The 72,089-nt window shown below is 41.0% G+C and overlaps 1 protein-coding gene and 1 long non-coding RNA gene across 4 annotated transcripts; both read left to right on the forward strand.

The window, feature by feature from the left end:
* Positions 1 to 8,065: 8,065 nt before the first annotated feature.
* On the forward strand, positions 8,066 to 13,493 carry LOC308362132. The gene is made up of 3 exons (XR_013968569.1): positions 8,066 to 8,160; positions 9,050 to 9,179; positions 10,614 to 13,493. It is a non-coding gene; the product is annotated as an uncharacterized lncRNA (long non-coding RNA).
* Positions 13,494 to 15,831: 2,338 nt separating this feature from the next.
* On the forward strand, positions 15,832 to 34,411 carry LOC308362129 (uncharacterized protein). Of its 3 annotated transcripts, none has more exons than XM_080834652.1 (5): positions 15,832 to 15,849; positions 17,085 to 19,522; positions 28,426 to 28,570; positions 29,488 to 29,517; positions 29,616 to 34,411. In XM_080834652.1, exons 2-5 carry the CDS (start codon positions 17,599 to 17,601, stop codon positions 31,771 to 31,773), a joined length of 4,257 nt encoding a protein of 1,418 aa, XP_080690778.1. In that variant the 5' UTR covers positions 15,832 to 15,849; positions 17,085 to 17,598; the 3' UTR covers positions 31,774 to 34,411. The 3 variants fall into 3 exon arrangements, with proteins under 3 accessions (XP_080690778.1, XP_080690777.1, XP_080690779.1); XM_080834651.1 differs by lacking the exon at positions 15,832 to 15,849 and adding an exon at positions 15,936 to 16,060; XM_080834653.1 differs by lacking the exons at positions 15,832 to 15,849; positions 29,488 to 29,517 and adding an exon at positions 15,936 to 16,060.
* Positions 34,412 to 72,089: the final 37,678 nt, after the last annotated feature.

Genomic DNA, 72,089 nt, shown 5'->3' on the forward strand with positions numbered 1-72,089 from the left:
TCACTATGTACTTCTCACTGCACCTGCAAGAGCAGCACACGAGTCAGGTTTGTGCAAGTGTGAAGCACCATTGTTATAGACTTAAAAATCAGACACATTAAATATTTAAAAATAAATACAAAAATAGCTCATCTGTGGCAGCATATTGCCATTTTCAAGGCTAGTTTAAATTCCCTGTTGCATTGATTTGGTCCATATGAAAACACATGTCCAATGTACAGTAGTCATCTCAAACATTAACTGAAAGGGAAACGGTATTTGTTTTCAAAAGATGAATTTAAATCTTTTAAAGGATGATATAGCCTATAGTTAAATGAAGCAGCACTGCCCTCCTCTGCTCGTATGTACACTCACATCATCTGCCTTTTAACAGGTGATATTTTTTATAAAAGCGATGGAGTGGTATTTAACTGAGATGTGCAATAAGGCAAGTTCCTGCCATTTGCTTGTGAAATGAAAATGGAAAAGACCTTCCGGTATTTCACGCACATGGCCCTTCTAACCCATCTAAGGCCTATCATTCGTCCCTCAACAGGAAGTGCAAATGGATACTGAAAATAAAACAGTTTGGTGATTATTTCCTTGTAAACCTGTAACTTTCCATGCTGACAAACATTTATTAGGAATGCAGTCATAAGATGAAAATGAAAGAAGGATTATGGAGTTTTTAGTCTAAAACTAGCAGGCTACCTACCTTAAAACACATTTTTTTTAGGTAGGTACATACAATATATACATTTTTTGGGGGGTAGGTACGTACAATATGTATATATTTAGTCTATATGTATTTCATGCTGTGTTCAGTTATCTGCTAAATTCATTTCTGAGTTGTGTGTCCTAGAAATAAACTGCAATTAAAGGTAATGGCTGTAGCACTATGAGACTCTTCACCCTAACTAAAGGTGAAATCACACCCCTATAGAGCCAGACAGTCAGACAGTTCTCTTCCTGCCCCACAGCCCCCCCCCCATTAGATGAGCTCCCTCTGCCTGATCGTTACTAAATAAAGTTGGAGTTAATATCAGGGGGTCACATGGGCGCAGTGTGAAGGGTGACCCCATGAAGTCAGGGGCATTGACAGAAATTATGTCTGGTGTGCTTGGCTGAGAGCGGTCCTAAATCACCCGCCGGACAGTGAGACAGACGAGTCAAGCCCCATCTAAGATGACCTGCTCAAGAGACACAGAGGCCCGGCTTGCCCCCTGAACACAAAATGGCTGACCTTGGTGTCATTGTCAAGTAAATAACCTCATCTATCACTCTCTCTCTGGAGTCAAACCGAGGTTTTTATGTGTGTGATTTGTAGCAGTGAGGGGAGGCCCAATAAAGAACTATTTTGAGGCCAAATGATCATCACAGCAAGTGCAGTGGAAAAGACAAAAATGTGATAATTTTTTCCCCAACGATTCCTCCAGTCATTTTTAAGAGGGGAGATTGGGTATTGAATTCCCTCCGAAGACGGAGAAGTGCGCCCAGTGAGCTTTAATTACCGGGGAGAAAATTAGGCCACTCAAATGATGAATCGAAGTCGGTAGAATTAGACACTAAAGTGACCATGAAGCAGAAAAGGGACCTATTGAGCTGCCAAGGTCAGGGATCTTTCCAGAGTGTCTGCCTTTCTCTTAGCGGCCTCGGGGGCACTGACAGTGTGACAGAAATAGAGGGAAGTCAAAAGTTGATTTACTCGGTTCTGTGCCCAGGTGCAACTCAGTCTGCAGAAGCTGACAGCCTGTCATGTTTTCCGTCAGGGGTGCATGTGCGATAATTAGAGTGACAGAGAAGGGATGAGGGGAATTGGATGTGCTGATTCGCAGGGAAGGGGACGGATAGGGGGTTCAGGAAAGCCGTGGAAATAACAAAACAAAAGTGGACTTCGCTGGCCTGTGAATGCCTTCAAAGGAAACAACCATGAGAAATCACCATTTGCTCAACGGGGAGAGCAGGGAGTACTGAGATGATCTACCCAAGGAGGGTTGTCATGCAAAGCAAGGAATGATGTGGAAGCCTGTGAGGTCCTGAGGCCCTCCAGCAGAGTGCTAATAAACAGTGGAGGTGTGAACTGCATGTTAGAATATGATGCCTATAAAGGCGCTATATTCAGGTACAGAACAACTATACTTTTATATAGACAATAATTTGTCAGGCTTACCACCTTGTAAAGCACTTCATTAAAACACATTTTATGTATGCGCTGTAATCAAAGTAAACCCTATAAAAGATAATTTCGATATGAGGAGGAAATAAGAAACCTCTGGACTTTTATCTGTCTAATGTCTGCATGTGGCCTCTCACTCAGTAAACTTGATTTACATCATCTAGAGCACCTCTTATTGGTTGCTTGGTTTTATTGCGGCTCATAAGCAACACCTGCTGGTGCTCAATTAATCCACACATTCTAGTTGGGTGGCTTTACTAGGGTAGCATACTGGCATGGAGGGACGGATAAATGCCCTTGTATGTTTATGCACAACCTGCAGTAGCAGCTGTTCTTGGATGGTTGTGTTGTCTCAAACTTTACAAGTTCACGTAGACATTGGCTACTCACACAACTGTTATTTCCTTTTCTTTCTGAGTGATTTCCTCACTTGCTAAAGACAATACAGACTTACACAGTTTCTTATGCACTCACGCTCACGCACACACACACACATACATATACACACACACAAACACACTCACACACACACACACACGCACACACACACACACACGCACAGACAGACAGACAGAAACACACACAAACACACACACACAGACAGACAGATAGAAACACACACACACACACACACACAAATCACCACACATTTGCACTGCAACCCTCCCACACAGACTTTTATTAATCAGTGTGGCCTCTTTTCCCATATGGATTCTGCCTATGTGCTTACTGCACGCATCGGAGGAAGCCAAGCTGTTGAAGTGCAGCCAGCAGTTCTCAGGAAATTGCTCAGTGTTTGTCACTCGGCACCCTGTTGGACTGCTTCCAGGTCACAGAAGATAGTTAATGGTCTTGCTGTTGGGCTAGGCGATTTTTTCTAAACGCACCAATGCGGATTGGAGGGAGGCTAATTCACACTATAATGGTGCTCCAAGTGTTACAACGACGATATGCCACATGCCAGCGCATAAGACAAATTAACAGTTTCTCAGGCAGGGACATTCTATCTGTTTTTTTTAGAATGGACTTTAAGCCTTTCAGTTCTGTCAGTGAAACCTTACACTTACACAGTGTTATGTTTAGTCCATGTGAGAAGGGAATAGGTCATGCCACATTGGGTGTCAGATGGCAGGTTGTGTTACCAAATGTGGTGCCTGTGTGATAGAGCTGAATGCAAAGCATTGGCACGACAGGGGACACACCGTGACAAGCGTGCTTTTCTCCATGTCATCAGACTGGCATTCTGGTGTCCCTGTACAACAACAGATGAAGTTATGCGCTAGTGGAAGACAGTGATTATGTATGTAGCTGCCAGGAATGCACTATGCATCTCTTATCTGCTGGAAAAAGGTGAAAGCAGAATTGCAACCTTCCCTGCTGGCAGAGGCAAGGGGAGAATGAAAATTGAGAGGAATATTTATGTTGGGGGCTGCAGAAGCCAGGGCGAAGATCTGCCATGACCCAAAGGGCAATCAAATGTCGACAACTTACACCAGCTGAGCTGATCCTGTGATATTCACACTATCATTTTACTAATCCCTATTTTTTTTATCACACCACACATTGTATTAATGTATTCATAACCCACATAGTGCACATTAGTCACTATCAACTAACGCTTTTGCAGTCCCTAATGGTCTAAGTAGTCCTGTTCATTGTAGTGTGTAATTCAATGTTCAATGGTAATTCAAGGACTTCCTCAGTGACTTTGTTTGTGCATACACACACACACATACATGTGTGTGTATAATAATATAACATAGGTAAAACAATTTAATATTAATACTAAATATAATTGACTTGAAATGGAATGTCAGAGATTTATGCTTTGTTAACCTTCAGTCGGACTTCTGTCATTGACTTTTTACTTAGCTGGTACCTTCCCAGCTAGCAGGATCGCACTGTTCCACTCTCTGTGGGTAGACCACTGAAAGACCTGATTAACAATCGGCTTCATTTTCAGGGGGAAAGAAACGGACACAATTGACGTATGAATCTTTATCAGACATTCAAAGGTTGACAGTTCTATTCCTAATGAGCTGTCTCTCTCTTCAGCCATGATCCTCCTTAGTTCACTGTGAAAGGTTAAAGAAATCAAGTTGTCATCAGTTTCAAACAGACCACAGACCAGCGGGCTTCACAATGACCCACTGCTGTCAGAACTGAGTGCTATTCCTAATTAAAATACAGTCAGTTGAAAGACAAGTGACTCAAACATATTCTAAGGTACCTGTGTGAATATGATTATATATATCATAAATATCTCTATATATTTACATATATATGTAGGCAATGAGCAGGTACTGCTACTCACAGCAATCCAAGTGAAGTGAAAATATTAAATATGTGCTTGGAAAGAAACTTGGGAGATGACCTATGATATTGCTATTTCTAGCAGGTATTACTCAAATAGTTGAAACAATGGTGGGCATAGTTCAGTGTGGACATTGAAAATACATAGTTATGGTTTAGTATTTATCATCATCATCGCCTTTTACCCCTACTGGGGCTTAGGCCGTCAACAAGGGTTCTCCAAGCATCCCTGTCCTGCAATAACTTCTCCAGCTGTCCCCACGTGTAGCCCATCCGCTTGGTGTCTGCCTCCACCTCTCTGCGCCAGGAACTTCTTGGTCGTCCTCTCTTCCTTTTTCCTTGGGGGTTCCACTTCAAAGATTGCCTTGTTACATTTGAGGCGGGTTTGCGGAGAGTATGTCCTATCCATTTCCAACGTCTTTTGATGATCTCTTCCTCAGCAGGTCGCTGGTTGGTTCTTTGCCACAGATCTTTGTTACTGATGGTGTCGGGCCAGTGGATACGGAGTATTTGTCTAAGGCAGTTATTGATGAAGGTTTGGATTTTGTTTATGGTGCGCACAGTGGTTCTCCATGTTTCGGCTCCGTACAGCAGAACTGACTTTACATTGGTGTTGAAGATCCGGATTTTTGTTGTGATGGCCAGGTCCCTTGAACTCCAGATGTTTTTAAGTTGGATCAATGCTCCTCTGGCCTTGCCAGTCCTAAAGCGTACATCGGCATCAGTTCCGCCCTGTTTGTCAACAATGCTGCCTAGGTAGGTGAACTCTTCTACCTCCTCAAGTGTTTCACCTTCCAGATTGATGGGCGAAGTATCGGCAGCATTCACCCTTAAAATCTTGCTCTTCCCCCTGTGGATGCTTAAACCGAGGCGAGCTGAGTTGGTTGCGATGGTGTTGGTCTTATCTTGCATCTGCTGTTGGGTATGGGAGAGAAGGGCCAGGTCATCTGCAAAATCAAGGTCGTCAAGCTGTGTCCACATCATCCACTGTATGCCATTTCTCTTATCTTCTGTGGATTGCTTCATTACCCAATCTATCGCCAGAAGGAAGAGAAATAGTGACATCAGGCATCCCTGCCTTACTCCTGTGTGTACTTGGAAGGCGTCCGTGAGTTGCCCTCTGTGGATCACCCTGCAAACCATCCCTCCGTAGGACTTTTGGATGATGTTGGTGAGCTTCTCTGGGACTCCATAATGTCTGAGCAGCTTCCAGAGTGTTTTTCTATCTAAGCTGTCAAAGGCCTTCTCATAATCAATAAAGTTCACATACAGAGGTGAGTTCCACTCCAGTGACTGCTCTAGGATGATGCGCAGGGTTGCAATCTGATCTATACATGATCTATCTTAGTATTTATACAATATAATAATAATAATAATACATTTTATTTATATGGCGCCTTTCAAGAGACCCAAGGTCGCCCTACAACATTGAAAACATTAAAAATACATTGAATTATAAAAATACATTGAAAAAAATACATTGAATTATAAAAAAAATACATTGAATTATACATTATACGGCAACAACTTGTACAGGTTATAGGCCTGCTTAAACAGGTGCGTTTTGATTAGTTTTTTAAAAAGAGCGATTGAGTAAGGGTCAATGTTCCTGATGTCAGGGGGAAGGGAGTTCCAGAGGTGAGGGGCAGAGCGGCTGAAGGCTCTGGATCCCATGGTGGACAGATGGGCTTGGGGGACGGTCAGGGTGATAAAACTAATATAATAGTTTTTTTTGTCCAAAGTGACTTACAAAACATTAAAAACAGTAACATTTTATTATATTATAATAATATTAGGTACTAATGAATTAAATGAATAATAACGATAACGAATACCAAAAGTATGACTACAGAATAGGCCTCAAGACAATTAACTAATTAGACAGATCATAGTTGAAAGGGTGAGGTTTTTAAGCACTTTTTAAATATACCAAGGTTGTCGCTGGAAAATACATCCCGTTCCATTCACATGAGGTCACCCCTTTCTATACAGCAGTGCTCTGGGACTATGTGGTGTCATAGTTCTTACTCTTGCTGACTTATCTGTTTGATGTCTGTCTGGGGTTACACAGCACTTGCGAGGCCACCACTGAATCCTAATGCAAATAGATGGGAGCTGCAGTGCCCGCATGCTAATTGAACTAGAGATGCACATTACAATGATGTTTCTGTGACTCTTTCCATTAGCAGTAGGAATACAAACCCTGTAGGTTATCATCATTCCTGACAGGTGAATGCATCACGTCTGAGACAGGGTGTGGTGTGTTTGTTGCTGCTGTGACATTCAGCAAAAACCCTGAATGAGGATGGAAAGATGAGACACCTCAACAAAGATAACTCTTAATCCAATTCTAGCAGTCAAATAAATGTACCTTGCACCTTGAGATATTCTATGCTTCTTGTGTTCCCCCTGACAATAAACTAGAAATAGAAATGCCATGGCTTATATAAAAGTAGATCATATGATGTCCTGTGTTAATGGGCATGGTGGTCACTCTGCACTCTACATAACATGTGGTCCAGGCCGTCTGTACCGTAAAGGGACAACCAGTGCTAAACTATTTATATACCACGCCTAAATGCACTCCTTAGATGTAGCTGCATAAGGTGTCGTGTAGATTTTTCATTCTTAACAGGCTTCTCACTTACTTACATTTAGCATTGAGAAGCTGTGCAGTTGATCCTATTCCTGTGATCAGAATAAATATGGGTCACCCCTCAGCTACATCACATCCTTAGGAGGTTGGCAGTCTGTACTGATGGTAGACATTGTAATTGTAATCATTGTAAAGCACTTTGGTCAGTTTATGCTGTATATAAATGTGCTCTATAAATAAAGCTTACTTACTTACTTACTTACTAGACATGAGTAATTCTTCCGAGGTTTTAATAGAACGTGGACATTTTATATTAAAATAGTCTTACTGATACCTGTAACATACATGCTGGAAAATATAGTTGTATATGTAAAAATGACTTCAAATATGAGGCTGACGAAAGCAGTCTGACCTGAAGTTGTCAGGAAGATGGGGATATCCAAATTACCTAAACTTTTTCTCAGAAATCACAGCCAAAGGGTATTGGCCTTGACCTCAAGCAAGTTCCGTTTCATGCGAAGCAACATATCCATCATCCACTTGGTAACTGAACCCCATTTCTTCAAAAACATGCAAAACACCCTGTTAGGTGTTCTTGAAACGCCCTGACCATGTCTGGCAAAACAATTGTGAATGAGAGGTGGGTTGAATGGGTCTGTCACCTCAACATATAACATGCTGCCTATTGTGGCACCAGACTTTGTAGGAGACAGGCAGATTATAGCCTATAGATATATATATATTCACTAGTGTTTTGTCCAACTGTCTTTCTCTATCAGCGTGGTACAGAGTGGGTCCCTATTGTAACATAAGGCTCTTTATGCCAGCAGATTTGTCTCCATATCCTGAGAATAGGCAGCTGAAGACTATGTCTGTAGCATGAAGTATGTCTGTGCTTGTAGCACAGTAAGACGAGAGGGGAGGGAGGGAGTCATATCACTCTTATGGTCTATACATAGCAATGGCCGAAGCGTCCTGATCACATGGGCTAAGTGAATTACAGTTGACACATTGTGATATATAGGAGTTGCTTCTGTCTGCCTGTGTGAACAGGCTATCTTTAAGTTTGCCCCAAGAGCTGTGTCTCTGGACTCTGGTGAGTTTTCTTAATTATCTTTGACTTAAATTATTTTACTTAAATGCTTAAATGCAAAAGTCAATGTTGTGCCATGGGGGAAAAAATGAGTAATTTAAAGAAACTATTTTTAAAATGTTCTTCAGACATATTAATGAAGTGATAATGGTTGACTGAAGGGTGCACCATTGGCTTCTTTGACTTAAATGATTTTACTTAAATGCTTAAATGCAAAACTCAATGTTGTGCCATGGGGGAAAAAAATTTAATTTAAAGAAACTATTATTAAAATGTTGTTCAGACATATTAATGAAGTGATAGTGGTTGACTGAAGGGTGCACCATTGGGCTTCTTTCTCCTTTGAATATTTTCAGTTACACGATGATTGTGTGCTCTTGAAAGATAACAGTGAATGAAAAAGTGAACAGTATTTTAAAACACATACATGTCAAATATTGTCCTTTTAAAATCAGGAATTGTCTTTCCTCCTCTAAGCATGGCTATTTCGTTATGCATACTTTGGCAGGCAGATGGAGTTGCTTTGTTTGCTTTTGTGTTTTATATAACATGTTGTATGGCGTTTGCCGTCCCTCTCCCTGGCAAAAGAAAAACAATACACAACAAGATGAACAGGCAGTTTTATGGGGGGGGGGGGGGGGGGATTCTTGAATATGGTTTGTTTTGGATTGCAGTCCTAGGAAACAGGAATAAGGTTCACAGATGAAACATTGAGGTGTTGACTAATACATATTTACTGCACTACAGAGGTTATTTGCACGGGAAACAGGTATCCTTACACCCCATGTATGGATCAATTGTTCACAGACTTGCCATCAACACATTTCACATGTTGTTTGTACACATTCCATCGGACTCGCTTTGCTTAAAATGATTTTTTAACTGCCTACAGAGATAGACGGGATGGAATCAGTAAACAGTAATGCAGACCTCATAAAGAACGTGTGGGAGATCAGGTTCAGAGACCAGGTCCAGAAGCAGCAGCTTGAAGCAGTGCGGGCGGAGCAAAGTGCCCTGGAGAAGTAAGAATCTGTTGCTATACTTTAACTGGGCGGGACAATTACAAAAGCCACAGACAGGGGGGTCTGATTTTAAGCTACTATACATGTAGTGGGACTTTACCACTCGTTGCAATGGTCCAATAGCATTGGGTGAGGTTAGGTTAGAGTCTTTTTTTTTGATACGTGAAAACTTGCTTTTTACTGCCTCTGCACTCCAGAAAATGACATCCTCAAATGACACACAACAAAACATGAAAAAGCTCAAAGTGCTACACAGATTAAGGGCTTGGACAACATAATTAAAAACATTATTTTAGTTTGTTTGTGCAATCGATTATTCCATAACTGGGGTGTGTGAGTTAATGTACACTAGTGTAGTGTTACCAACAGACAGAGGTGCCAACAATGACAAGAGATAAAAGCTATTTTGGACAACAGTGTAGATGAAGGTCTGATGTATCATATGAGAAACAAGAGGATTATTGGTTTGTAATGAAGGGCTTTCCCTTGTATGAAATGTAGCTAGGACAGTTTTTTTCATTTCTTTTGGTCGGCTCTGCTAGCTTGGTCTGTATTTGTTTTTGTCCATCACTCTCCCAAATATCAGATGACCTGCATTATCCCAAGGAACCCAAGCAAGCATATGTCATTTTGCAGCACCATGTGTTGCAAACTAAAAATAGACAGCACATATTAATAGCAGAGAAAGAGACCTATGACCTTTTCTTACATAACTGACAGAAAAAGTAAAAAATAAATAAAAATACTTACACAAACACACACACACACACACACACACACACACACACACACACACACGCATACACACACACACACACACACACACACACACACACACACACACTCACACAGAAAATAATCACATTCACATGCTACACCTCTCAGTCTTTCTTTCATTGTTACAGCACTCCAAACTGCTCCAACATCCTCTTCGGATCAAAGCTTTTCAGAGTTTTACATTACTAAGGGAACTAGACCGGAACCCCAGCTTCATTTATAATTCTCCTGGTGGCCAGCAGGGATTTTCTTAATGCTCTTCTGGACACTATAACACTTTGCTCCAATTTCACAGGTTCTACATCAACATTGATTTCCATTACAGGTTGTCCTCTAGGAGAACATTACCCTATCAACCTGTGTCTCCTTAGGAAAGCTTTTGGGACCGGCCTTGATAACCCCTATGATGTCACAGTGTATTTAATTGTACCCATGATTAGCTTTTCTGACTATTTGGAGGGAAGTCTATTGATCAATAAACTCTTTTGGGTTACAAATGCCAACAGTTTGACATTTCTGAGGCCAGGAGTTCCAAGCCTCTCTATACTCCACATGAGAAATACATCCAATCACGCTCTTTTGATTTGTAAATTGCTTTATTTTTATATATTTTTTTAACATGTTAATAAACTTGCTTGTGTTATGTCTTTGCTACAGGATCAATCAAGAATGGCAGAACCGTATGGGCGACAAATACAAGCCTCAAAGGAGGCAGGAGAAGACGCTTCCAGTACCTGAAAGTGCACCACCAAGACCTAGAATTTCAGTGAGCAAAACAAGGTCACCAGAAACCGATAACGGGCCTAGTGGCTTCCCTCTTGGTCGTCGACCTCTGTTGAAGACTCCTCAGAAGGGTGACAAGTTCTCCTTACTGAAAAGCTCCCAGCCTAATGGGTCAATATGGTCAACATCTTGGAAGTTCTCCAAGGCACCAGGAGAAGGTTCAAACAAACCAGAGGGTTCTGAGTGGGGAAAGGCATGGAAATGCTTGAATTTTCAACCACAGCTTGATGGGCAAGCTTGGATTGAGCAAGAGAACACCAATGGTGAGCAGAGGGAGGTAAAGTTGTGGGAAAAAATGGATAGGCCTTTTGATAAATTGCCATCTTTGGAGAATCAGTTGTCATCAGAGTGGGAGACATCTTGGAAGTATAAAAAATCTCAGGGGAAGAACATGGAGGATGCAACCAACGGGCCCATGTCTGGGCCGATGGCTCGGTTAATGTGCCTTGAGGCCTCACAGCGCAGAAATGAGGAGAACTGCTCCTCTGAATGGAGTCAATCTTGGCAGAGCACAAAACCCTCCGATGTCTGCTTTCAGGAAGATATGGCCCAGAATGAAGAAAGTTATCAACAGGGCAACGGAGAACAATCTGAATGCAAATGGGACTCATCTTGGAAGTATTTCAATCATCAGTTCCATTCTGTTTCAAACTCATTTGGAAAAACATCAAAGGTATCTGGATGGGCTGAGGCTTGGAAGATCTCAAAACCAGTTGAGAACCATGATGAGTCTTCAGAAACATCAGGCGATGTAATGGATAGTGCACCACTAGACCCAAATGTTTATGGCGTGATAATACCGGTATGCAGGGCTGAGAAATATAAATTAGGGAATGCCCAGTTCTGTGAGGGTAATAACCCCATGGCTGAATGGGGAAAGTCTTGGGAGGTTGCTAAAAACATGTCCATTCTAGAAAGTGTGAAGCCCAGAAAGAAAGTGGAACCCAAGGGAGAGGAAAAGAAAAATGAGGGAATGAAGGTAGAAGAGAGTAAACCTGATAACGGATTGCCTAAGAGGGAGATAGGCATTGAGAAAAACCAGGACAAATATGAAGTCTTATATCTTCCAAAAAGGGGCATAAAAGCAGAGATGCTGGATTCTATTAGCATAAAAGAGAAGTATTGTTTTTCACCTGAATGGAAAGAGTCCTGCAAGTCTTTGAAGCATCAGCTCAGAACTGAGGAAGTCAGAACTAGGCCCAATAGATCAAGGCAATTTAGAGAGCCTGAAAAAGGTGAAACACCTGCGTCTGAGTGGGCCACAGCTTGGAAATGCACAAATGGTGCACTAAACCAGGACAGCAGTCTTTGGGATCAAGGCTGGTCCTCAACTGCAAATGTCAGGCAAGACAGATGGGCAAGGGAACATGAACGCCACAATCAAGAGGTCCCTCATAATGGCCCAACTGGAAACAGAGGATTGAGTGACTCTTGGAGGTCCACAAGAAGACAGCACCGCGTAGAGGGCGCAACTGCAGCACAGCCTTCAGCTCTGCCTGCTCAGCGACAGCAGCAGCAGTGCAGAAGAAGCCCCCTTGCAGCAGGATGGGAGGACTCTTGGAGGGTCTCAAGCACCCAATCCAGACAGACCCTTCATGACGGACCCTCTATGACAGAGTGGTCGGATTCATGGGAGTTCTCTGAATTTAACTGGTATGAGCGTCCACCACAAGAAAAAAGGCTTGGAGAGTCTATGGAGATCATGCCCAAGAAAACCCTCCATCGTGTACCAAAAGTGGGGCAATTTAGCAGATCTTTCAACCCTGATGTGTTTAAGGAGAGAGTTCCGCCAACAGAATGGATGGAATCTTGGACAGTGGCAACTCTTCTAAGTCACCACCAGCTTCCAGTGCCTGAATATGTTCCCCTTGCAGATGTACCTCAGGGCAAACAGTCAGAATGGGGAATGTCATGGAAGGTGTGTGGCCCTCAGCCTCTGGAGTGGGATGACACTCCAAAAGTATTCCATCGTAAAGATAAAGTGCTGTGGTCAAGGAGAAGGTGCAACGATGACCTCTATTCTTATCTCAACTCGGAGGCCCTCTCACAGAAGTTGTGGGGCACATCTTGGAGATTCACGAAGTCACAGAGTAAACTTGTGCCCCAAATAAGTAACACCACATCCAGTCAGTCAGATAGCTCACTTATAATGCCCAAAATAAATAAAACAAAGAAGCACATTTATTCTGGAATAGAACAATCCAGCCCACCGACAAAGAGGTGGGCAGATGCTTCGAAACTAGCGAAAACCCAACCCCGGGCAAGGAGAGGCCCCAACAGAGGAGGCAAAGGCAAAGCAGAGGCTGAGAATATGTCCCTTGAATGGGTTGATTCATGGAAGTTTTCAAACGATTCAATGAGTTCCCAAATAGAAAAAACATCTTTGTCTGAGTGGGGTAACTCCTGGAAGTTCCTGTTGGCTCCATATCCTTCAGAAAAGAAAGGTCCCTCATGTAAGTCCATTTAAGAATGTGTGGGATCTTGGTGAATCTTGGTTCATTTATTTACAGATACAATTTAACTTGCACAACAAAGTGTCCTTGATAGCATGTCATGAAACAGGTCAATCACCATATATTATAATTGTTTTAAAGAACGCCATACACAAGAACCCTTATTGGAGGTGGTTGTAGCTGGTTGAAGTATATTACCAAAAATCTACAAGAGACTGATGATATTGATTGAGTAGGCACTGTTGGCCTTAAAACATTTTCTACCAAGTGAATCTACACTGTAATAAAGAAACTACGCAGATCGGTTGTGCTGTCCTCATTTGCACTTCTTCAAAATTTGGAACAATAGAATAAAGGTAGATCTGCAGACTTTCTGAATTTTGCACAATAACAATCTGAATTTACATGTTTGAATTTAGGCTCAAAGCTCTGAAGTCAGAACATGTTAAATAAAATTCAGACTTGTGTATTCATGAGTCACAAGAAACCACACACCTGTGTTCTGAGTATTAAAGCCCAAATGACAATTCACAAATGTGCAAAAAAAAAAAATCATTCATGAATACAATACAAGGTACATACTTGAAATTTGAATCATTTGAATTTGATTTGCACTTTTCAGTACAACATTGGTGTTTCCAACCTCTCAAATCTGGCTTGACATCTAAAAATGGGCACTCTTTGACATTTTGCGAGAAGTACTTTAAAAATGGATTTGTGCACTTGTCTTCATGAAATTGTCAGAGCAGGCTAGTTTGGGAGTGCTGCAGGCCAGCAGTAAAGGTCTGGCTGTATGCAGGGCAAAAGCCAAGAAGTAATAATTCCCTGACCATAAGAAGCGTGCAGGAGTAGCATGGTAACTTCCACAAAAACATACAGCCTTTTCCAAACTAGCCTCTCGACTCTCTCTCTCTCTACGCACTCCAACTCTGTTCCATCTTGGAAAAAGGCCCTGCCAAGAAAATAGTTTGGTAATTTGAAGGTAAACCTAAGAATGGTATCAGATGACTCCAGCAAACTCCATACTACACATTGGAACTACAAAAGACATTTTCAAAGGTTGAAGACCTATACATCTATACATGCTTTCAGAAAATAAATAAATTGAGGAGTTACAGAATAAGTTACAGAACAAGACACATTGTTAATGCTCACTTTAGCTAAATAGTTTAACGTATCACCACAAAATGTTAACGATTCTATAACATTTGATATACCACTGGAACAAAACACCAAAAATATCATATCTTGATAGTTAAAAGATCATAAGGTTACAACAAAAACTGGCTGGCTCGCCTGATTTATTGGCTTAAGCTCGGTCACACCTGAGGTAAGACATAAGAAAAAGACATTTTTACAAGGTTTCATTAACAGCTTGGGGACAAAATGCTTTAGACACTTATATCACTGTAAGATACTCCTCTTCATAAACAGAGCCCGTCTCTCAATTATGTTTATTAATTGGCCAACATCTCCGATGTTATAGCTTAGTATTTGTATCAATGTTTTTCTGGCACTCTCCCCGTTTAATACATATTATTTTGTGCAATTTGATGCCTGGAATGAAAGGTGGGTGGGTCCCACAGATAACTATCGATAATAAGTCAAGCAGTGAAGTGGGGAAAAAAGAGTTAGCTTAGTTGTTTATTTAGTAGCCTATTTATCCTCACGGCAGGCATGCAGGCATCTTTAGTATTGTTCAACATTACCAAGCTCTTTGATGGAGTTCCACCTCGGCTATGCTTTCACACTCTTGTGATTACAAGTGCACCAATTAGTCTTTCCTTTTCTGCTGTCACCGAAACTACTCTCCATAGCTAGCTAAGCTCTACTGAACATTTTTAAACCATACCACTTTTTTTTTCTATTTGATTTTTTACTAAATAATTTTTATTTATTTTTTTGTGATCTTATTGTTTTGTTTCTGTTTACTTGTTTAGCGCTTTGGTCATCGTGAGCTGTTTTTAAATGTGCTATATAAATAAATATGACTTGACTTGACTTGACTTGACTTGACTTGACCTGCTCCCAGCTTAGATTTTTTTCTAGTGTAGATTTTTCATTCTTAACAGGCTTCTCACTTACTTACATTTAGCATTGAGAAGCTGTGCAGTTGATCCTATTCCTGTGATCAGAATAAATATGGGTCACCCCTCAGCTACATCACATCCTTAGGAGGTTGGTAGTCTGTACTGATGGTAGACATGAGTAATTCTTCCTAGGTTTTAATAGAACGTGGACATTTTATATTAAAAAAGGAAATGGAAAGTATAATTGTATAATAACTTCGAATATGAGGCTGATGAAATCAGTCCAACCTGATGTTGTCAGGAAGATGGGGATATCCAGATGACTTAAACTTTTTCTCAGAATTTACAGCTAAAGGGAATTGGCCTTGACCTCAAGCAAGTTCATTTTCATGCGGAGCAACATATCCATCATCCACTTGGTAACTCAACACCATTTCTTCAAAAACATGTAAAACACCCCATTAGATGTTCTTCTATATATTCACTACTGTTTTGTCCACTGTCTTTCCCTATCAGCATGGTACAGAGCGGGTCCCTGTTGCAATATAAGGCTCTTTATGCCAGCAGATTTGTCTCCATATTCTGAGAAAAGGGATAGGCAGCTGAAGACTAAGACTGCAGTATGAAGTATGTCTGTGCTTGTACCACAGTAAGACGAGAGGGAGGGAGGGAGTCATATCACTCTTAGGGTCCATAAATAGCTATGGCCGAAGCATCCTGGTCACATGGGCCCAGCTAATTACAGTTGACTCATTGCGATATATAGGAGTTGCTCCTGCCTGCCTGTGTGAACAGGCTATCTTCAAGTTTGCCCCAAGAGCTGTGACTCTGGACTATTGTGAGTTTTGTTAATTATCTTTGACTTAAATGCTTTTACTTAAAAGCTTAAATGCAAAAGTCAATGTTGTGCCATAGGAAAAAAATTAGTAATTTAATGAAACTATTTTAAAATGTTTCTTCAGACATATTAATGAAGTGATAGTGGTTGACTTAAGGGTGAAATGGCTTCTTTCTCCTCTGAATATGTTCAGTTACACAATGATTGTGTGCTCTTGAAAGATAACAGTGAATGAAAAAGTGAACAGTATTTTAAAACACATGTCAAATATTGTCTTTTTTACGTAAAACAGGAATTGTCTTTCCTCCTCTAAGCATGGCTATTTCTTTATGCATACTTTGGCATGCAAATGGAGTTGCTTTGTTTGCTTTTGTGTTTTATATAACATGTTGTTTGGCGTTTGCCATCCCTCTCCCTGGCAAAAGAAAAAGATGAACAGGCAGTTTTATGGAAAAAAAACATGTCTTGAATATGGTTTGTTTTGGATTGCAATCCAAAGCAACAGGAATTTGGTTCACACATAAAACAGTTGAGTTGTTGACTAATAACTATTTACGGCACTACAGAAGTTATTGGCACCGGAAACAGGTATCCTTACACCCCACTTATAGATCAACTATTCACAGACTTGCCACCAAAACACCCCAACACATTTCACATGTTGTTTTTGCAGTATTTTAAAACACATACGTGTCAAATATTGTCCTTTTTTTAGAAGCATGGCTATCTCGTTATGCAGTCTTTGGCAGGCAGATGGAGTTGCTTCATTTGCTTTTGTGTTTTACTATATAACATGATTAGCTTGTCTGAACATTTGGAGGGAAGTCTGTAAATCAAAAAAACATTCTCTTGGGTTACAATACCAACAGTTTGGCATTTCAAAGGCCAGGAGTTCCAAGCCTCTCTATACTCCACATGAGAAATACATTCAGTCACGCTCTTTAGATTTGTAAATTGCTTTATTTTTATATTGTTTTTTTAATTTAATGTTAATAAACTTGCTTGTGTTATGTCGTTGCTACAGGATCAATCAAGAATGGCAGAACCGTATGGGCGACAAATACAAGCCTCAAAGGAGGCGGGAGAAGAAGCCTCCAGTACCTGAAAGTGCACCACCAAGACCTAGAAATTCAGTGAGCAAAACAAGGTCACCAGAAACCGATAACGGGCCAAGTGGTTTCCCTCTTGGTCGTCGACCTCTGTTGAAGACTCCTCAGAAGGGTGACAAGCTCACCTTACTGAAAAGTTCCCAGCCTAGTGGGTCAGTATGGTCAACATCTTGGAAGTTCTCTAAGGCACCAGGAGAAAAGGTTCAAACAAACCAGAGGGTTCTGAGTGGGGAAAGGCATGGAAATGCTTGAATTTTCAACCACAGCTTGATGGGCACGCTTGGATTAATCAAGAGTACACCAATGGTGAGCAGAGGGAGGTAAACTTGTGGGGGAAAACGGTTACATTGATACATTGCCTCTTTGGAGAATTTCTTGTCATCAAAGTGGGAGACATCTTGAAAGTTTAAAAAAGTTGAGGGGAAGAACATGGAGGGTGCAACCAAAGGGCCCATGGCTGGGCCGATGGCTCAAATAATGTTTGAGGCATCACACCGCAGAAATGAATGGAGTCAATCTTGGCAGAGCACAAAACCTTCCGATGTGTGCTTTGAGGAAGATATGGCCAAGAATGAAGAAAGTTATCAACAGGCCAACGGAGAACAATCCAAATGCAAGTGGGGCTTATCTTGGAAGTATTTCAATCATCAGTTCCATTCTGTTTCAAACTCCTCTGGAAAAACATCAGAGGAATCTGGATGGGCTGAGGCTAGGAAGATTTCAAAACCAGTTGAGAACCATGATGAGTCTTCAGAAACATCAGGCGATGTAATGGATAGTGCACCACTAGACCCCAATGTTTATAGCGTGATAATACCGGCATGCAGGGCTGAGAAATATAAATTAGGGAATGCCCAGTTCTGTGAGGGTAATAACCCTATGGCTGAATGGGGAAAGTCATGGGAGGTTGCTAAAAACATGTCCATTCTAGAAAGTGTGAAGCAGAGAAAGAAAGTGGAACCCAAGGGAGAGGAAAAGAAAGATGAGGGAATTAAGGTGGAAGAGAGTGAACCTGATAACGGATTGCCTAAAAGGCTCAAGCCCAAAGATAGATTTGAAATTTGGCAAAATCATCTGAATCCTCTTATAAAATGTGACCTTTATTCTGAGTGGAATGAGGCTTGGAAACTCCCCAGACCTCAGCCTAAGAAAAAACATGTGGCAAAGCAAGATGCTGCTGTACTGAATGGTCCAATGATCCTCCAACCCCATTTGAAGAAAATATGTCTGGCAAATTGGAAGGAATCTTGGAAATGCTCAAGGTCCTGGTCCAGTTTCGGCAGGCCCTCAGCCACTGAGTGGAAAGATTCAAGCTTATTGGGTGATGAGCTCAGAACAGGCAGAGAACAGTGTACGAGGGAGATAGGCATTGGGAAAAACCAGAACAAAAATGAAGTCCTCTATCTTCCTAAAAGGGGCATAAAAGCAGAGATTCTGGATTCCATTGGCACAGAAGAGAAGTATACATTTTCACCTGAATGGAAAGAGTCCTGCAAGTCTTTGAAGCATCAGATCAGCACCCAATTCAGACAGACCCTTCATGATGGACCCTCTATGACTGAGTGGTCGGATTCGAGGGAGTTCTCTGGATTCAACTGGTATGAGCGTCCACCACAAGAAAAATGGCTTGGAGAGTCTATGGAGATCATGCCCAGGAAAACCCTCAATCTCTTACCAAAAGCGGGGCAATTTAGCAGATCTTTCAACCCTGATGTGTTTAAGGAGAGAGTTCCTCCATCAGAATGGATGGAATCGTGGAGAGTGGCAACACTTCAGACACACAACAAAAGATTCATTTTCAAAAGTAAATCCTACAAGTTTGCCTCTCTTCTTGAGGCAAAAGAGGCTCCACCTTGGGCCAGAACCTGGAAGTTCATGAATCTTCTCCCTCGCCAGAACAAGCCATTCTGGGACAAGGGTTGGGAAACTTTTGAAGTGGAAAAGCAGCCACCAGTGCCTGAATATGTTCCCTACTCAAATTTACCAAAGTCAGAATGGGGAATGTCATGGAAGGTGTGTGCCCCTCAGCCTCTGGAGTGGGATGACACTCCAAAAGTATTCTATCGTAAAGATCAAGTGCTGTGGTCAAGAAAAATCCAGAAAAATCCAGAAAAATCAAGTCCACCACCGAAGAGGTGTGCAGATGCTGCAAAACTAGCCAAAATCCAACGCCGGGCAAGGAGAGGCCCCACCAGAAGAGCCATAGGCAAAGCAGAGGCTGAGAATATGTCCCTTGGAGGGGTTGATTCATGGAAGTTTTCAAACCATTCAATGAGTTACCAAATGGAAAAAATATCTTTGTCTCAGTGGGGTAACTCCTGGAAGTTCCGGCTGGCGCCTGCAGACAAGAAACGTAAGTTCATTTATGTGTGGCATCTTGGTGAATCTTGGTTTATTTATTTACAGATACAATTCCACTTGCACAACAAAGTGTCCTTGATAACATGTCATGATACAGGTCAATATATTACCGTATATTATAATTGTTTTCAAGAACACCATACACAAGAACACTTCTTGGATGTGGTAGTGGCTGGTTGAAGTATATTACCAAAAATCTACAAGAGGCTGATGATATTGATTGAGTAGGCATACAAAACCTCACACAGTCTTTGAATAGTAAGATGTTGTTTGTGTGTGTTGGCCATAAAACATTTTCTACCAAGTGAAACTACACTGTAATAAAGAAACTATGCAGATCAGTTGTGCTGTTTTCATTTGCCCTTTTTCAAAACTAGGAACAATAGTATGAAGGTAGATTGGCAGACTCTCTGAATTTTGCACGATAACAATCTGAATTTACATGTTTGAATTTAGGCTCAAAGCTCCAAAGTCAGAACATGTAAAATAAAATTCAGACTTTGTGTATACAAATGTGTACTCATGAGTCACAAGAAACCACACACCTGTGTTCTGAATATTAAAGCCCAAATGAAAATTCACAAATGTGTCAAATCAAAACTACTTGAATACAATACAAGCTACATACTTGAAAATTGAAATTTGATTAGAACTTTACAGTACAACAGTACAACTTTGGTATTTCCAACCTCTCAAATCTGACTAAAATTGGCACTCTTTGACTTCTTGCAAAGCGCTTTAAAACATCCAGAAAACTGCATTTTATGGCAGTTGTAGATTTGTGCACTTGTCATCATGAAAGTGGCAGAGCAGGCTGGTTTGGGTGTTCTGCAGGCCAGCTGTAAATGTCTGGCTGTATGCAGGGCAAAAGCCAAGGAAGAATAATTCCCTGACCATTAGAAGCAGGAAGCCATAAAGTGGTAAAGTGTCAGAGCAAGCTGGTTTGGGTGTATGCAGGGCAAAAGCCGAGGTGGAAAAAAATCCCTAATCGCTAGAAGCAGTAGCATGGTAACTTCATCAGAAACACAAAACCTTTTCCAAACTAGCCCCTTGACTCAATCTCTACCCACTCCCACTCTGTTTGCACACTCACGTGGAGGGTCTGCCACATTAAGTGCCATCCCAAACCAATTAGAGGGTAGTAGAGGCGGGTTATAAAACCCTTCGACAGTGGCTCAGAATCAATGCAGGTATCGTGAGCATATGCAACAGTTTTTTTGTGTCCGTGCAGCACATTAATTCTACCAGTTGTTTTTCTGGCCACATGTCTGCATTTGTGATGAAGAATGATTTGGGAAATATCAGTTTAACAGCAAAAGCAGTATAACACTGAATACTGAAGATAAGTAGACCTATATAATACAGGTCTTCAGGTCTACATATTAAATCATATTGAAAAGTAAACATAAATAAAACATGATATTCAGCTTCGTACACACATAATGAAAGGGGGAAAGAGGAAAGAAATAGTATAATTTCCAGGGTCTCCAAAACTGTATATTTGATGGTGTTTTTTATGTTTATGGTCAATTTAAGTGAAACCAACATTGATTTCCTTTTTCCATCGAGCGCTTCCCAAAGTTTGCCGTAATATCAAACCCTGTTCCTTCATTAGAGTGGCCTCCACAGCCGTTAGTGTGACTACAAAACAGAGTTGAAACCACAATTGAGTGGGGGTGGGGAGAAGCTAATCCGAAGAATGATATCAGATGACTCCAGCAAACTCCATACTACACATTGGAACTACAAAAGACATTTTCAAAGGTTGTAGACATCTATACATGCTTTCAGAAAATTAATAAATTGAAGAGTTACAGAACAAGACACATCGCTAATGCTCACTTTAGTTAGAAGACTAGTTAACGTATCCCCATAACATTCTCACGATTCTATAACTTTTGATATGCCACTTGCACCAAACACCTAAAATATCATATCTCGATAGTTAGAAGATCATAAGGCCATCAGTTACAACCAAAACTGGCTGGCTCGCCTGATTTCTCGGCTAAAGCTCGGTCACACCTGAGGTAAGACACAAGAATAAGACATTTTCACAAGGTTTCATAAACAGCCTGCGGACAAAATTACAATAGACGTGAGATGATGCTTTAGAAACTTATATCACTGTAAGATACTCCTCTTCATAAACAGTGCCCATCTCTCAATTCGGTTTATTTATTGGCCACCGTCTCCAATGTTATAGCTGGATATTTGAATCAAGCACCATGTTTGAGGTTTTTCTGGCACTCTCCCTGTTTAATACATGCTATTTCCAGCAATTTGATGCCTGGAATGAAAGGTGGGTGGGTCCCACAGATAACTATCGACAATAATTCAAGCAGTGAAGTGGGAACCACCTCCAAAAAAAGAGTTAGCTAAGTTGTTAATTCATTAGTCTAATTATCCTCACAGCAGGCATGCAGACTATTAGACATTTTCAGTATCGTTCAACATTACCAACCTCTCTGATGGAGTTCCACCTCGACTTTGCTTTCATACTCTTGTGATTACAAGTGCACCGATTGGTCTTTGCTTTTTGCTTTCACTACTCTCCATAGCTAGCTAAGCTCTACTAAACATTTTTAAAACCATACCACTTGCTCCCAGCTCAGATATTACCTAGGTTATAGTCAGGAAGTGAGGAGCACACAACTGTTTCTCCAGCCACCACGTGCGGCTTATCAATCAGTGACTAATGTGGATTGGCCCACGAGGACAAATTGTGTCCAAGTCACAACAGAGTTTATGATCCATTTTAGATAAACAAAAAACATGGACAGGGCTGTTATTTGTAACAAGACATTTTATGAGATAAAGAGTCTATGGCGTACAGAGAAAGATTGCGTTCTGGCACAGAATAACACTATTTAGCCAAATTGACATCATCGAAGTATGAAAGTCAATGTTTCATGTTTCCAAATGGCACTGTGACAGGTTAGACTCCCCTCAGTTCTGCAACTAAAATCATCAAGAGCTAGCATGATAAATGATTCATTAAGTTAGCTTAAATAACATGAATGTATCAATGATACATGCTTTTGTTTAGAAAAACCATATGTTTACGGAGCTCATATTTTTTAAAATCTTAACTTACAGTCAGGTATTTGACACCTACTCAATCATATCACCTCTGTGCAGCCCATGGTCTACATTGTGACCATTCAATCCTTTCGACAGTTAATTACTGACTATATTTTCATGCTTATTGATGCATGCTATAGGTGGGTTGATACACTGGCTTAGTGTAGGCCTACTGACATCATGAAATGCGAATGATTGTGTGCATGTGGTACAACCCATTTGCCTGTTGTGCATAATATTATGCTGTGTAATTCCTGTCATTATGTTTTTCCCCTGTTATTGCACTGTGTTGTCACTTCAGTGGGCATGTGCTGTCCATAGACTAAATACACACATTGTAGTTGTCTGCTCCAGTCATGATTCTGCTTACACGATGAGAGTTCATGTTCAAGTCACAGGCTACCTGGTCCAGTCATGATTCTGCTTATGAGAGTTGTCTAGTCCAGTTGTCTAGTCCAGTCATGATTCTGCTTACACGATGAGAGTTCATGTTCAAGTCACAGGCTACCTGGTCCAGTCATGATTCTGCTTACACTATGAGAGTTGTCTAGTCCAGTTGTCTAGTCCAGTCATGATTCTGCTTACACTATGAGAGTTGTCTGGTCCAGTCATGATTTTGCTTACACGATGAGAGTTGTCTGGTCCAGTCATGATTTTGCTTACACTATGAGAGTTGTCTGGTCCAGTCATGATTTTGCTTACACGATGAGAGTTGTCTAGTCCAGTCATGATTCTGCTTACACTATGAGAGTTGTCTGGTCCAGTCATGATTTTGCTTACACGATGAGAGTTGTCTGGTCCAGTCATGATTTTGCTTACACGATGAGAGTTGTCTGGTCCAGCCATGATTCTGCTTACATGATGAGAGTTCATGTTCAAGTCACAGGTTACGCCCCTAAAATTGCATGGCAGTCTGCGTAGGGGAAACGTGAGAAGCTAGAGTGGAAACCTGAGTGGAAACTTGAGTGTTTAATTTGGGAACTTAATTCATTAATCTGCGATGGCACGGACATATTAATCATTCTTTTCATTAGGGTACAAATTTGTAGTTATCATTCAGAAAATTCTTTAATTGTTTAATGATATACTGCCTGTCGCAGCTATCATTAATGTCTGTCATATTTTGAAAAAAGTCATTGGTTAGAATTAACATTTCATTAACAGCCAACCCATGTGTTTGTACTGAGTACTTTGGAATTTGCTTGAGTGGAAAAACAATATTTGTCATCCAAATGACCTTTTGGAAATGCACTGTTGTCGAGTCATGAAAGCATGATTGCCCAGTTGCATATATGGTAATCATACCAGGGCATTCCTTGCCAGAGTAGCTATTGAACATTTTGTGCAAGACTATGTTTATCCCTTGACAGAGCATGCTTTAACCATATATGATTTTGCAGACCTGATATAAATAGCCAGTTAGGACCACATGTCATATACAGAGACACATATGTGCAAAGTGAAATATTTACTCCTCATAGGATGGATTACATGACCCCTTTTTGTATTTGGAAGACTGCCAATTGGTATGGCAGATTGTACCTCACTGCTGACCTAAATGTTGCGATGGAAATGTGTGTTCTATATAGTGGCATGTAACCCAATATGTCACATGTCGCTCAATCTTTCGACATTCAAACCAGGGAACCCACACGCACCCAGTCACACCAAGTTCCCTTGCTTTCAAATAACTGGACTGAGTGCATGTACGTACCAGTACATGCAAAATGTATTTGCATTCTCTCTCTTCAACACAGTGTCACATTTCATTCTCTCTGGACACTTTAAATATAATGGTTATGCTTTGGGATTCACACAGTCACATTAACAACCAAAGCAGATCCATCAGCAGACACCATCTGTCTGATTAGTCTACATAGTAATGCACATGTTTGTTGACTCCTGTTAGCAAAATGTATCAATTACATCATGAAAGAAAATGAAAAAGCTTTTGGGCATCACAACAAAGTTGATAAATGGGTTCACTGAAAATGTACAGCCTTACAGTAGACAAAGGATTTTTAATAAACACTCTGTTATAAATAAAGTCTTTAGTTACACCATCGTTGATTGAATTTCAGGCAAACCTTATTTACCTCTGTAGGTAAAATGAGTAAAACTGTTTTACAAATTGAGGCATAGAGTGAATTAGATTCTAGATTAGAATTAGAATTAGATTTCTGAATAATGACCATAACCTTCTGGTCCAATGTTAGAATAGAATCCCACCAGTTTCACCCTGACATCTCTGCTTCAGTCAAAGTTCCAGTTCAAAGTTCAAAGTTCAAGTCGGTTGGGTTAGAGTTCTCAAACTTCTATGCCGGATACCTGGCATGCAGAATGGCTTTCATTTAAAATAGCACTAGCAGTACAAGATTCTGCTTAGCAACTACAGATAGTGACTGGGGGTGCAATTCAGACTTTTTTCAAAATCATGGATAAGTACTGTTTTGCTGACAAGCATATGAAAACAATAACAGTCATGAGGCTTATGACACATCACAAATGTATCAATGCTATGGGCAAGGAAGGTGTACCACTTCTTACACTAACAACATGTGAAGCCATGGGGTATTCATGAAATATGCCTGTTGTGAATTATTGCCTTCTGATGTGATGAATTAATACCAGATCAATATGACTTAATGTTTGATAAACAATCCTTCCCTCCCATGGAGTCAAATCCACTTTTATATTTTTACCAGCCACAAAATAGTTTGCTCTCCAAAGAGACAGAGCTCAGAGCACAAACAGCCCTCTACTGATGATACTAGCAGGGAATACTTCCTGCTGTAAGTGAGAAATCCTTGAGAGCAACCAAACTCAAGGACAGGGTCCATCTGCTTCTAGCTGTGCCAGGGAACTTAGAAAGGAATTCATCGAAAATGACACATTAGTAGCCATGCCACAAAGCACACAAAATTCTATCGGTTATTCACAGCTCTACTCTTCTCAGTGTATTGACAAACCACACCATTCAAAATGTATTCATATATTTAACACCAATACAAGTTCAAGTTAAGCTTGGTTTCGGTTGGTATACTTTGTTTAGAGTACATTATTCATGGTTCACAGTGATACACCCTTTATCGACTATGTATGCTTGGTACAGGGCAGGCAGTCTCTCATCTGTGCAGTATTTTTCCCTTTTTAATAACATTTGAAATGCATCCCCATAGAGCCTCGTTCTGTTATGAGACAGTAGGAAACTACAGCAGTAGTGGGCGGATATAAGTTGTCACACTGCCACACATGGAGTATCGAATGTCTTTAATTTATTTGTGATGGACATTAATAAAACAGTAAATAAAATGAATTATTTTAACATCCTCTTGAAGATAATAACTACAGGAGAGTGAAGAATACAAGTCTAAAAAGGTTAAAGTAATTCACCCAAGGAGTCACAAAGACATCAAGCCATCAAAACTGTGTAAAGATCCTAGTTGTTGTTGCTGTGGCATCACGGAAAAGGCATTGGTAATGTGTGTTCTGCTTGGAATTACCATGTCAAATCTGCCCCAACCTCCCCGCAATCTCTCTCACAAATGCACACACTCTCTCTCCCTCTTTGTTTCTCTCATTCTCTTTCTTTCACACAAAATGCTCCCACTTGATTCTGCCTTATTCAAACACTGTTGTGAGAGCGTGGTGTTTATGCCACTAATGATGGAACCATGTCGTCTTGCTCGTCTCTCTGGTGTTAGAGTCTTTTCCCTCCAGCCTGAGCCCCCCCAGCAGGAACCCTTCATGTGTCACTGGCTCTGTTGGGGGCTATACCATCCCTCAAAACTCCCTGCTGGAGGGCTGGGCTCACTTGCTTTCGGGGAGCCAATTTAAGCTGGTTACTGTCAGCACCAGCACTCACACAGTCACACAGAGCACGAGTGAGGATACAGTGTACTTGTGGTTGCGGTGGGGGGTATTTCCTGTGGGCTGGCCTGGATTCTTTTCTAGCTGCTGACTCCAAAATTTGTTACGAATTTTGCAACGCTGTACATCCCAAAACTGAAATTTATTTGCTGTCTGCAAAGTTTTGGAGTTTTTGGAGTGTGTCAAACTTGATTTTGAACATCAAAACGAATTGCAGCATCTATGTTGTCTGCCTGAGGGCAGTGGAAGAATATGAAATTTTGCTTTACACTTTCAATTCCAAATGAGCAGTTTGATCATGCTGTTCTATTAAGAAAACATGACAGATTGTTTCATCTGAATTTGTATTCAACTGTGTATCATGAATATTGTGTAAGACACAATATGTGTAATGCTAGCCTCACAGGTGGGCAGTGGCACTATAGTCACATTTCTGAGCTGCCCTGCATTGTTGGTCTTGCAGCTTAAGCATAACAGAAGTGAAGTTAGGAAGTTACAAAAATGTGTCAGTAATATTGGTAGTTTGTGAGTGGAAGAATAGAGGATACGATGATGAATCAAACACTGTCAGGTCCATCTGCTGCCTTCTTCTGCTATGTTAAACATTTAGCTTTTTTATTTTGAAATCTTATCTTGCAGTGATAATCAGCTCCATGTTATATTCATTTATTGGTTGTTATTGCATTTTTTTTATATAAGTTGCACATATGTTGGCTATTTGGCTGTTGGATTTGCAAATGTCTATGCATATGACAAATGTCTTAACGAGTTGAACTGATTTGTGGTTGCAGTGCAGGGTAATTGATATAAACATTTAAATATACCCTGAGCCAAGTTTCATGTTCATATGGCAAATCATGTTAGATCATGTGAATTAATGGCACTGCATGAGATCAGGCATGTAACTCTGGTGAACGAGACCGTGTTACGTTACCCAGAGCAAATAAAAATAGCTCACTCATGGGATGCTGGTCATATGTACAGGTTATATATGAGATGCTCTCTGTCCATGCAAAGGCATTGTGGACTAGCCACAGAGAAGGGTAGAGTAGATTTTTTTTGCCGTGATTCTCCACCCAGGGTAAGTAGTGTTATGGTAACTGTATAAGGGAACGGCTTGAAAAGCTCTGGGGATTCTTAATATGTATGTGACATATACTGACAAAGACAAGCTGTGATTCAATGCAATAACCAAAATAGCATGGTGTTCAGGAATGAAAATGTTTGTGGACAAGTTTTAATCAATTTGCATGGTGAACATTACTAGCAGTAACAATAATGACTTCACCCCTTTGAATTTCACTGACGATTAACATGAAAAAACAAGGGCTTTCATATAAGTGAAAGAGGCAACAAACTAATTTTGTAGGGGATATGAATTATGAGGGATGAGATCTGCATCTTTGCATGCTGTTAATCACATCACACAATGTTATTTACAGTAGATGCCCTGATTAACTGTGATTTATGAAAGTCTCAACACAGAACTCGCAGGTGGAATATGATCACTTACTTTAGCCACCAATTATCCATGTTGAGCTAAATTCAATTCTTAATTTGGTATAATCTTTATGAGCATAATTATCTTGGTAATAATCTGTTTGTTGTCTGTACTGATTTAGAATGTGCATACCTGACTGTTGTTTGTTGATTTGTGTACTCTAACGAATGTCTTTGTTTATAGAAGAGGACGTATTTCTGTTTCGGTGCGTCAGTTATTTGACAACTGGCAGATGAGATTGCATGTGGCCTTTGTTTTTCAAATTCTTCAACCATGTCAAAGTCACAGAGGTTCATTCGGAATGCATGGGTTGTGTGTCCTTTATTACTAGCTGTCTGTGTGTCACAGATTTCTTTTTTTTTTTTGAAAAAAAAAAACATATTACAAAGATAACAATGCATACAAATATTAAGTTATATTATATACCTCACATCTCTTTTCAGCCAAGAAAGTTAAGATGGCTGAGAGGGTTGAAGTGACTGTCATTGACAACAAGCAGCTGCGCAACAGATGGGAGGATCGTGCCAATGCCTTAAGCGAGAAAGCGATGTTTGAGCGCAAACGAGTGAAGAAAAGTGCCCTGAATGGGTATGAGTTTAACACATGCACTGCACCTCATAACATCCATAGCAGGTGATAGTTCCACACTGGGCTCAAAACTACAATCTCAGGCCTGGAAGGCAGTCTACTAATGAGGAGACTTGAAGTCATGAAAAGTGAAATGTACACTGAATTGTCCTGTAATATTAATACCTTGGGGAACATGGTAGTCTACTGGTGCAGGTCCACATCAAAGGGTTAATGCAAACATAATTTATTAATGAATACAAACAAAATAATGCAGCCCTAATTTTGATCATTTGAACTTTCTGAAAAAATATAACAAGATGATTTGACATTCAATGACAGCAGCCATTAGAACCTTTACCACAAGAGCAGTGCTTTCATGTGCTGTCCGTGGAGCCAAATTGATTGATTGAAAATGATTACCAATGATTTGGACGTCACTGGTGCAATAACATAACTCTATGTGTATTGCAGACACAGCATATTTAAAATATATGCTGTATGTTTTAACCTTCCATATCTGCTCATTGCCATGTTACATTACAGACATGGAACAGGCCTCCATACATATACGTTTGTTGGTCACACATACAACAACAGACTGTAATTAATTTAGTTTTTTCAACAGGTGTTTTTTTTCACAATTTTTCACAATAATCAACCAATACGAGACCACACTTCCTCTTTAAATTGAGGTTTTCCCGCCAATCGCAGTGACGACAGCTAACGACCGAGTTAGGAGATGTCAGCTAAAGATCAGCTAATTTTGCATGTTGGTCTACACAAAAGGAAAAAACTGGAAAACACCATTCAGTTGAAATCCAAACAAGTTACCAGACGTAATCTAGACACCCACCGCTAATGAAATATGTCAGATTGATTGATTAAAGATTTTCCGATCTGTAAATGTTTATATCTGTTTGACACTCTTTTAATAGCATGGCTGGAAGTAAAGATCGCTTCGCTAGGTCTGGTCTTGATCAAAAGGATTCAGGCTTTCAAGGTAACCTTTGCTTTATATTTGCTTTTACACCTCTCACTTTTTTTCGCTTTGCGTTTTATTCAGGCTGTTTCAGGAATGGAATTACCGGCTTGCCGTCAGGAATGGGCTCCCTACTTCGGGGGAGATGAAGGCAAAAGACCAGTCGGATTTCAGAAAGATTGTGGTCGACGCCCCAGTTGTGGAGCAGGATGAGAAAGTCTTGCAAGAAAAGTTTAAGGTGACCGCTACCCCGAGAAAACTGGCACCACCACCTCCACCGCCACCACAGAAAAAACGTGAGCCCAGACCTGCTCCTCCGCCCAAGACAGAGAGGGCACCGAAGCCAAAGCCGGAGGAGAAGAAACCTACCAGAGCACCACAGCCAGCCAGAGCACCCAGTGCACCAAAACCAGCCAAACCTCCGAGTGCACCTAAACCAGCCAAAGCCCCTAGTGCACCACAGCCCATGACAGCCCCAAGTGCACCAAAGCCCATGACAGCCCCAGCAGCAAGGTCAATTGCTTACAAAGACAATATGTCTGAGGCTGGCTGGAATGAGTCCTGGAAGATACTGAAACCCCTGATAAATATGGAGAGCGCTTTAGGCACAGGAAGAGAGGCCTTTGAATTGAATGTACACAATTACCGCTCTGTTCAGCCCCTACATGATGATAAGCAGCCAACTTCTTCGGAGTGGAACAACTCCTGGACATCCATTAAAAATGGAGGTCGCAAAGATTATCCAGTGGAACCAAAACCCTCAAGGTCTTTCCGGCAGCCTGAAAGTCTCAACTGCTCAGAGTGGGAACAGTCATGGAAGTTCCAGAATTTTGAGTTTAATCAGCAAGTAGAAGCCTGGGGCCAGGAGTGGTCCGGTTATCGCCGGCAACCCAGCGACAAAAGCTCAGCAGATGCTCAACTCAATGGAGATGCACCCCAGGGATGGGATGAATCCTGGAAATCCTCCAAACCTTCACCAAAACAGGAAGATGAACACCTGGAATACGAGGGCTACTGGCATAAGGAATTCTTGGACTTATACAAACATGGAGTTTTTTTGCCTGGTTGGAATGACTCCTGGAAAGTACCAGAAGTAAAAACTCAATGTAAGGCTTTTGGGGAAGCATGTCTGAAAGACTGGGCTGAGTCTTGGAAATGCTCCCGACAGCCTAGCTGGTGTGAGGAATCCATGCACCTCCGTCATCGCCATCATGTCTTGCTGATGTCAAAACGCATGATGTGCAACAAACTATTGAGCTCTCGGCTACAAGGAGAGCTGCCATCAGAGTGGACATCGGAGTCCTGGAAATGCTTGAAAACTCAAACTCAGTCACAAGAGATGGAGTCCATCTCAGCAGACGTAGATGTTTCAAATGTACCTATGCATCTCCAGTTTCATATGTTGAACACACCGTTCCCTAGTTGGGATGAGTCATGGTCTGTCTCCAGGATGCCCAGGTCCAGAGATGAGACACAGCCAAAACCCCAGTGGGGAAACTCCTGGAAAATCGCCAACCCAAATCCATCGGCTAGCTCTGATATCAAGCAAGATATTGTGAGTTGGTCAAACGAGCACAAAGCCTATATGGAATCAGACACAGATCATATGAAAGAACACATCACCTCAAGTGAGTGGAGTGGATCCTGGCAGACCATAAAGCCTCCAGCTCATTCAGAGACAGAGCCCCAGCAAGACTTTACAGAGGCCCAAGATAGTCTACCCAATCACGTACACCTTATCGAAAATCTACTTTTAGATTGGAATGACTCCTGGAGATCCTCAAACAACCATGCCAGCACGAACACACCGTCACTGTCAAAATGGAATGAGTCCTGGAGGTTCTCAAACCCCAACCACCCTGATGCTCTTCGACAGAAAGAAACCAACAGACAGAAGAACAGTGGCCTGAAGTATCAAGAAGGTCCCCTTGGAGAGGAGCCACAGTTCACAGAATGGGGTGAATCCTGGAAGTACCTGAAGTTTGACTCTCAGAAGCCTGAGACGCCTCGGGAGGACAGTGGGGAGTGGGGAGAGTCCTGGAGGGTGCTGAATCCCCAACTCTACCTGAAGAAAGAGGCCTGGAGCGAGCAGGAGTTTGACGGAGAGTTTGACGACCTCCGTCTGCAGCCTTCGTTTCTGTTGAAGGAAGATAAAAAAGTACTTAGCCCTGAGCTTAGCATGTCAGAATGGAATGAGTCATGGAAGTTTTGGAAACAGGAGGCAGGGCAGGAAAAGAAATAGGACTTTGAGATGATTCGCTTCAGTACTGGGTGGTGGTCCTACACTGTTGTGTTTGTTGATTTAATGATTTGTTTTTTTGTTGTTGTTGTTGAGTTAGTTGACAGATGTTTTTGAGTTCCACAAATGTGCCATATAAACACTATTCATTGTTTGATTTCTTATTTGAAACAACTAATGAATCATTGCACAGCACAGCCAGCAACAGTAGATGTGTTTGCTGTTGCTAAGTAATATTGTATTTTACCTCAGGCCATAACACCATAAGACATTTCATCAGAGTTAAAATGGATAACACTGGGGAGAATATAAATCAGCAAGCAGGGGATGTCTGGCAAAGAAGACTCCTTGCATGTCTACCATTCACACATAAACCTAGGAATATACCTCAAGTTCAATAGTATTCATATTGAACAGAAAGATACATTTTGCAAAGGTCACTCCTCCACTTAACTGAAAGTATCAAGCACACACCCCTGTAAAGGTTTTTAGATATTATTCAGATGTCAAATGTAATGCAGTCAAAATATTCAAAGTACATAAGAAATTAGAGGACTACTGGTATAAGGAATTCTTGGACTTAGAGAAACATGGAGTATTTTGCCCTGGTTGGAATGACTCCTGGAAAGTACCAGAACTAAAAACTCAATGTAAGGCTTTTGGGGAAGCATGTCTGAAAGACTGGGCTGAGTCGTGAAATGATCCCGACAGCCCAGCTGGTGCGAGGAAGCCATGCACCTCCGTCATGGCCATCATGTCTTGCTGATGTCAACACGCATGATGTGCAACAAACTAAAGAGCTCTTGGCTACAAGGAGAGCTGCCATCAGAGTGGACATTGGAGTCCTGGAAAGGCCTGAAAACTCAAACTCAGTCACAAGAAATGGAGACAATCTGAGCAGAAGTAGATGTTTCAAACGTACCTATGCATCTCCAGTTTCATATGTTGAACACACCGTTCCCTAGTTGGGATGAGTCATGGTCTGTCTCCAGGATGCCCAGGTCCAGAGATGAGACACAGCCAAAACCCCAGTGGGGAAACTCCTGGAAAACCTCCAACCCAAAACCATCCACCAGCTCTGATATCAAGCAAGATATTGTGATTTTTTTTCAAACGAGCACTAAGCCTAAATGGAATCAAACACAGATCATATGAAAGAACACATCACCTCAAGTGAGTGGAGTGGATCCTGGCAGACCATAAAGCCTCCAGCTGAATCAGAGACAGAGCCCCAGCAAGACTTTACAGAGGCCCAAGATAGTCTACCCAATCCCGTACATTTTATCGAAAATTTACTTTTAGATTGGAACGACTCCTGGAGATCCTTAAACAATCACGCCAGCTCGAACACACCGTCACTGTCAAATGGAATGAGTCCTGAAGGTTCTCAAACCCCAACCACCCTGATGCTCTTCGACAGAAAGAAACCAACAGACAGAAGAACAGTGGCCTGAAGTATCAAGAAGGTCCCCTCGGAGGGGAGCCACAGTTCACAGAATGGGGTGAATCCTGGAAGTACCTAAAGTTTGACCTCCGTCTGCTGTCGTCGTTTCTGTGAAGGAAGATAAAAAAAAAGTACTTAGCCCTGAGCTCAGCATGTCAGAACGGAATGAGTCATGGAAGTTTTGGAAACAGGAGGCAGGGCAGGAAAAGAAATAGGACTTTGAGATGATTCGCTTCAGTACTGGGTGGTGGTCCTACACTGTTGTGTGTGTTGATTTAATTATTTGTTTTTTTGTTGTTGTTGTTGTGAGACAGTTGAGGGGAGGCTGGCAGAGAAGACTGCTTGTGGGTCTGCCATACACACATAGCCTAGGAATATACCTCAAGTTCAATAGTATTCATAATGAACAGAAAGATACATTTTGCAAAGGTCATTCCTCCACTTAATTGAAAGTATCAAGCACACACCCCTGTGAAGGTTTTCAGATATTATTCAGATGTTAAATGTAATGCAGCCAAAATATTCAAAGTACATAACTTGCTGTAGTGAAATTTTTCCTTGGTACTAATTGTCTTACACGGCCAATCTACTAAAACTTCTTGTCACAAAGTAATTGACTGATTAAGGTTGACTATGGACTATGATACAGTTCAACCTGGCTTTAATAACAGCAAGAATGATTTTCCATTTATACACTCAGTCTTACAGTACTTACATGTTGGAAGGTTTAAAGTTTGCTTTATTCTGAGTTTAATTGGTTTTTACATGCTAATATAGCTGATGGAGATAATTTCCAAGCACTGTTTTAATGACTTAAGAATATATGAATCAAGTGCCTTGTATTAATATATTCCTTGTATGAATCATGTGCTTATGAAAGCAGGATCATGGCTTTTCTGTGTTTCTGTGGGTGTGTGTGTAACTAAGATTATTAGGTGCCACTTAGTCTGCATATGTACAAGAGCATGTTTAGACCCGAGGTGTTAAGAAGGGTCGAACTGTGCTTCTTCCAATCTTGTGCAAAACTTCCATCCTTGCCTCGGACGTCAGAAGTCCACCACGTGGTTATCCCTGCTGAACTTCTGTCTATATACCTTGTGCGATGTGTTTAATATTGCTTCACTTTCAGGCTTGTGCTGGGAGTGAGCCCGATTGCAATTGTTTTTGTTGTTTGTCTAATAAATGTACTTATATGAAGCTCCGGAGTCCTGAGGTAACTAGGGAGAATTTTCACTTAACAATAGCTTATAGAAGTGCACTCTTATCAAGGTATTCAGTAATGTTGTTCAGTAATATCACAGCAGCATGCCAGTGTGGTCTCAAACCAAGGATGGATGCCTGTTATCAACAAAAATGAATTGCATCCTTTGTGCCAGCCATCTTGGAATTGAACATAAAAATGCCTATAATACTATCACTAGTCATCTATTTCAGAAATAGATTTTTTTGTTGTTGTTTTGTTTTAATTAATTTTAATCCTGAAATGGTGTTTATTCTTTATTTGTTGTTATATTTGCATCAAACCAGTGACTCAGAAGTAAAAATGTTACTCAGAGGACACAGACTATAGTTTAACAATATCTTAGATATGGGCACAAGCCATTGAAATCTTTCTGTGTTTTAACTATTCAGTAGAAATAGATTCATCATTACTTAGAGGACAAATCATTTAATACTCCTCTTACTTTAATAAGCAACGCAGAAAGACACAAACAGACGTAATCGATAACATATCTGAAATCGATAGGCAATATGCAATAAATCCTACTCCAGAGCTACACCAACAAAAAGTTAATCTCAAAACTGAGTTTGAACTCACCTCTACAGAGAATGCAGAAAAGAACATACTGAGGTCTAAAGGGAAGCTATATGAATATGGCGACAAGGCAAGCCGTCTGCTGGCCCTCCAGCTCAAACACCATCAACATCACGACACATTGCACAAATGAATGATCAGTCGTTCAAGATGTTGGTCTTACAACATGACCCCTGAAGATCAATGCAGCTCTTAAAGCATACTATTCCATACTTTATACTTCTGAACCTCCTCCTACAGACTCAAATATGAACACATATTTTGGACAACATTGACATACCAACTATTGATATTTTCAACACAGTTATCACTAAATCAACCAATAACCCTGGGGTTAATATATGACAGTGTTAGGAAAATGAACAATGGCAAAACACCAGGACCTGACGGGATGCACTCTGAGTTTTACAAAAACGTCTCCACTTCCATCTTCTCCACTCCAACTTAGCCCCTTTATAACTAGATATGTTTAACCATTCCCTGTCTACAAGAACACTGCCAAAAACGTTGATGGAGGTGTCTATTTCAGTCATCCTTAAAAAGGATAAGAATTCTGCTGAATGAAGTTCCTGTCGACCTTTATCACTTCTTAAAGTTGATGTTAAAATACTAGCAAAAATTCTGGCGAGAAGATGGAAATCTTCCCTCAATTATCTCTGAAGACCAAACTGGCTTCAACAGAGGTCGTCTGAATATTATCTCTACACCATCCAATGCAACAATGCCCGAAATAGTACTCTCATTAGATGCAGAAAAAGCCTTTGACAGGGTAGAATGGGAGTATTTGTTTAAGGTACTGGAAAAATGTTCCCCTGTCCCGCGGAACCCGCCAAGGGTGTCCACTATCACCACTGCTGTTTACCCTTGCTATCGAACGGTTAGTCATATTGCTGAGAACATCAGCACATCTGCAAGGTATCAGATGAGGAAATATTGAGCATCGTGTCTCCCTGTATGCAGATGATCCACTCATTTATATAACAGATCCCATTGCCTGTTCTAATAAAATAATAGAGATACTAGAGGAATTTGGTACAATTTTAGGCTACAAAATCAATCTCCATAAAACAGTGTGTCTCCCAATAAACTCTAAAGCCAAAACACTCACAGAGGGACAGATACCTTTCAATTTATCATCAGAACGTGTTCAATATCTAGGGATTAACATTACCGATTCATTTCAGGGGTAACATCAAAATAACATTGGCAAACTAATGAATAAAGAAATGGTCCAAGTTGCCAATGTCATTAGCGGGCAGTACAAACTATAAATATGAATGTCTTGCCGAGATTTTTGTTCCTTTTTGAATGTCTACCTCTCTTTCTGACAAAATCATTTTTCAAGAAGCTTGACCAAATTATCATTCCATTCTTGTGGGCAGGCAAGGCCGCCAGAATTAACAAAAGCTCTCTGCAGGCAGCAAGACAAGAGGGTGGCCTGGGCTTACCAAATTTCATGTTTTACTACTGGCCAGCAAATATACAAAAATACTCAGCTGGTGGTATGAGAGTGAGTTGGACTGGTGTAAAATGGAGTCCCTCTCCTGCCACACCTCCTCACTTGTAGCTCTAGCATGCTCCCCTTTACCATTCTAAGCCTCAATATACACTTCAAACCCTGTAATCTTGTAAACCTTGAAAGTATGGATACCGTTCTGCAAACACTTCAAACTAAACTATTTCATCCTCCTTGGTCCATTATGCAATAATCATAATATTTTACCTTCCAAACAGACTATAAATTTACACTTTGGAAGGAGAATTTGTCGACTTTAAAAGTTTGACGCATGAACATGACTTACACCAAGGCAACTTCTTCCGCTACCTCCAGGTTTGCAGTTTTGTCAAAGATAATTGCAGGACATTCCCATCTCTGCCTGCAGACTTACCAAATATTCTTGACAGACCTGAAAGCCTGACAAGGATGTTGTCTAAGTTATACACAAATATCCTTCAATCCAACCCCTCCCCTCTGCTCAAAGTTAAACAGCAGTGGGAAAACGAGCTAGGAGTCCAATTTCAAGACCCCTGGTGGGACAAGGCTAAATTACAAGTGAATTACTCTTCGTCCTGTGCCCGTCTTAACTTAATACAGTACAAAGCTCTGCACAGAATGCATTTCAGCAAAGCCAAATTAGCAAAGTTTTTCCCTGGCACGAACGGTGCCTGTAATAGATGTGCCTTTGTCCCCTCTGACCTAGCCCATACCTTCTGGTTGTGCTCAAAGCTAACAGGATTCTTGAAGAACTTCTTCAAGATTATATCTGAGGCTCTAGACACAGATATCACTCCCTGTCCATTTATTGCCATATTTGGAGTATCCCTGAACCACTCTCAATTTAGTAAACAGAAAATTAAATGTTTTAGCATTTGCCTCTCTGATTGCCCGCAGATGTGTCTTGGGAGACTGATGTAATATCATTCCTTAAACTGGAAAAGATCAAATTCTCACTTAGAGGGTCGACTTGGAAATTCCACACTACATGGCAGCCTCTCCTCTTATATTTTGATAATGTAGCTACTAGTGCTGTCAGGTAAGCGCGTTATTAACAGTGTAACGTAAACCCATTTTAATGACGTAATTTGTTGTATTGCAGGATTAACGTTTTAAAAAAAAATGATTTTTTTAGATTAACGTTCTTTTTGGCCTCACAAACTGTGTAGCAAGCCTCGCAAACTGTGTAGTTATACGCGATACGGCGAAATGAATGACAAAAACCTTCTGAATGGAAAGTTTACTTTTAAAAGTTGTGTCGTGCAAAAGAAGCGAGCTTCGCTGTTGTCTGAAAATGTCAACAGCCTTGTCTGTTTGAGTAGTTGGCTGAAAGCAAAGAAGTCGAGGCTTACCTTTTATTGGTAAACTAACTGTTACGGTTCATTGTTTCTGAAATAAGAGGCCTGACTGCTATGTTCCCAGCAAACTTGAAAAAAAGAAAATATTAAGCCATGGTTTAACTGCGCTATAGGCCGAGTCCTTGTTTACCTGAAATGTGCAGTTTATAATTTGATTTTGTATCGCCCTGTTTGGCAATGTTGTTTTTCAATAAAATTAAACATTTGCATGAAGCAAGCCAATCCACTTTCCATGTTCATAAGAGCATTAAAATGAAAAAAGTGAGTTAACTATAACATAAATGTGATTAATCGCGATTAAATATTTTAATCGTTTGACAGCACGAGTAGCTACAGCTCCTACTACTTAGAGTTAAGGTACCAGTACCAGTTGTACTGCTGCGTACAGATGCTTTGATTGATTCCATACATTGATAGAGAAAGGTGGACCAACTTGGGATGGGAGTGTGGGTGGGTTTTTATATTTTGTATATGTTTCTTTCTTTCTTACATGTCTCTTAAAAAAAAAAAAAAGATGATTACACAGCTTATTGTACAAGATCTATGCTATTTGATATGATGTGTTTCAATAAACAAATGTATATTTAAAAGAAACTTGGCTGAAGCTATTTCTTTTAGTCTTAAACTGATGAAATTTGTGATGGATTAATGTAATTAAATTTACTGTCCACATCCTAATATAAGCTTACATGAACAAAACATGGCAATATTTATCTGCCAGTTGTTATACATACTATTTTCCCTTGTTTAGATTAATGGTTTAGTACTTTCCCCCCCAACACTTGAGACATGAGAAATGTCTCATTAATGTCATCTGTATACAAGGCCTTTTATACCTGTTGTGGTAGATACATTTTGTGTGTGTTATTTCTTTTTGTAACAATAAAGTACACCTGCAGCAGTACACCTCTATACTTCACAACAGATGTTTTGCTTCAACTAAATGAAGGATTTACTGAAATGAGCCCATAAACGGAGCATCTGAGGAGATCGTGGCCTTCAGAAATAGAAAAGGTCACCTCGTTTTCTCAGGTTTCCTTTCGAGACATGCTCTAGCCTTGAGCGCCTCAGCAGATCATAGTTGGTGCATTTCACTGTGACAGACATGTATGTGAGCGAGTGACTAATGTTGCTGAACTGGCCCCTGGACATGTGACATACATGGCAACAGGACATGTGGGGCATACATCTCATGGGTAAAAATAGGCCACAGGTTATGTGAGAAAAGAAGGATTGCTGACAGTATAAATAGCAAATAAATCAGTCTCTGCCTCTGTTGAAACCACATGGACATAACGTTTTTCACAGAAAATGCTCAAGCTATTTGTCAAAACGTATCAGATCGAAGGTTTGCCTGTGTCAGGGTTTATGAATTTCAAATAGACCCCCCAGCCCTAGCTCATCCCTCAATCATTTTGTGACGCCTGACCTGCAGTTACTGCAAATCTTCATTGCCTGTCCCCCTTTGTCCATTAGGGGGCGATCAAGAGGCCAGCATGGGCTGTGAAAGTCTGCTAGGCCAAGTGCAAGGGGGGGAGAAGTGACAGGCTTGAACACAGGTTGCACAAAACTCCAGGAGGTCTTTGTGCCAAGTGTGAATGGCTTTTCCACAGATGTCAAATCCGGAATAGACAGACTGCAGAGTTCTTGTAGCCTGCCCACACCTGCCAAAATGAGGCCGTAAATGAAATCTGTCACATTACAGAAGCTCACAGCCAAAGGCAAAGATGTTTAAAAAGAGCTGCTGACCCTTGTGTAGTCAAGGTTCAATCCTATGACAATCCCTGTGCCATTTTGTTACATAAATAACACTTAAAATGGCAGTGCCCTCGTGGAACAGATGAAGCTTGAGTATTGCCTTGTGGCTAGGGCGACCCTGCTGACCAGTGAAATAAGTAATTTGTCCTGGTCCTAGTCCTCTTTCTTGAAAGAAAAGAAGAAAGACAAGCTTGTGGTAATTGCTGGATTACCTTTTTTCAGCTCTGACCTGAACACGATTCACCCAAGGGAATATACATATAGAGTGAGGGTTCATTTAGCGTGCAGTTGCATTAACCTCAATCAGTTGAAAATAATGAGTCATTATGGTTGCCTTAAAAACACTTGAATCAGACAACACACATACTGAGAAAATGTTATAGCATACAGTTTCTGTTATGATATATGTTATCATCCCCTGGGTATGCGGTCTTTGATCAATAATAAAGAGTGTGAACCAGCTACATGTCTTTGTGTTAAATGATGCTGTTGAACTTTTAACAACTTGTTCCACTAAATTAACATCTCACATGCGAGGAGACTAAGAGGCGTATATAGGTTAAGTACATTCCTCAGCTGAGAGAGAAGACACAGTGTGAACGAGGCCCACTAAATGTATTCACTGTTGCTGTCACCTTTTATGCTATACTGTCAAGAATTCAGATAATGCGGCTGGGATTATAGGGTTTTTTAAGGAAGTGGCAAGACATTTTATTTGAAAATGCACAGTTGAAATGTTTGAAAAAATGTGGCACGCATCTGAAAATTCTGCTGACTGCTACATAAAAGGAACAATGTCTCAGGGAGAAAAATACAGTGTCGCCTGTTGATTTGCTTGTCAAAAGGGTTGGCAGAATTGAGATTTGAAGTTTATTACTTGTTTATGTACAGCAGTTCTGCTAGTGTCATGACTTTGGTGAGATGAGAGTTTATGCTTGGCCTTCTTTGAAGTTTGTGTCTGAATGGACTCAAGTATGGAGAAGGACACACAGGTCACATAGGTTGACTGCACCAAAATATTGCGGCCTGGCCTATTCCCCAGCCCCCTCAAAACTCTAAAATAACAATTCAAATAAAATAATCTTTTTATTATATTATACATATATATTTATTTATATATTACATATATGTCTGCACCATTTTAAACATATTCGAGTAACTATTGAAACATTCATTTGACCCATTACATTTGACCCTTTCTACTTCAACAGCTGGAGGAATGCACTGCAATAGGTAAGTCATGAGTTTCTTCACCAAATAGACCAGTTTAACCGATGAAGCAAGACTTGAGCAATGCCAAGGTCACGGATTCGTTTCCTTGTGAGGACACTGATACTGGTGACATGCATAACATCAGTGCTAAAACACCACAGGCAGGCTTGTTTTCATCACATTTCAAGTGGCTAGGAAAAACAATATTCGGACTTCATTAAAAACATGAGCCTTTAAAACATTTAAAAAAAAATGTACTAAACATATAAAGAATAACAATTCAGTGTATTCCAGTATTTGTTTGATATATTTCACTATTCTACAGACAACTCTAGCGTATCTTATCATCAATCATGTGGATGAGGTCCAAACACTACAGCCTTCTTCGGCCCCTTTCCTGGTGGCATCAGCCATCATGCCAGTAAGGGTTTAGTACCTGAGAGTGAACATTAGAGAGGGAAGTGAAGACCATTGTGGAGCCCATATTTGGAGCTGCTTTAGCCAGAACTCTGCTTCTTGTGCCCATTACTCACCTGTGATAAATGGGCCTGTCCTGGAAGATGTTTGCCAGCTGGCCAAGGCTCCTCTGATAGAATAAATGGCCTCCTGTCACCCATCAGAGAGATAATATCGGCCACTGAAAGCCCAAAAAGTGTATAGTGAGAGACTACTGTCCCTCACAGAAGAAAAAGGTATCTGTTCCTACATGCACTTACAACATGAGAGTTTTGGTGACTGGGGGTTTTTGACAACTTTTTCTTATAAACATACACAAGTCATTGTTATATGGCTGCTTAATTCTTATGCTAATATCACTAAGGGATACATTCAGACAGTCACTTTAGTGGTTAAAGAAGAATGGATGCATGTGTCGTCAACCACAACTTTCTCCATATGAGTGATGAAGGCCTACATAGACATTTGAATAGTCACCTGTATAGGTGCGTCAGGTCAAACGCTGTCAATCTGTTGCAAGATGTCACTGTCTTTCTCATAGATGCTATTAAATGACACTCAAAAGCTCTTCTCTTAAGAGAGTGGCCTCATCCATCACCAGGATCCTCAGAAAATGGCAGCGTGAACACCCCTGAACACTTTTTAAACAAGAGCTTTGCCTCCCCATCCCCCCACAGCCACATGTAAATCACAGTGACAGCTCACATAAATCTCACATAAACTCTCTATAGCACTGATGTTACACCCCCCCCCCCCCCACCCCCCCAACCCTTCCCTCAGAATGCTGACCTTTGGATATTCAAAGAAAGTTATTCTGTTAGGAGCAGCATTTTCTGTTTCTCTGTTCTGTGGCTTTCCCTTGCGCTGGCCAGTGGCATGGGCGCGTAGGGTAATACTGCAGACAGCGGCACTTTCCTTGGCCCTAAACAAAATGCATGTCTGAGGTGTAATGATTAAAACCGGTGATGACTTTACACACAATTGAATGCTGGGAAAACAGCAAGAGAGCAGAGGTAGCAGAGGAAGTTCTTAAGAGGCAATACGCTCCAGAGCACAACGGTGTTCCAACACACAGCAATAGTAAAATATTGATGAGGGGCCTGTTATTTCATACAGTTGTTTATGCACTGTGATCATACCTTCCATTTCAGTGCTGTTGTTTCACTGATTTCCTACAGTAATAAAACAGTTTTTAAACTAATTTGTTGCTCTTGTTTAACATCTTGTCTCTGTCAATAGTTACTTTTCATGATGACCTCATTGCAGCAGTTTTTAATCTTAAGATGACAGTGACAGAAAACACAAGGGTATACATCTTTAACCTGGTGACAGCAACTGAATAACACTGCAAGGTGATGTCTTTTGATCTAATTATCTTTTGTAGGCTGAAGGTGGGTGTTCTACCTCATGATATTGGACAATAACATTCTATATGCGTACACATTTTAGCCACTCTCCAAAATAATTCGTTTTTGGGGCAGAAAAAAGATCTGTCTGAAAGGCAAGTCACTGAATTGCAGTTTTTTTGGAAGACTGAGCTAATTGGAATTTCCTCTGAGTAGGCATTGCGACTCGCAAAGGCTCACACTATAGAACATTTCCACTAGATCTGGCTCCCTAGGAGGGGAGACCAAGACTTAAAATAAATGCTGTGCACAATCTTCCAAGAACAGATATTTTCTGACTCAATCTGACTCACAAGTGTAGTCAAATGGGTTATCAGCGAGGCTGTAGATGCTGTTGAGAACAGCAGGCAAGGTTTTTGGCTCTGGACAATCTGTTGGAAAGCCTTTAATTTTCGCTGCACCAACATGCTGCAGCAATCTGTTTGTCAAGATCAACAGTGAAACATGCATTTTATTGAATAAAATTGTATCAAAACCTTGTGTTTGTTCAAAGAATAGGGACCGAAAGAAGAACAGAAAGATTGAAAGAAAGGGTAAATGCATGATTTAGTAGTGAATCACTGAATGGGTGAAGCCAGAGTGAGAGAGTGCAAAGTTGTTACATTTCATTTGTTTCATGTTTTATAATCCTGTTATATGATAGTTGTGCCGTGGTTTTCTGTGATTTTGTCTTTATGTCTGGTTTTAATATAAAAATGGTTCAAATGAAATACTTTAATGACTAATGATACTTAAACAGCTTACTCAACTCAGATTAAAATGCTCCATTTGTTTCAATCTAATTAGCATCACCTCATCACAACTGGTGATTGTGTGGTGTTAAGGGTGGGATAGTCAGGATGTAGCATTTCATTGTGGTTGCAAATTGGTACATTTCCTTGATGGCCTGAATATATTGCGTGATAATTTTGAGGGGGCCCTTTGAATAGTTGTAACCTCAGGGCCCTTAGTGTTCTTAATTCAGCCTTGCTAATAAGTCCTCTTTGCTAGTACTATAGGAAGGAATAGGCTACACCTTAACATTAATTCTAACTGTATGTGAAAAGGCTGACCTGTGACAACCAGTGGGGGTATACCTAAATAGGTAGAGAAAGAGCCTTAAAAGCTTTAAAGAGTCATTTTCAGTGTTCTAAGGTTTATTTTTGGGGTATACTAGAATAATTGAACATGCTTCAGTGTTCTAAAAACATATTGTTTTTCCTCATACTGTACACTCTCTAACCCTAACCTGTCCCAATGAGCCTAATGTGCTCTGATAGGTCTGCTAGGCTGGCAATAAGGATTGTGTCACGAGATTGCGTCATCTTGTAAGGAAAAGGGCTGGAATTCCAACAAAGGCATTTCAGGCAGCAGAGAAAAGTGGTTCCCTCTGGTGTGTACTTTGTAACTTTGCAGACTATTTGCATGCACAAAAAGCTGTATAACAGAGAAAAGGAAAGAGAAAGAAACTGAAGAGTCTGAAATAGTAGGTCCTCTTTAAGAAGATACGGTTGGGGTAAGAGTTATCTGTATGTCAGAGGGATGTAGGCTAACATGTGTGATAGTGAAACAGTGATAATAAAAAGTCGCTAAAGGGATCTGAAAAGTTGCTAAATTGGCAACAACACCTCTGGAAACACTTGTAATTGCAGTGTGTGTCTGTAATGTGTTGTGCTGTCTAAATTTGCAGTGCATTTTCTTAATGCTGTACATGTCAAATATTTTTTTAGTTTTCATTTGCTTGTGTTTGGTCTATATACATGTGTGTTCTTAAGTTGCAGTGTTCTCAGGGCCACCGTAGGAACAGCTTGCTTAAATACTTTACATCCATTGACACAGCCCTGTCATGATTTAACTAGCTGTCTAGTAATCTTGTCATTGATTGAGTGAATGCTCTGTGATATTATAAAGCCTCTAATGGGGAAAAATCTATAGAGACGTGGACATCAGTCCTCCCATTTAGGGCTGTAATTAATGTTTTCATCTGAATACCCCTTAAAGTTAAAATAACCCTAAAGCAATACTGAGCTACCATGCTTCCATTTCATTTCATGCTTTCCAGGTTCATGCAAGGATGCTAACCACCCTATGTCAATTTGAACTTATTTGACCAAACACTGGCTATATTGGCATGTTATCACCACCGAATGTTTGCCATTCTTATCAGATTTTGTTGTGGTGAGAATTATCTAGCTAAATGATGTAGTGTGCCATTTGTTTTATATTCCATCATGGGACTTTTACCAGGAGGAGTTCCTCGTGCACATGGAGCTATTTCCTTGACTTGGCTTCTGCTTGTAATTCACAAGAGCATAAACACGCAGAGAGGGGATGGTTTATAAGGCCAAACGTATCGGCAAGGATTCAACAGGATTGCAGGCCTAAGCATCACTTGTAAAATTCTAATCCTCTTTAAAAAAGACTTTGAATGACAATGAGTATTTTTGGGACAGTATGATCTGTGTGCTTTTTAATGTGATTTACATGACGCTGTGTTTGCCACTGGAGTCTCGAGTGGTTTAACAGCGCATTAATGATTCATAATACATCATTGTCATAACAAATCTGCTTCACTTCACTTTGCTTTAGTTTAGCTGTTAGCAGAATGTCTTTAAATAAGGACTGGAACAATATTGGTCTCACTTATGGGTTCATAGGTCCTGGTCATATTTTGTAACTTTGAGTGTGATTGTGGGTTGATAGGTGAGAACTGATCATTCTTGAGGTCTCATTTAGTCTCATTCCACTTGACTCATAGTGGCAGCTCATCGTCATAAATCATCACAACTTTCCTTCATTTGTGTGTGTATTTCAGTTTTCAGTTCAGCAAACACAAACTAATCTCAAACATGATACAGTTCAACCTTCTGCGCTGGGAAATGTTGCATTAGGTAAACATTCCAGACGCTCCATACCGTCCCTTCTCTTTCATACCTGTTAGCAGACACACGGCTGGTGGTTGGTGTTTTTCGTTAGGAGCCCTGATCGCTGTCAGCGGGTCATACTTTGAATGTCTACAGACGTCCATGTTTCGCCACGGTTATCTGATTGCTTGTGTTGCTGGGGTGGAACCGAGCGATCTGTCATGGTAGATCAGATGACCGTCATGTCGAACATCCTTCGGCAGACATCTTATTTTCCTCGTTTGTCACAACGGCACGTGCAAGAGAGAGCCCAAGAGAACAAACATCCATCAGACACATACATCAGACACAGTGTAAAGAGGAAGCAATTAAAATGTTACATGAATGTTCCTGTTCCTGTATTCATGTCATGTCCCCCTTACATTAAATACACCTATGTTATTAAAAATACAGAACATTTGCATGATATACCAACTGGCATAATATGATTCTGCAGATTATATGATACTTCAAACAGCAGTTTATTCAGGTATTATAGAACTGCCATTCCACTTAAGCTAATGAAACATACCCTAATTCTAAGGTTGCCAAACCAGCCAGAAGCGGCATTACTTTGGTTTTATTCCTGGATTCCTTTGGCAACCTAACCTGTGTGAGTGTGTATTTAATCTGGAGAAGAGGTTTCATGAGTGGTAAAAGAGGAGTCCTGAAGATAGGGAAGGCTGCGCACAAGTGGACGTGTGGAGGAGGACAGAGCAGGCGGGAGCCTCCAGTGGAGCGTGCGCTGTCCAGCCGTAATAAGCAAACTGAAGCTGGTGATAAATGACCGTGTCAGGCTGCAGGTAACCACGCTAACCCATGCACTGTTACATATGCATGCGGGTGCTTTGGTGTAGGCTGTGGTGTGTGTCACATACTCTTTCTGTGTGTGTGTGGGGGTGGGTGTGTTTATGTGTGGAAGTGGTGGTGATGGTGTGACAAACTGTGAGAAACTCCTCTGGCTCTTTTGTATTGTACAGTAGCTACTGGGAATGTTATCTATAAGGATGTGTTCGCTTTTCCTAACCTGCTCTCTCTTCCCACTGGTTGTCCAATCCTCCCACGCTGGACAGACACAGAAGTCTCTCCTTGTGTGATGAGCATTACTTCACTTTCTCCACCACCATGCCTCACCAGGCTCCTTCAGCACGAAAACACGCATTTTCCGAAGCCCTTATATTCACCTACACCCTCTCCAAACCACTTAGCTCCTCTAAATCCATTGCCTCCTAATAACAAGTCCTTTGCACTGCTGCAGTGAGAGAACCAAAGTGATTTCCTGCCCTTGTTTGGTCTGTGGACAGAGAAACAAGTTGAATTAAACAGAGAGAGAGAGGGAGAGAGAGAAAGAGAGAGAGAGTGACAGAGAGAGAGACAGAAAGAAGGGGAAAGAGAGAGAGAGAGAAAGCGAGATAGAGAGAGTGAGAGAGCGAGAGCAGAACCAGAGGCTCAGATAGCCAGTTCACTGTTCTGAAGTACCATTCACCCCCTCTAATGATGCCACAAAGGAGAGTGCTGTATTTGATGATGCTGCCTGGTGGAAGTGGGAGGCTACTTTGGTCTGTGAAGGAAAAATCTTACCTTGGGCATGAAAGAGCTTGGCCTCAGGTAGGATGAGCATCGAAGGCAAACTCCCTTTCTGTGTTCTGTGATTCTCTAGGTGGATTCCAATTTGTAATTTGCATGCTTCCTCTGTCCTCCAGCTGGTACCGTGGAAAACGTTTAAAGATATGTGCCATTAAGCACGTCTCATTTTGTTAAAATGCTCTCAGATGATCTGAGGAGAGAGGGGCAAGGACCTATAGGTGTGGAAACAGAGGGGTATCCAACACAGAGGGGTTTCCAATTGGAATGCGTGACGTATGGCCCAAGGTGGAAATTCCCTTCCTCTTTCTTCACGTCCGTGAACCTACAATTTAACTTAACACATAGCGGTTTATGAACAAAAATAAATGATCAGTTAGACCACAAAAAAAGATCTTCATAAGCTCGCAATTATCATCAAATATGCCAACTTTAATAAAAAATATAGTTGAATGTGTTGCCTATTTGATACAGTAGTGTTTAAAAAACAATATATTTATACTAGGCAATTGGGTCTTTCATTTGCGCTATAATAACTTCTGCTCTGCTGTAGGCCCCCTCTATTTAGTTTGGAATGCATGAAACACATTTAGCCTTGTTTATGAATGTAAATGGCAATTGTGATGTTAGCATTTGGCATAATAGACAAAGAAAATAATGATGATGAATAATGAAATTAAATTTAGGCCTCTGTCAGTGAAGCAACAAATCATTGCAACAACCCTAATGGTAATTTGTTGCCTCTCCAATGACAATTACATACAGCAGAATTAATGATTTGATTGATTGAATTGTCCTTCATTTCTTGTATGCTGTATATGACAACAGGGCTGTTAAGTCTAGCAAGAGGTAACGCTGCTGTGTCATCAGTTGACGTCTCTCAATAGTGATTCGTGAGTGACCAAGCACATCTCTTTTCTCACGTATGTCTCCCCTTGATTCCTCCATCCTTCTTGCATCCCTTTCTTGTTTCATTCATGTTTGTCTTCAGAGGGAGGGGCTAGGGTGCAATGTAATGAAAGGAAGGAAGGGAGGATTGAGGAATAAGAAATTGAAATGTACCCTCCATTTTCTCTGCTGTCTTACTGGACAAATGGTGTCATCAGTTACACACAGACCTCCGCCCCAACACACACACACACACACACACACACACACACACACACACACACACACACTCCCTGACTGGAACCTTTTGCCCTCTTCTGCTCCATTTTTGTGTGATAAAATACAGTAATATACAGTGTACTGCATATGTCTGCATAAGTTGTGTTTGTCTCTGAATAATACATGTAACCAATGGCATATATACGAACAAGGGACAGGTATACATGAACTTACAGTAAGTGGACTAAGTAAGTTAAGGCATATAGATCATAAACTTAAATAGACTAAGTAAATTAAGGCACATAGTTAATGATTTCTGATATTACGTAGGTAGTTGTGTTGTATTGGTAATATGAGGTTTTCACTGAAGCTACCGAAACGACTGACAGACATGCATTCCAGAACATTTCTGTTTTTAAACCATCCTGAACTCACAGTACTGTAAGGTAGTCTGCCATTGATGTCCACTGTTTTACCTATAGATAATCTGTAAGGAGGAAATAGGACAGACTTAAGAAAAGAAAAACAATTACATTTCAATGTCTTATTTCTGATGGCCTGTCAAGCTTTTGTCCTTGTCACTATGGTAGTCAAAGCATTTGCAGCTCATTGAGAGTCACATCAAAAAGCTAACAATGGTTCCTCAGGCTGTAAATGCAGCTGTTTGTATGAACAACTGGCTGCTGACATCACAGTTACCTTGTCTAGTGTGTCTTGGTTTTGTGCTATGACATGAAATGCCTCTGGGCGTGTGTGTGTGTGTGTGTGTGTGTGTGTGTGTTATGACACTGCGGACAAGCGCAGACACATGACTTGTAAAGCATTCGAGGAAGGATGCCAGCCCTTGTCAGAGGCAGTCAAAAGCATCTCCCTCGTCTCAGCCTCAAGGGGACCGGTGCCACTATTTTTTTGCCAGAGGCGTGCTGCCAGGGATTATCTTTAATAAAAGTGATCTTTCCCTTCACCTGAAAGGAAATAAATAAACAAGATCATACACAAACAAAGAAATATGAATCCAGATGAATTTAGCCCACCTTCCAAATAAAAGAGATAAATGCCATTTGATACCCAGTATGGCTTATCATGCTAATTGTCAGACTGAATTCTTAGTCATTTGTTTTTGTTTGTTGTACAATCAAGCCTGCATGACAACAGGTCATAAAATGCAGCACATTGAACTTATTTTATGAGATTCCCTTCAAATCTTGGGCAAAATAAGCAGTCACGCAAAAAACATTTAAAATATGTGCTGTTTTTCAATCGTCAGATCAGGAAGACACCGCATCCTTGCTTGTCTTTTTTCTGTGCCCAACCATTGAGTGCCTCTCTTCCTGGAAGGTAACTGTCAAAGCTCTGTCCCTTTCTTTCTCTCTCTCTCTCACTCTCTCTGTCTGACTATGCCAATAGAGTTGCGTGTGCATACTGTTTGTTCCAAACAAATTCAACTCAGAATAAAGCAAGATGTGTCACCCACACATTCATATGCCAGTGATGTATCCTTGTGCAAGAAGTCTCTTATGCGCGAGTAGGAGTATTTCATTTAATTATGGCCAACAAATCGACACTGCGCATCATCGCACATTTTGTATTCCAGTAAACACTGCTGCCCTTGCACTTGTCCTCAGATCTGTGGATTTATTCTGAGAAGACTTTACATGCATTCTTCTTACATTGGTATTCATGGCAGGTGTTAGAAGTGCCAAACTTTTGCTCGACCAATGACCGATGAATTCTGCATCAGCCGTATATTTATCTTGAACACTGCAATTTTATCCCTTTGATTCTCAGAGAGTTTGAAGGGACCAGTCAGTCATATGAATACTGAGGGCTTTAAACAGTTTTAGATATGCAAGTGGGTGTTTACCTTAACTTACTCTGTGACATGCCTGCAGGTTAGTGCAGTGGTGTTGGTGCATCTGCCTGTCAGTATGTATTATAGGTGTGTGTGTGTGTGTGTGTGTGTGTGTGTGTGTGTGTGTGTGTGTGTGTGTGTGTGTGTGTGTGTGTGTGTGTGTGTGTGTGTGTGTGTGTGTGTGTGTGTGTGTGTGTGTGTGTGTGTGTGTGTGTGTCTGTGTGATTGTGTGTGTGATGTATGATTTACAGAGTTGGGGCAAGTGTGTATATATGTCAATGTAGGTGGAAGTGTGTGAACATATTCACTTTTAAAATTACACATTTAAAACTGGTTTAAAAAACAGTATTTCTTAAACAGAAGATGAAAATCCCCAAGAAATGTATGTTGTTATCTCTGTTATTTCTATGGTTTATGGAGAAACCTATAATCCAGTCACAAATATGGTACATGCTTAAAGTTGCACTATTATTTGAATGCATGACATACAGTACTGTGCAAAAGTTTTAGGCAGGTGTGAAAAAATGCTGTAAACTAAGAATGCTTTCAAAAATGGAAGTGTTAACAGTTTATTTTCATGAATTCTTCATAAATTAACAAAATGCAGTGAAGGAACAGAAGAAAATTCTAAATTAAATCAATATTTGGTGTGACCACCCTTTGCCTTCAAAATAGCATCAATTCTTCCAGATACACTTGCGCAGTTTTTGAAGGAACACGGCTAGTAAATTGTTCCAAACATCTTAGAGAACTAACCACAGATCTTCTGTGGATGTAGGCTTCCTAAAATTCTTCTGTCTCTTCATGTAAACCCAGACAGACTCAATGATGTAGAGATTAGGGCTCTGTGGGGGTCATACCATCACTTGCAGGACTTTCTGTTCTTCTTTAAGCTGAAGATAGTTGTTAATGACATTGGCTGTATGTTTGGGGTTATGTTCCTGCTGCAGAATACATTTGGTGCCAATCATATATTGAAGTTGCATGGGTTTATTTGCATGTGACTGAAAACCGAAAGTAAAGGTTTAAAGCATAATACAGAAAAGACACTAGGGGGCAGTATTACACTCTCTTGACCAATGTCAAATTACTAGCTTACAACACTCCCACTTAATTTTACAACGGTATTAAGTCTTTTATGCTAACGTACATCACTCAGACTTGAACTGGAATATTCAACTTAAGATAAACCCTTAACACACACTAGCAAGTATCTTGTTATTCCTTACCTTCAAAAATTAACCTAGCTATGCAGAGCACATTTAAACAGCATTAAACATTATGCCTTTTAAACTGAATTAAGTAGGACAAAGTCCAATCTCTCTTCTGAGATATTCACTCTTCGGTCTAGGTACTGGCTTTGTCAGAATATCAGCCTTCATCTCCTCAGATGGACAGTATTTCAGCTGAATTTGTCCATTCTGCACACATTCACGAATATAATGGTAACGAATGTCTATGTGCTTGGTTCTTGAGTGATCGACTGGATTCTTCGCTATTGCGATGGCTCCTTGGTTGTCCTCATGGATCACAGTTGGTGTAGTGTCCATTCCGAGATCACTCAGAAGTCGTTGAAGCCAGGTACATTCTTGAGCTGCCTGACTGAGTGCGACATACTCTGCCTCAGCAGATGACAGTGCAACTGTTAACTGCTTTTTACTGAGCCAACTCACTGCTCCTCCACCCAGCAGAAAAACATTGCCTGTTGTTGAGTGACGATCGTCTTGATCTCCGGCCCAGTCAGCATCTGAGAATCCGATCAACGTTCCAGATTCTGATCTTTCATACTTGAGAACAAGATTCAGCGTCCCTTTCAGGTATCGAAAAATTCTCTTGACAGCAGTCAAGTGTGCTGCATTTGGATCTGCATTGAACTTTGATACAGCACTCACTGCTTGTGCTATGTCTGGCCTTGTAGCCATTGCAGCATACAGCAGACTTCCTACCATGGACTGGTAAGTGCTTGGGTTCACTGGCTTACTAACTCCATCAATCTTTTTCAGCTTGACGTTTGCGTCAGCTGGAGTTGCAACAGGATTGGCATTGTCCATTTTATACTTTCGAAGTATTGCTTCAATGTAATGCTTCTGGTGAAGAAACACGCAATTATTTTCGTGATCTTGGACAACAGAGATGCCCAGGATGTAGGACAGCTCTCCCATGTCTTTCATCTTGTAGCGCTTCTGCAGTGCAGCTTTCAGCTCATTCATGCTTTCCATTGACTCGGTAATCAGAATCAGATCATCCACATACACAGCAAGTATCTCTAACTCCTTCTGAGATCTCACAAACACACAGGGATCTGATGCACTCTGTTTGAAGCCTAGGTCTTTCATGAATTCTGTGAAAGTCTTGCTCCAGCAACGAGGAGATTGCTTCAGTCCGTATATGGACCTCTTGAGCTTGCACACTAGATGTTCCTGCCCTGGTTTGACATAGCCCTCTGGTTGCTCCATGTAGATTTCCTCTTCTAGATGTCCATTCAGGAATGCAGTCACAACATCCATCTGGTGTACATGTAGATTGTTCTGGACAGCAAAGGCAAGTAAGGTACGAATTGAGCTGAAACGTACCACAGGTGAAAAGGTTTCATAATAGTCAGCACCATACCTCTGTGAGTAACCCTTGGCAACGAGTCTGCATTTGTATCTTTCCACTCGTCCATCACTATGATGCTTTACCTTGAACACCCATCTTGACCCTATGGCCTGTCTATCTCTTGGCAAGTCAACCAAATCCCAGGTTTCATTTTCCAGCAGTGACTCATATTCCAGGTCAGCCGCTTCCTGCCACTCCTTTGCATTTGGTGTCATTAATGCCTCTTTGAGTGTGATTGGTTCTGTGACATGACAAACATTGGCATAATGATCAACAGTCACTACATCAGCATACTCATCATATCCGTATCTTGTAGGAGCTTTTCTGACTCTGCCACTCTCTCTCATGGCTTCACTGACAGTAGCCTCGTCAGCTGGTGCTCCCGTCTCTTCCGGTGTCATGATGGTCTCCTTGTCTGAACAAGAAATGTCCACTTCCTGTTTCCAGTTGAAGTCTGATTCGTTAAAGACAACATCTCGGCGAATTAGAATTCTCCTTTTGTCTTCGTCCCACAAACGATAGCCTTTGGCGTTGTTTGCATATCCAACGAAACGAAGTTTCACTGCTTTCATGTCCAGTTTTCTTCTTTCTATGTCTGGTACATGTGCATAAGCAACACAGCCAAACACTCTCATGTGACTCAGGTCTGGTTTTTTGCCACACCATCTTTGATAGGGTGTACCTTCCTTCAGAACACATGTGGGTAGCCTGTTCTGTATGTAAGCTGCAGTTGCCACGGCCTCTGCCCAGTACATCTTTGGCAATTTAGCATGAGCTAACATACTTCTAGCTGCTTCGACTAGTGTCCTATTTTTCCTTTCTGCAACACCATTTTGCTGTGGTGCATATGGTACCGTCATTTCATGGTGAATACCTTGATCCTTCAAGTGTTCCTGAAATTCTCCGGACGTGTATTCTCCTCCATTGTCGGTTCTCAATCGAATGACTTTTCGGCCACACTCATTGGTGAATGTTTTTTCAAATTCCTTGAATTTGCTAAGCACCTCACTTTTTTGTTTTATGAAGTATACTTTGCAGCATCTTGAGTAGTCATCAATGAAAGTTACAAAGTACTTTGATCCACTTATAGATTCAGTCTGCATGGGACCACAGACATCACTATGAACTAGCTGTAGCTTCTGCTTGGTACGAATTTCTCCCACTGGTTTGTATGGCTTTCGAGACATCTTACCCTCAACACATGCTTCACAGAAGAGTAATTCTTTCTCTGCACAAAAGTCCACACCTTTCGTCAGTTTTTTCAGTTCTTTCAATTTGGTCGTATGACCCAGTCTCTGATGCCATAGACTGGTAGCTACTGATGCACTTGATGCATTGTGACAGACAGATGAGCTTCCTTCGACATCCAGCTGGTAAATTCCATCAGCTCTTTGTGTCCCCACGCTTCTTTTGGAGTCTGACAGCTTGTTATCAGGTACAATTGAGGTGTACTTACATTCAGCACGAGTACAGAGAATGCCTTCTCCTTCCGTTTTTGGAAATCTGCTCGAATCTGTGCATTAGCATCTGCTGCTAAGGTTTCTGTTTCCATGACCATGCCCCATAGTCCTTTAGCCTTCAGCAAGTGTTCAATCTGAAATTTCCATGTTGCCCAATTATCTGGTCCGCTCAGCTTCTCAATAAACAGCTTATCTTCCATTGTGAATTCCACAACACCGTCTATACCACACAAATTCCGTGTAAAATAGCCTTTTTAGTGATGGTAATTAGTTTACTACCATATATTGGAAGACTCAGTCATGGATTTGTCAGTCATGATCCAGGTTTATTCTTAACAATGGCGGCCACACATTGTTGAGACAGAGGCTTGAAGTCACACACTCACTCACAGTGTTTTACCTTAGCTTATCTAACCTACTCCTTAGAGAACAGGCTCTTATATACATAATGTTTAAGGGGTGTTACCAGCTATTCAAAATAGGCCATGGCTGCAGACACTTTTGCCCAAACCTGGGGGGAAGGGAGTTCTCACCTCCATCCCCAGGTCTGAACAAAGAGCCCTCACCAAGAAATGTTTAAATGCCAATAAAAGTAATATATTTATACTAGGTATAAATAAGTTGGAATTAATGCAACTAACCAGTCCCTTCATTCCCCCTTTTTAAGACAGAATGTCTTAAACATAACATTAGATATCAACTATATTTTCTTATTTTCCTTGTGTGAGTGGCTTTGTTCAATCTCTGTCTCACAAATGGGGCATAGTATTCTCAGCAGTAATAAATACATGTACAGTACATTGTAGCCAGCAGGGAAATAAAATTAAAAAGTGAACCAAAAGCTTAAAAATCAAATCACATGAATCCTAAACTAAAATAAACTAACAAAACAAACCAAACTAAAATGTTTAGGATTAAACAAAAGACAGAACATTTTAAAACATTTCCTTTCTGGTTACTAATTGGTACGTGCCATGTAGAATTTCTTTATTATAATGTGGGTTGACGCTTAGTACACTTTAGTGTCCGTGTGTGTGTGTGCGTGTGTGTGAGTGTCCTGAGTATGTGTGTGTGTGAGTGTCCGTGTCCGTGTGTGTGTATGTGTGTGTGTGTGTGTGTGTGTGCGAGTGTCCGTGTGTGTGTGTGTGTGTGTGTTAGTGTGTCTTGTGTCGTGTGGTTTTCTGTGTGTGTGTGCGAGTGTCCTTGTGTAAGTGTCTCCATTCTTTGCTACATATGGGGTCGTCCAGCCACTCTCCTCCAGGAGATGGCTCTTAGTGATTCCTTCAGGGTGGTTGATGTGTGAGAGTCTATGATGCTTCCTTCAAGTCAAGAGGTGTTGATCGTCTTGGCGTGATGTGGCTTCCTTCAGGTCGAGAAGTGTTGATCTTCCTTGATGGTTGAAGGTGTTGGCTGTCCCGTCTGATGGTCCAATGGGTGTGTTGGCTGTCCCGAATGCTTTGTTCGAATGGTTCTGCTCATCCAGATGGGTTGATCTGGGTTCAAATGTCCCCCTTTTGACATCTCCTTTCCTTGTTGTCATCGTGACGAGGCTGAATAAGGTGTTGGCTGTCCCGTCTGATGGTCCAATGGTTTTTCTCTTCCAGAGGGGTTGATCTGGGTTGAATGGTGCAGTTGTCCTTCATCCGCTAATCTCCATATCCTGTAACGAGATTTTGGGGGAGATAATACTGGACAACACTTACATGAGACAGGAAGCCTCTTAGCATACTCCACACATTAGACAATAGACATTTGGTATTGGGTGTGAAAAGCTGTTGACGGTATGTCTGCGCCCAGATTCGCCATTGGATGTTAATGTATGTGGCGCCCTTGCGGTTAATCTCAGACAAAAGCAGGTTTTCAGGAAGAAACAGTGTTAGCAAATGTCATTAAAAAAAAAAAAAAATTCACAGATATCCTTTAGAGCAAGACGTTGAATATTTGAAAGTTAATCAAACAATTTCACCTGAAAACAAAAGCAGTGGTCACATTTGTTGTTAACAGTTCTGTAACTTCATTCATTCTATGGCTGGCCAGCCCATTCACACATACACAGATTAATTTGCTTGCTCAGGAGACAATGTTTCCATTCCTAAAAGAAAATACGTTATTTAGAGTTCCAGTTACAGTAGTTAAACATTTCGTTAAAGCATTGTGTCATAAAAACCCTTATTTCATCCAGATTTCAGGGGCCAGTGAAATGCCAAACCATATAAGGCATTTCATTAATTCAGCGCCCCTGGCGTCATTTTGTTAGGTCAGAATTCAGCAACTAAGACCTGCTTAAAAGACACAAAAAAAAAAAAAAAAGATCATTACTCAGGGATATGCTTGCAATTGTTCATAATTGTAACACTTCATATAATGATTTTAACTTGGGTTAAATGTGCCCAGCTTTCCTAAGGACAGGAGGCCAAATATTCCGGTTTGCATATGAAAGCTGACCCTGAAAAGAGTTAGTGAGAAGTCATGGTAATTCACTCATACAGCCGGTCGGCAGACAGACACACACACACATTCATTTGCTTATTGCAGGGACTTATGTTCACGCCTAGAGAAAGGAAAGAAGTAAGTTACAGTTTACAAGTTAGTTTCAAAGATGGTCTCATAAGATTCAGTTTTTCATCCAGACTTCAGGGACCAGTGAAATGCCAAACCATCCAAGGCATTCAATTAAATCAATGTCCCTGGCATCCTTTTGATGAGGTCAGACATTCAGCAGCTTAAACCTGTTTAGATAAAATAAATTCTGCAGTTATCATCTTATTTATGATATGTATGACTTGTAGGATCTAAATCGCTCTGAAGCTAAGCCTCAGCTCCTCCCCCTTTTGATGTTACAGCACTTTTGTTGCTGTAAGATCATTACTCAGGGAATGTGTAGTTATCTTAAACACCTATATGCAGGATGAAGACTGTCCCCCAAAAAAAAATTACCAAAAATATTCTTACAATTGTTGGTAAAAAATGTTTTACACTTCATACAATGGGTTAAGAAAATAATGTCTTGCATAAAAATAATTAGTCTTGCTATGTGGCTTGGGTGTGGTCACTTAAGCCTGATGGGCTATTGAGGGTCTCAGTCAAGGCTGGACCTGACGTGTGAATTAAGTGAAATGTGTGAAAGTTGTCTGTAACTTTCTGTGAGAAGTTACAGTCTAAAATCTAGCAGTCTTAAAATCTGACCTTCTCAAACGCATTTTGAAATCTGGATTTAGAGAATCCTATGTCTTGAAACATGACTGGTCAAATCCAAGCACTGAGTTTCCACAATTTAATGTAACAATGTACAAATTAACTTAAATTTAAAATAATGCTGTGTCCTGTTTTCACAACACCCGTTTTTGTTCACAACACATATAATCCCTTTGGACCTAACATCTGAGACAGACAGCAATACATTGTAGCATGTCAACTCATCAACTCAGACAGCGGTTGACAGTGACTACCCTTGAGCGTTACCGCACCCAAAAATCTTCTGTGATACTGCACAGGCACTTGCTATCCTATTATTCCTAAGCAATTTAATTTAAGTACTTACCATGTGTTGTGTCAAAACCAGGCAGTTGTAGGACTCTTACAGCAGAGCTGAAATCTCAGCGAAATCCAAGAATTTATATCTCGGTAGAACCTCCATCTGATGGTAATTAGTTTACTACCATATATTGGAAGACTCAGTCATGGATTTGTCAGTCATGATCCAGGTTTATTCTTAACAATGGCGGCCACACATTGTTGAGACAGAGGCTTGAAGTCACACACTCACTCACAGTGTTTTACCTTAGCTTATCTAACCTACTCCTTAGAGAACAGGCTCTTATATACATAATGTTTAAGGGGTGTTACCAGCTATTCAAAATAGGCCATGGCTGCAGACACTTTTGCCCAAACCTGGGGGGAAGGGAGTTCTCACCTCCATCCCCAGGTCTGAACAAAGAGCCCTCACCAAGAAATGTTTAAATGCCAATAAAAGTAATATATTTATACTAGGTATAAATAAGTTGGAATTAATGCAACTAACCAGTCCCTTCATTAGCGACACTCTGGGCCCATAACCTATTGAAGTTGCATGGGTTTATTTGCATGTGACTGAAAACCGAAAGTAAAGGTTTAAAGCATAATACAGAAAAGACACTAGGGGGCAGTATTACACTCTCTTGACCAATGTCAAATTACTAGCTTACAACATCATACGCCTCCCTGATGGTATTGCATGATGGATTAGTATCTGCCTGTATTTCTCAGCATTGAGGACACCATTCATCCTGACCAAATCTCCAACTCCACTTGCAGAAATGCAGCCCCAAACTGGAAAGGAACCTCTACCATGCTTCACTGTTGCCTGCAGACTCTCATTATTGTACCTCTCTCCAGCCTCCAGCGAACAAACTGCCTTCTTCTACAGCCAAATATTTCTAATTTTGACTCATCAGTCCAGAGCACCTTCTGCCATGTTTCTGCACCCTAGTTTCTATGTTTACGTGCTTAGTTCAGTCACTTGGCCTTGTTTCCTTGTCGGGGTAGAGCTTTTTGGCTGCAACTCTTCCATGAAGACGACTTCTGGCCAGACTTCCCCGGACAGTAAATGTCTGTACCTGGGTACCACTGGTTTCTGCCAGTTCTGAGCTGATGCCACTGCTTGAAATCTTCCGATTTCGAAGGTAAATAAGCTTGATGTGTTTTTCATCAGCTGCATTAAGTTTCCTTGGCTGAACACTGCGTCTACGATCCTCAACGTCTTCTTCAAAAGAGCTGGAACTGCACATTTTGAAACCCCTGTCTGCTTTGAAATCTTTGTCTGGGAGAGACCCTGCTGATGCAGTATAACTACGTTGTGTCTTGTTGCTGTGCTCAGTCTTACCATGTAAATGGATAAAAAATAAACATTTATTGTTTACATTTTTCAAAGCATTCTTAGTTCATAGCATTTTTTCACACCTGCCTAAAACTTTTGCACAGTACTGTACATCTGTAGCATATGTCAGCTCTCATAACATCACTATTCTTTCTGCCCTCTCTACAGTACCAGTATGTATGCCATTGCCTGTTTACCTCACCAGTTTGGCTCCATGTTCAATGGCTGTCTCCGTGTTCAATGGTGGTTGAATAAATCCTCCTCCCTTACCTGTTTATAGAAGATGTGGTCAGATGAGATGATAGCAAATGGAACGAGCAACTCCTTTGTTGGGCGATTTGCTCTCTATTCTTCCGACATGGCAAAGTTCTTTCCCTGGTAAATGATCTACCATTGATGCCTTTAATATTGTGTATTATCATTCATGTTACTGTAGTCCTAATAAAGGTATCTTCAACACTAGTAGTGTGTCTGTTACAGACACTAGATGAACTCCCTCTTTTGTTCTCCTCAAAAGTTTCATGGCCATGTTTACTGATGGTAACCAGAAACCAATTGTTGAAACCAGAAAGAAAAACACATCGCTTGGCGCAACACAGTTACCGGCAGCTCTTAGATTTTTACAGGAGGCGTGAGAACAATATGAGTGAGAGGATAAGATCAGCTTTTATTACCATACACCCCCCCCCCCCCCCCCCCCCCCCCGCCCAAACTGTGGTTCCCAACAATGAAAAAAAAGACAAGCAAAGGAGGCGCCGCTTAATCTCCGTGTGTTCATTACCCTCTTAGGGGACCTGGCACATAGCCATGGAGTGCCTATACCACTCTCGCTCTCTCTCTCTCTTTCTCTCTATCTCTCTCTCTCTTTCCCTCTCTCTCTCTGCTGCCTGTTTCATTATCCCATGCCGTTGAGACAGAGAATATCGCTTACATAAGGGGATACCTTTTAAGGGCGGCTGCCATTCAAAGCTCCACAGTCATCTGAGTACTTCCGTTTTTCGCCGGCTGTCCAGCATCCTCCAGCTTTCAAAGGGCTCCTTGTGAACTTTTGAACCGCCATGTCATTTTCTTTTTTGGAAGTGAAAGATAGAGAGCGAGCGAGAGAGAGAGAGAGAAGGAGTGAGAAAGAAAGAGGAAATAAAAGTCTCTTAGAGGGCAGAGGACAACAAAAAGCCACAGCAGTACCTTACTACCCGGCATAATGGATCCCCATGATATCTGGCCTCTTTAATGGCTCATTCAGCACGATTCAGGATGGCTAATAACAGCTACGGTCACCGTTTAAAAGCACCCTTACATGAGTTCGAAAAAGATCAGTTATATCTTAGTTCTGAAGCTCCAGACTTTGATGAAATATTCGGCTATGTCACTTTTCGAACAAGCCCATTGGCTTTCTATCTGATTCCATCAGTCACACTCACATGGTTGTGACAGATAGGAGGAGGTAATGTGTGTGTCCGTTGCATCCCAATTATTGAGACAAGAAGGAAATAGGAGTGTGTTTTTAGTTGAAGGCTGGGCAAAACAAGCACGGAAGTAGAAGAGATGGTTGGATTGGCCTGTGGGGAAAAGTGAGGAGTCATTGGAGAATAGTTCAGTGTTTTGGAGAAGGTTAAGAATCTGCGGAAAGTGATGTGTGTCCTTATTTTGCATTGCAATTGCCTTTCATCAGGGCGGCTTTATTCATAACTATGCCCTTAGGAGGTCAGACTGTAAAAAGAAGTAGCCTGTTATCTGCAACTTTTTTTTTAAGTTTCTCTCCCCAGCCTACGCAACTCAATTATCCTGCTGTTATTGCATCCATGTTGACCTAAAATATGCAGTGAGTGCACTGACACTTGGCCTTCTTCAGATCAACAAAATCACTCACCACTGCCCTTGAATCTACAAAGCTGCAGAGGAGTATGGGTGTTAAAAATACAGCTTTCTCTACAGTCCCTAGTGTGAACATGCCATTCTAGTTGTCAAACAACGATAGTTCAAAACACTGGTCAGCCAATGGATATAAAATGGCAGAAGAGGGATGCAAGCTCTTTTATGTAACTTCTGACCTTTTCCATATGAAAGCAACTGCAGGAAACCTCATGAAAGGGAAATAATAGCCTGTGTTGGGTATCAGTGGCATGTATAATTGTCCTCATTATTATGTATGAAGTACGTATAAATGCATGAGAAATGCGCAGCCATTTACCCAAGGTTTATGAATATAGTGGGTGTCGCAAGTCAAAATAATGATGAATGTTTTGTTGGGCATCAGTTTCCTCTACGGAAATCCAGGAATACATGTTTGCAAGCTGCATTTTGTTCAGATTACCCAATTGGAGCAAGGTTTTGTGTTTTTATTAATATCCTGTTAATTTTCTGTTTGACTGGGCACTCCAAATTAGGCTGCCGTCTGAATTTAGACCAGGAAGAAATTGATTCAAACAAATGGAGCAGCTTTTTATATCTTTGTATGAGTGCGCTTTTCTCGCAGAACTCAAACCTAATAAAGAATAAAGACAGTCTGCATGAAATCACACAAAACCTTCACACAAAGTTCACGCTATCAATAGATCACCTGTCATTAATTTTAAATAACTTTTTAAATTGGAGAATTCAAAAGAAGGGAAAGGGGGAGCAACAGACCCTGCATGATTAATGCAACATTTTTTTTCTCCGTCTTCTTCTTCTACTTCTAGTCTATCTCAGGAGACTTGAGCCCTCTGCAGTTGGCAACCCACATTTCTCCCTTTTTTCAGATCTCCCAGATGCAGTGCTCCCTCAACAGTGCTTCCTCAGACACCCAGCGCCTCAAACCCAGATATCAGCACACACTTGGATCCACCAAAGTGTTTGTTGCCGTGAACTTGTTCACACAGCTTCAGCTTGCTCTGTTGTTGACAGTGCAAACAGCGTGTTTTTGAAGAGGAAAGTGTTTTAAAGTTCATCCAGGGCTGAATGCAAAATACACATTTCTCTTTAATGGGCTCGTGTGACAATTTCCAGTTTTGACATGACTTGGAACTTTGACATTTCAACTTGGGAATGGGCATTTATGAAAAATGCATACATTTCCACTGAACCCTGGGGAGAATGTTATATCATCTATATTGCCATCATGTTTTATGAATGGCTCATTTTCAGAGAGAGAAAATGAAAGTAAAAATGTAAAAAATAAAACGAGTAATAACACTGATTAACACCCTGTGGGCCCTCGTTTGGTGATGGAAACACTGCAAAAAACTGCCTATTCTGCCCGAGCGGGTTGTCTTAAACTGCAGCAACAAATTAAAAATTCCACCGAAGCATGGATTTTGGAACGGAAGCAGGGGCAAACCTGTGTTATGGGTTAATGCAGTTATTCCATCTTGGATGTCGTCAAAGTTAACACATAATCTGGTGGTCTTTAAAAAAATAATAAATTGCTTGTTTTAAAGGTTAAACCCCTTGAAAGAGTCGAGTGGCTAGGAAGAGGAAGTGTAATTTGTCCGATTTTAATTAAATGCAGTCAGCAGTAAACGAATGTCATTAATGATGTAAATACCTAAATAATTACTTTTCTTCTTATTTCTATTGAGATAATGCAACCTAATTAGACTGAGGAAGAAAGGAGTCACAAGAGCGCGTTTTTTTTTTGGTTGGTCCAGGTGTTCAAATTTGTCAGCATAAACATAGCTTGCATGTGTTATGCACTCCCCATTCATACTGCTCACTGCTGCTCCTGTGTTTTACGTGTCAGGTTCTTTCACTGTCTCTGGGATATCCCATACCATCAGTATATCTACACAGACATAGCCTTGTGTTCCACAAATGAATACCTTTATATGTCCACTCCCTCCTGTTGATCAAGTGCTCAGCTAAACATGCTTTCACCTGTTTGAGACTATTTAAAGTAGTCTAGGTTCATCAAATCAAATTAATCAACATAAACATAGCTCACAACCTTTCATATCTTATGCACTCCCCATTCATGTAGGCTTATGGTCACAGCTGCTTCTGTGAAAATGTAGGATTTGAGTCAGAGTACTCGGGTACTATAACACATTCAATGCGTATCACGTTAAGAATGTTTTGATTTTTTACATGCCAGGTTTAAATACATTCTCTAGAATGGGTGTATTTATGGGATAGGCTATCGCCTAAAATAGCTTGTCATGGAATAAATGAGCAAAACTATGACACATTGATTTCTTACAGGCTCAAAATCACAGCAATATACTGTAAGTAATTTCATATGGATGTGGCTTTTCATTTAAAACATGTCTGACAAGCTTAAAATGTGTGTCAACGAATTTGTATTGTTCTGAACAGCAGAAGAAGTCAATTTCTTGGGAAAGCACTCCTGGCACACTGTAGAATTTAAGTTTGTTTTTATAAAAATTGAAAATGTATCAAGTGTTTTTTGTACGCGATACCTATGGCCTTGAAAATCTCATTGATGTTCATCGCAGTTTTGGTAGAAGTTTCCATGAAGAGCAGAGCACCCGAGTTTAACCACGACACACACACTGTCCAGACCCTGTGGCGATATTGCCATCTTATTACTACCTAATGTTGTCTAACGCATTCACTTTAAAGGGCTCTGCTCTGCAATGCTATTGGTCGACAGTAACCAAACCTTTCAATGCTTAACTTCGGCCTGGTTTTGCCCTCTTGTGCTTATGACCATACCATACCCTTTCTCTGAAGCTCTTGTTTTTGGGCAACAATGCCCACACGTCTTTACTTTCGGCCATCTGTTTTCGCTCTCTAAATAGGGCCCTGAGTCTCATATGGTGCCTCATATCCACAAACACATTCCAAGTGTGACAGCCCAGTCTGGATACTTATGAGATTCATAAGTGTTAATAATTCTTCCTGGCTTATGCATAGGCCTTGATGGTTGACCCCCTATGGCTTAGGATAATCTTGTGGGAGGCTTCGTGTAGGTATGTGTTTGACAATTGGCCATCTGTTCCCTCACTTTGGAGGGGCTTAACTGTCTACCCTGTGAAGTGGGAAAGACAGTTCAGAATGGCAGATCTGTGGATGGATATGTTTAAGGAAATCGAAAAATGGAGGGAGGGAGTAGCTGCAAGGATAGAAGAGAGGCGAAAGATCTGAGAGAGAGAGAGGGAGATCTTCGAGAACAGATGGACTGTTGGGAAGGATGCTGGGTGCGATATGGGCTTAGTGAAGCTTCAACTCAGGGCTCAGAGAGAGTGCCTAGGGGTGATGCTGGGAGAACTAGAGAGTAAGTACTTAAAAGTGACTTGATACATGGTCCCATGCTTTAATGTGGATAGCATTAAACATCTTCAATCTTCAGTGTTTTTATCTGTTGCTGGGCCTCATTTATAAAAAGTTGCATAGAAAACCATCCTATATTTTGTATATTTTAAGACATTTTCTGAAATGATCGTAAGTGAGATCAACAGAAAACGAACGTACACAAAAAAAAACATGTGTACGCCAATCCTTCGCTTATAAATCACAAACGATCGTGGAATTGTGCGCAACTGAATCTCAGCCCTCAAAACACCCCTATTTAATCTATTTAGCATATTATCAATGCACAAACAGAGCGCATCCTCAATGCACAAACTCTCTGTGATTATGGCAAGCAAGAAAGAAACATGTAAACAGAAGAATTATAGTGAGGCTGACATCGACGTTCTGCTGATGGAAGAGCTGATGCGGGCCGAAACATTGTTAGAAAGCCTGTCTGGTGGTGTAATGGCAAAAGCAAAGTATGTGACATGTAGTAGACACGTCTCCTAAGCACCAGCGGCACTAGAAGCCGCATCTGCGGCAGCAGCACCTGCTGCTCCAGTATCGGGGCCTCTATGGCTTTCGCCACCTGCATGGCTTTGGTGCGCTCCACTACCGACCATGCACGGGCATGTGCTGTATTGAAGTGGCAGTGTGTGCAATCTGGATGAGAATACATTGGGAACCCTGTTTTACGCAGGAAATCCTCTTTCACATTTTGCTGTTCCTGGGCACTGTATGGAAATTAATAAATTGTGGACATATAGAGGGATAATACTGCGAAGAACATCGGGGACAATTCTGCTTAATGATGACTGGGATTGCTCGACTGGTCGACTGGTCTCCAATTTCTCGTCGGAACGTTCCTGTAGCCAGGAATCCAAGAACAGACAAAACCTGAACGTGTATGGCCTGGTTGCATCTGGTGCGCCTCTGTAGACGAGAGGCCATTTGGGCACAACGCTCTCAGCAAGCGGTACATGCTTATCAGCCATACATCATCCTGTGTCAAAAAGTCTGCGCGATCACGAAAAAACCCTTTCTCTCCTTACTGCGCAGTTGGCAATATCCTCTAACAACGCCAATGCAGCCATATCTCCTACTGAAAACTAAGCAACTATTAGACTTTTTATAGGCTATAGATTGAGCTAAATGTTTTACACTTGTGATATTAAAACGGAATACCTATTAGACGTAAATCTCATTCATGCGTGAAGTATTATAATAGTTTAATTGAGCGAAACATTAATTTGGCCTTTCACCATTAGCCCCATGGTGGTACGGTGGTGCTGACGATGATAATGAAACTGCGTGTCGGTGCTCGGAGAGTTCCGAATTCCTGCAGTACTCCAGTATCGGCACAAGGAAATGTACTTACACGAACTAAAACCAGACGTAGAGATACGTCCCTCTCTACGTTTAAGGCGGTTTTTATAAATCTGTACTTAGACGTGGATTTGATCGCACGCACAGTCTAAGATCAATTCTGTGCGTAAGTACGTTTTATAAATGCATTCCATAAGTTTCAGCTGAATTCATCTTGAGCTTCACAGGCTTTCCTTTCCTTTCCGTTCCTGTCATTATTTCTTGGGCCTCTAGCCTATGATGGAGGAAAAGAAGAACTCACACAAGATCAATGCAACATAGCTGTATAGCTCCAAGCACAGCTGTTGCAAAGTTAATGGTGGTCTGATTGTTTCACATCAGGCCAAGGTCTGGGACATCAATTAAAGGGTGTGTTCCAAAGTAGATCACTCAGCAAAACTTTGAAGCGCAGAAAGATGCCCTTCCTGGTTCCGCTGCTGCAAGACGAGATCAAGGCAGAAAGAATCTCTTTTCAAGTCACCCCTTGCTCGGAACCACTGCCTTTCATCCTCCTTTAGCTTCCAAAGTTTATCTTTCCTTCATGTTACATTTTTACAAATACGCCATTTCTTAGCCTCCAACGCATTTTTCTTATCTGGGACAAATCTGAACAGACTGCTTTGCTAAGTCTACTATTTTCCAACTGTTATTTGGCCGTCTATTGTAAAATTGAAGGTGTACCCAGATGGAAAAAAATTGGAAAGGAATATCACTTCAAACCACACTTTCACAGGAGGACATTGGGGAGGACAGGGAATTCACAGATACCTCTTCTTTTGTCTACCCCCTGTCTCTTTCTTTTCTCTTCTCTCTCAGGCCCTGTGATCTCTTCCTTTGTTCTCTGTCTGCTTTTGTCGAGCGTCGCCGTTGGCTGTTGTTTAAATGCAGAGCAACAAAGCAAGGCTGCTCTGTGAGTCACACTGTACCTGCCCTTCCCTCCCCCTGGAGAAAAAAAAAGATATGGTTTTGGAGCCAGATCTAGAGTGATTCTGTACCCAAACCAGCTACATATACAGTAGAAGCAAAGGGATTACTTAATGCTACTCTCAAAAGGCACATTCACAATCATACTGGACTTTCGGTCTCAAAGCTCTTTCTTTTCAAAAGTGCTGACCCATTTCATGACATAACTGTAATAGCTTTGTTTTTGTTTTTCTGGCCAGAGCATCATAACCCATAACTATATTATGTATTCCTTCTCTGGGGGGTGAGGATGGCACCATGTGAAAAATAAACTCCCTCTCTGCCACATCCATTCAGGGGATTGTAGTTATTGTGCGAAGCTGTAGTCGTGATTGACAATCTGTTTACTTGCCGCTCTTTGGCGCCCTGAAAAGCGATGAGCGCCGTCTTGACAGCTCTTCTCCTTATCTGCCTTCTATTATCTCTCTCTCTTTCTCACCCTCTGTCTCCCTCCGTTCAGCGCAAAGGCTGTGGGTATGGAGCCGCCGCCAGGCCGTCGCTCACGCTGGTGACATCCGAAGGGGAGTCGGCAGAAGCCTCGCGTCCCTGGCAGGAAGAGTCAGCGCTTCATTCCACACCGATCTCAGATAGTCACACCACTGCTGTCACCAGCAGCCGTTAAGAGCGGCAGATCCCTCGTCTTCCTTACATTCCTCCCCCCTCTCCTTACCGTAATTATTTGGTACTCGGAGGACAGTGGTAAAAAAAAGCTTCCCTGAGGAAGGGAAGGGGCCAGGGGTCGTTAGTTGTCAATATATTGCAGCACTTCTTTTTTTGTTTCAGGAAAGGATTGTGTCATTGATGTGTATTTGAGATATTTTGGATTTATACAACATTGAGATTGGTATGACTGGGAGAAAATATATTGGTGTTATTGTATGTTTTGGCTATCATTTCAATCCCGATTTCAGTGTTTTGTCAATCAGTAGGTTAAGTTCACATCCTCTACTGCAAGGTACATTTACTCAAATCTGCATTGATAAAAGTGCAGATTTGATCAAATCTATGCAATTCCTCTTTCCCACAGTCCCCCAGAGAAAATGAAAGAACTAAATGATTTCATATGAGAAAAACAAATGTTCAAATTAACATTAATGTGATTTACCAACATCAGAATAAATCATTCATATGTCATATAATATCATATAAGTCTAAGCTTGGTTTAAGTTATCTATCCATCCAGTCTTAACATCCATCCATCTATCCATAAATCTAAATTGGATTTAGAAAATGGAAGTCCTTATGCAGACATTCTCTCAAAGGTTTTCTCTCTCTCACACATTGCCCCCTCACCCTGTGGGCTTGTTGGCTTGTTTCATGGACACAGATAAAGAGCAATGTTCCACAAGGATAGGCTAATTAAAGTTGCCATTTTAAAGCAGGTTTAAAATAGCCTCAGACAATGACAAATCTCTTCCCAAAATGTCTGCATCCCATTACAAAAATCCGCAGCACCTCAGCCGTGATTAGATAAGACGGGTCTTCATATGAGTCCTCAGCCGTGATTGGATAAGATGGGTCTTCATATGAGTCCTCAGCCGTGATTGGATAATATGGGTCTTCATATGAGTCCTCAGCCGTGATTGGATAAGATGGGTCTTCATATGAGTCATCAGCAATGATTGGATAAGATGGCTCCTCATATGAGTCCTTCCTGAATGTATCACTTGTTGAAGCAAAAAAAAAAAAAAGACAAAAGTGTTCTATATTTAAGCAACAACACCCGTGGGATTATCCCTTACCTACCCCACTCCCGCGAGTGCTATATTGCTTTTATAAAACAATTCTACAGTCAACAAATTAACATTTCAACACGAAGTTATTGATTCAAAATGGTTTATTTCGCCATTGTTTCTCCGCAACAAAAAATAGTTCCATTGTCAACGTCTTGGTTTGGAATTTTAAAAACTTTGAATTAACGGTTAATCTTCAATGCGAATGTTTCATCGCGGAGTGATTTATTTTTAGCTGTGAAAAGTCCCGTAACTGTAGGTATGTTGACGAATAACCTATAGCACGGAACGTCTCTCGTCCAATCAGAAACAGCTAAATTACACGCTAGAACCCAATTGTTTTATAATGAGTATTTCAATATGCACAGATTCTGGCTTTTACCAAAGTGCCTTCATCTGTGAACTGTACAGTGAAGTGGACTGTGGACTGTGGACTGTGGACTAAAGCATATATATTCCACCCTTTTGCTTGTTATGACAGAATTGATTTTAACACAAAACGTTCTGCTTTTTTCATTCCTTTAATTCTGGTTCATCTGCATTCAGTGCGGCCCCCTATAAATCTCAACTAGATGAACTAAAAAACAGCGGCGGAGTGGCAGCATGATGCAGCATTGCTTTTTTTACAGCATCTCCCCGGATGGGTCACTGGGGAATGGCGCATAGGACAGGCTGGACAGAAATGTGCTTGCCTGTGCAGAGAGAGGCGCTGAACAGGTGTGAGCTCTGGGCCGCCGGCTCACCTGTGGCTATCATCTGTCAGTGATGTCTGTGCGGGGCAGGGCCCAATAACCAGCCCAGGGCTGTGGGCCCACACTGAACACTTTTTTATTATTTGGACTTTTATGATTTAGGGAGATTCTGCTCTTTGGAAAGGTTCTGGTATATTCTGTGCAAGTTTTTTCTCTCCAACCAGTTAAGTGTCAAAAATGCCTTATTCTTTCTTCAGATCAAGTTTATATTTCTGTATGGATTTGAATGCAGTACTGTGGCAAAGCTATTGCTAAAATGTGCTTTTACAAACCGTCTGTAGTGAAATATTTGTTTGATGTTCTCACTGTTGCAAAGCTGATGTAAAACCTGTAGTCTTGACCCAGAGAATAAGTAACCCTGCTGTATGGGACTGTAAACTCAAGGGGAATACCTAGGGAACTTCTTTTGATGGCCCTCTTAAGAAAACATCAAATTCAAAGAGATTAACCTCATACCTTGAGTGATAGAGGAACTGTTCTATGGGAAAAAATATATGATTGCAGCAGATAGTATCTCTGGTGTAAACGGAATGAAGATGCCAGTGAAGATGAAATTTATTTAGAAAACTGTTCATGTCGAGACATAAAAAAAGCTTGCCGACTGAAGATTAGACCATTAAAGGGATAAACATTCCCTTTCTACCGTCACAAGTGCTGCAAAAGCCCTTCATCATTATCACAAGGAAATCTGTTGTAAATAGGCAGAAAGTGACCAACTTCACAACGTCTACATACTTCACAGGGAAAAGTTTGTCACTCAAGTTAAATCTACACACACACACCCAGTGTCCTTGTGTGGAACACCAATGCACTGGATCAGACACATCATGAATTGTACAATACAACTGGACAGAGTCTTTCACTCTCAAAAGTTCAAAGGCTGCAGACAGTGACATGATCAACATTCAATTCTGAATTTCAAGAAGCATATGATCGCTTTGAAGACTCCCCCTACCAATTTCAGTCAGTCAGTTAACAAGATGACACACCACCATGTGGCATGGATCTTCAGGGACACAGGCGGTGGTCTATGTAAGTGTGCAACTCTCCATTGATCAGCTGTAGAACACAAGCAGGGGGGGGAACATTTAATGAAACACTGACAGTCTGGCACTATTCGACTGAAGCAAAAAGTGTATGTATTTTTTCTTTTCCACTCTATTTACCTCTACCATTCAAGGTGTAGGACATTGTGTTCGCCTCCCCCACAGCAGTTGTCTGGAAAGAAACAGGCCCTTGACATGCCTAGCCTCCACCCCCACTTAGGCACATTAGGCAAGGGATAATAGTAATCTGTGTAGCCCATTATTTCTAAAGAAAACGTATCAGAATGTGTGTGTGTATGTGTGTAATGTGTGTGTGTATATGTGTGTATATGTGTGTATGTATGTGTGTAATGTGTGTGTGTTTGTATTTGTGTATGTGTGTGCGTGTTCTAAAGCGAAGCATTCACCGACCCACACTGCCACTCATATTCAATCCATTTATTTGGAATGAATAGATCAACTGGCTGAACAGAGTTCTCCAACTGAAACCAACCCGCAGGATGCACCTTGTACAACCAGGTCCAATTAACTGCACTGGAGTGACTCAATACACGTGTTTGTCATTGCATGAAACCCCAGGAGGATTGACCCCTTGACCTAACTGCAGTTACCACCATTATCCCCAATCAAAATACAACCAGACATATTTCAGTGTCCACCATAAGTGACATGACACGTGATTTTTTTCAGAGAACGGCACGTGGTCTGGTCATGGTCTTATGTTAGCGAGGCTCTACCCTGGGATAATTGGGGAAGTCTTGGCTGAAAGTGCTGAGATGGGGGTGATGCAAGTGTCAGCAAGAATACACTCCCTGGCAATGAACTGAGGAGATCATTTGACACAGGACAAGGTCTTTATTCAGAATCTCATCTCACACTGAAGTGACCAGGAGGACGGACGGCCCTGTGTTGCCTTACCCTGCGGGGACATCACAACTGTCTTTTTTTTTTACTGCTGTTGCCATAACGTTTCTGACCAAATTAAATAACAATTTAACTGTGTCATACCTATCACTTTAGCTGTCAAGAGATTTAAATATTTTATCGCGATTAATCACATTTAAGTCATAGTTAACTCCAAATTAATCGCAATTAATCGCACATTTTTATCTATTCTAAATGTTCCTTCATTTATTTTTTTCCATACATTTTTTTTGTATAAATATCTTTTACCTAATTGTTAAACTTTTGTTTCCTTTCAATGTCGGTTGGCAGTTCCATTAATCTATTGCCCATAATTACATTATACCATTCAATTGCGGGCGTCACAAATAACAATTAGAGGGCAGCTTGCCCAATCAGCTGAGGGGCTTAGTACTTTCCATGTCAAATGAAAAGACACAATGTGCGCTTCTCTGCAGATTGGCCAAGTTGCTGTTTTGCGCTGAAAGGACTATATCCCTGTGGAGGGATATGTACATTTTTGTTGTTGTTGTCAATATGCCTTTAAAGCTCTGTACGTTTTTGTCCTCAGAAACGTTTAATCTTCTACATACATGGCACTTGTGCATGAATGGTATTAGTTTGAGGAAATATACCAAAATATCAAGGCATGTCGGAGTACTTAAAAAGTCTAACGGGCCTCAGTCCTTTAGTAGGCTGCATTATCTATCATACTTACATCTACTCTACATCTAAGAGAGTCTTTCTGTAGCACAACTAGTAGAGCTAGGTGCTAACAACACCATGGTCATGAGTTTGCTCCCCTGAGGGCACTCATACTGCTAACATTTTCATGTTTCTCTTTAAAGAGAAACACAAACGTCTTATGGGAAACAAATTTGAAACAGCACATAGGCTATGACTCATCAATGATATGAAGAGGGATTTGTAAATAGCCTTGATTTAATGTGATGTGTCTTAGAGAAGCACTTCAAACATGGGAGAAAACACATTTAGATCTAGTTAGCCAACAGGAAAACAGCATGCTGTTGGATAACAGCTC

Source organism: Sprattus sprattus, assembly GCF_963457725.1.
Source record: "Sprattus sprattus genome assembly, chromosome: 3".
Taxonomy (NCBI): domain Eukaryota; kingdom Metazoa; phylum Chordata; class Actinopteri; order Clupeiformes; family Clupeidae; genus Sprattus; species Sprattus sprattus.

Excerpts from the sequence above, each read along its gene's own strand:
- LOC308362129 (XM_080834652.1), top strand. The coding sequence starts at position 17,599 with ATGGAGGGTGCAACCAAAGGGCCCATGGCTGGGCCGATGGCTCAAATA. Across the intron at positions 28,571-29,487 it reads AAGAAAAGTGCCCTGAATGG|CATGGCTGGAAGTAAAGATC; the intron begins GTATGAGTTTAA and ends CTCTTTTAATAG. Across the intron at positions 29,518-29,615 it reads AGTAAAGATCGCTTCGCTAG|GCTGTTTCAGGAATGGAATT; the intron begins GTCTGGTCTTGA and ends CGTTTTATTCAG.